Consider the following 72,089-nt stretch of genomic DNA (forward strand, 5'->3'; position numbering starts at 1 on the left):
GTTTCAAACCCAACCAAAACTCCCAATAGCCAAACTCAACAAACAAAAAGATGGAAATGAACTAATCAATAGTTAAATACACGGGCTCTTGAATCCAGATGCAAGAAATGAGTCAGGTCTAAATCAGAATCGTTTTATGGTCAACAAGTTTTGATGGTTGAATCAAATGGTTGGTTGAGTCAACCTAAGGATGCAGGAAACAATGACACTTGTCAGAATCTTTTGATAAGTGAGATAATGGTGGAGTATTTAAATTTAAATTTAAAATCAAATCATTTCTATAAAATAAGAGAAATTTTTCTCATTTTAAAAATTTCAATCAAATTAAATATTGATTTATGGGATTTTCAAAATTAACACCTTACCATCAAAGTCTATAAATATGGATTCTTATTCATGGAAAAAAGACCTCAAACTAAAGACTTTATAGAAGTTTTGAAGCATTCTTCGCAAGTTCTCAAGGTTTCAAGCATCTTTCAAGAGGCATTGAAGATTATCAAGCATATTGACGACATGTCGCATCTCCTACGTGTTCAAGCATCAAACCTGCTGAAAGTCTGATTCATTGTTTGTTTGAAATCAAGTTGTTAAAGCTCGTGATCAAGTCTCTCCTCAAGATTCTTTGTGTGAAGACTTGAAGAAATTTACCAAAAATTTCTATAGCCATTGGATTGCAACCATATCAAGAGATTGAATCAAAAGATCACCATTGGAATTGGTGTAATTTATAGAAAATTGTACCAATTTTATGTAACTTAATAAAATTGATTATTTATGTATTTATTTCCTATCTTAATTACATGATACAAAATTTGTATGTACAATAAGGACAAATTATTTTTTTGAAGTTTTTTTTTTTTTTTTTTTTCAATTGTACTGTTGGAGTAAGCGTTTCCTACTATTAGACTGCCACCAAACCACTACTATCTTGCCAGTGAAAAATTTGTCAGAAAAGTTGCCTAAGGTGGCAGGTGATGGTGGTAATGAAATGAACATATAATTAGATTAGGTGAATTTATAGGTATACATACAAATACTAGGATGACATGTAGTACAAATAGGTGACATAGAAAAATAGGTAGATAATGGATACATAGACAAATAGGTAATGTCAAAATGCTCTTTCAAATTATAATTGTTCTTTTGACCCCAAAAGAATAGAACTTGAGCCTATCGCTTCAAAAATTTTAGAAATGAACCTTTGGCTTAAGTATCCAATAATATTAAGTATAACTATCATAATATTTTTTATAAGTAATATACTATTTTATCCTATGCCTATAGCACAAGTCACATACTAGTATTAAAATGATGGAGATGCTCGATAAAATTGAAAATTGAATGTTAAATTTTTAAATTGAAAAATTGTTTAACAAAAATTAAAGTGTTGAGCTAAAACAAGTTGTTTAATACGTATAATACTAAGTTTGAAATTTATTATTGTTAAATTATATTTTTCAATTTTATATTGTGATAATGAGTTAGTGATGGTGGAGACAACAATGGTGCTTATAGCGCCAATAATAATGGTGGTGGACATAGAGACACTTCAAGAAATTTCACTTTTGGCGACTAAATTTTTAGTCGCCGGTCTGTTTGGTAACGTTTACGTTTTCAGTTTATATTTATAAAAATTTTATAAACTGGTTTTTGTTTATTTTTAGAAAAACATAAACTACAAACGCGTTTGGTAATTGACAAAATGTTTAAAAAATTTTAAAAATATAACAAAGAGTGAGAAATGGCAAGTGGTAACAAGTGGCGGCGGAAGACGATGGTGGACAGTGGTGATGATGGGTGGTGGGTAGCGGGTGGTGGTGGGTGGCGGGTGGTGGGTGGTATCGAGTGGGTGGTGGTGGTGGGTGGATGGGTGACGGTAGCGGGTGGGTGGTGGTGGCAGGTGGTAACGAGTGGGTGGTGGTGGTGGTGGTGGTGGTGGTGACGGGTGGTAGGTGGTGGTGGCAGATGGGTGGCGGGTGGTGGTGGGTGGTGGCGGGTGGGTGGGCGACGGTGGCGGGTGGATGGGTGACGGTGGCGGGTGGTGGCGGGTGGTGGCGGAAGTGGGTGGGTGGGTGGGTGACGGTAGCAGGTGGTGGGTGACAGCGAGTGGGTGGTGGTGAGTGGTGGTGGCAGGTGAGTGGTGGGTGGTGGTGGTGGTGGTGGATTGTGGGTGGTGGTGACGGGTAGGTGGTAGGTGACAGGTGGTGGTGGGTGGCTGGTGGTGGTAGGTGGGTGGTGAGTGGTGGTGGCGGGCGGTGGATGGTAGTGGCGGGTGGTGGTTAGTGGTGGGTGGATAGTAGGTGGGTGGTGGTGGTAGTGGTGGTGGTGGTGGTAGTAGTAGTGGCGAGGGGTGTGTGGTGGTGGTAGTGGTGGTGGTGGTGGTAGTAGTAGTGGCGAGGGGTGGGTGGAGGTGGCAGGTGGGTGGTGAGTGGTGGTGGCAGGTGGTGGTGGGTAGTGGTGGCGGAAGACGGTGGTGGCGGGTGGTGGTTAGTGTTGGGTAGTTAAAAAAAAAAAAACTCAAAACTCAAAACGGAAACACATTTTTTGAGTTTACATTTTTTTGCCAAATTTATAAATTGAGACCACTGATTTATAAATCAAAAATTTACCAAACAAGTTTTTATTTGAGTTTTTAAAATTTTTATAAATATAAACAGAAAACTAAAAACGTAAGTGTTACCAAACGACACCCAAAAGTATGATTTTGGTCGCAGAAAATTTTGCCCGACTAAATATTTTGGTCGCCGGATTGGTCGCAAGAAGGTTGTCGGGGAAGGTATTGGCGATTAAAAAACATTTAGTCGCCAAAAGTCCTATAAATGGAAACTAATATTTTTAGTCGCCAAAAATCTTATTTTCTGCTACTAAAAATTTGGTTGCTAAAACTCGAAGTATCTACAGCAACCAAAGTTTTAGTCGCCAAAGGGTTTTTATTTTTTTCTTTTTTATTTTTTTATTTTTTTTCATTTTTTTTTTAACTACTAAATTCTTAATCGCCTAAAGTCTGCTTTTATTTTATCTACTAAATATTTAGTAGCCAAAAGTTTTTTTCCATTTTATTTTTATTTTTAGGTACTAACTATTTAGTTGCTAAAAATATTTACTTGATTTTTGGCTACTAATTGTTTAGTCACCAAAAACATGATTGTATTTTATTTTTTAATTAATTTGTCCACAACATGTATGTATTCCATGCAACCTGTATCATACATATAAATAAAACAATACATATATTATTAATCATTTCGTAATTTGCATCCATTTCACTTCCAACCATCCAAAAAGGAATAACCTTTAACGTCAAATTTCATACAAATTAAGTATATTCCAACCTAAAATAATAATATTATTTCATACAAAACAGAGAATCATACCAAAACATGTTCTCTGTACAAAAATATATTTACTACCATGCCAAATATATTTCTTAAGGAAGATATCTTTATTGTTGTAAAGTGAGTTGATAATGATGTCCTTAAGCCGAGACACCTCAGCCTGAAATTCAAACTTCTCTGCATTACTGTGGAGTGATCTCTTCGACAAGTTTCCCTTAGCCACATAATTACAAAACATGTTAGAAAAAGAAAAACACAAATAAAAAAAGGAGAAGAAAAATGGAGAGATGGAAACAGAGAGAGGGGAAGGTAAAGGTTTAGAAAACTCCAGTTCTCAGAGGAAAAGTGTCCATACCTTCCAAAAACATATTTTGCATTTGAAATATAAGCAAGGGTCACTTTCAATGATTAGAGACACTAAGAATTAAAGGTAGTTCGCATACCATACCAAAATAGACAAAAGGGAAATACCAAAAACTTTTTAAATTATGATATATAATCAATTGATATACTAGTTAGTACACTAATTGGTATATATAACATTATTTCAGGGAGAAAATAAGAGAAGAACATATGAACCTACTACCCAACTGTTTTTGAAACAATTATGAAGTATATCTGTTATAGGATTTTTCTATCTATGTGATAAAATATATATATATATATATATATATTTTTAAATTTTTTTTGTATTAATCTGTGTTGGTCCATTATTACATATAGCTGATGGCATTAGAATATTGGACATGCAAATTAGTTGGCACAGAGTTTATTCTTGGAAGATGGAAAGCCTATACTTTTCTTGGCTGGTGGCTTGGGAAATGAAAAGACAGGGAATGTTTTTTTTTTCCATACACGACACAGTGGTTTGTTGATATTGAAGAAATCAAAAGTTGATCTTATTAATTCAACTATCATCATGCCTACATTTATGGGATGGGTTGAACCATTGAAAGAGTTAAAAAAGAAAAAAAAAAAAGAAAAAGGACAGTGCATGTGTATCTATATAGTTGGGATGTGTTTTGTTAAATGAGAAAGAATGGGATACACAATTTAATGTGTTTAGTTAATTCATCCATAGCTAAGGCAAATAGGTAAGGACTTAATGGTGACCCTTGGTACAATCTTACAGTGATTGGAAATTAACTAGTTTCTCATGCAGTGAATCTAATTGTAGCCATAGTCCCATCATACATGCTCCTTACTATACTTTTTTCTCACTCAATTTTTCTCTTATGCCTTCTATATTATATTTTTAACCACTATATTGAAATATTTTTGTACTTCTATAAAATCTATATAAAGATTCCTCTTATTCTCTTTGTACTTTTCTAATAATTTTTTTAGTATATATATCTTTTCCATGGTTGATCTACTCGACATAAATCCAAACTAATTTTGTGATAATGTAATTGTAACTCTTAAGCTCTCTTACTCACAATTTCATTGTATGACCCATCAACTTCATGGCTCTACAGTTGTAATTTTGAATGTCTTCTTTATTTTTATATATAGGTACTAAAATACTTCATCCATGATAACAAATTTCCTAATCATTAGAATCTTATTAAATAAGTTTGTTAACCATACTGCCCCTTATTTACCTAATATTTCTAAGCTTCAGTAAGGATAAAATCTGATCTTAATGCCTCAAATAATTTATCGTTTTCAGTGCAAATTCCAACTCAAACTCCCTTATTCGACGATAGAACTTTGTTCGGCTTTTATTCTTGGCAATCTTGTTTGACAAAACTCATTTCAGTTGTAATTGTATTTGATCTCTTATTTCAGTGAGGCTATGAGTTTTAGATGCGAATCCAACCCGAATTACGCCTTGCAAAGATGTTTTAGAAGTTTATTCTTTCATGTTTGCCACTTCATTGACTATGTCGGGGATTGAGCTGCCTGGTCAGCTCACGAGGGTCAAGGGGGCAGCGCCCAGGCAGGGCCCCGAAGCCAGAAGCAAAATTGCAGTCGAAGTTGCTTGTCCGCTCGAGAGGCCATTTGTGCACTCGAGCGGAGAATCCTTGGTTCCAGAAGGTTAACCTATCTGCAAAAGTACAGGAAGTTGGGATTTTACGCTCGAGCTAACTTTCCTGTGCTCGAGCAGCCATTCCTACCCTCGAGCGGAGATCACGGATCAGTTTTCTATAAATATGTGGTTTCATCCATTTTTAAAGTTACGGCTTCCAGATCTTCTTCTTGGATATTAGGGTTTATATCTGAAGCTTCTTTGCTAGTTTTTCTTTGATGTTTGTTTGAGTTTAAATCTAGTTTGAAAAGTATACATCAAAGCATTGTTTGTTTCGTTCAATACTATAGACTCGACTTTCTTCGCGCCCCCTTTTCGGAGAGCTCGATTTGGTCCTACAGTTCAGACTCCTGTCACGGTTCTGAATCTAATTTCACAGAGTGCAATGTGAGACTGATAAACACCAAAGAGTCCAATCCGGCAAATCATTTTGGAAATTTAGATTTTAAATCAAATAATGTCAAAACTGGACTGCTTTGCCAAATTATAGAGTCGTCACCTAAATGTTTTATTTTTAGAAAATTTAGGAAACCCTGACTCATGCCAAAGGCAACGTGTTCGTCATCACCAAAGTTGCCTTGGCTCGGAAACTTAGGTACGAGAGGGGAAGGTCATGAAATGAGCACCCCCGCTTGCCCAATCAAAGGATCGGCCTCTACTAAGCATGATATGTTATTTTATAAACCTCATGTATTCTTATCCAGTTATTAGCCAACTTTACTATGTGACGCACACGTACAAGTATAAACTAAATTGCGAGAATTGAAACAAAACAGCTCATGTTTGCTTTTGAAAATGGTTTGAAGATGTCACTCTCAAGTGGGCTAAAACGCGGATTTGCCATTTCGCAAAGTGGGCTTAAAACTCATATTCGTTGAATCGTTCCAATTCAAGCAACCAAGCCTTCACCCACAGGCATTCATGCAGTTAATCATTTAAGCACATAGCCTCATGGCAAGCGTCCTATCATGGCATCACTCACACTCATGCAAGCATGCTAAAGCATAAAACTTACAGTGTACTCCAAGCCAACACAAAAACTAATTAGAAACAATGCATGATTCTAACTATACAAGATGCCTAATGCAACACATGCAATAATGCAACTAATAGGCTCGGCTACCTAAGATGGCATATGAATGCAACAATTTGATAACATGCTTTGAAATACGTATTCAAATAAGTATTAAAATACAATGCAGTTTGAATGATGCGCTGAGCCTTGATGCATCCAAGACAAATGAATGGATGTAAACATGCAAAGCATAAGGTATGCTAATCGAAACATGACTCTAATCTAACCATCGAAAGCGGATAAATAAAAGGGAGAAAAACGTGGGATTGAAAGACATGCACACACGCACGCACACTTATTACAACATTGCGCCCTCGCGAAGGAAGGTCCGAATGAATAAGCTAAGCTACACTGAGCTATGCTAACTAACTAATCTAATTAAACTAATTAGACTAATTATCAAAATAAAGATATAGCTAAACTAAGTTACTTAATTATTGAAACACTTAACTAATTATCAAACTAATTAATTAAATTACAAAACCAATGTACACTAAACATGTTAAGCATTAAACTACACTGTCTCAGCTCTGCTTTAGAACATGGAAGACGCATGCATTCGGTTTTCACCCCGAAAAGCCCACCGGTTTGCTCTTGAGAGGCTCTATTTACAGGGTTGAACTTACTCCAAGAACTTTCTGCTCCACCTTCCTAAAACAATGCTGAGGATTGCATCAGTGGCCTGCCGGCCATGAGTGCTTGCTGTCGGCCATCTGCCGGCCAAAGAGAGGCACTGCCAGCCAAAGATGTAGCACTGCCGGCCATCAGTGAGCTACTACCGGCCACTGCTGTGTTGGATCACCACACTGCAACAGAGCACAAACAGAGGAAAATTGAGGGTTTTCCAAGGGTATGTTTGTACTGTGCCCTTATCATCTCAAAACATCAAAGGAGTGGCACTCTTGGATCCAAAACCACCAATCAAGCATTGTCAATGCATGATAGCCAAAGATCCAAGGAGTACAATTTCAATAAATGCATAAAACGAGACTCAATACCACTACCTTGTCATGGATGATCAAAGGCAATGGAAACAAAGGAGATTGACTCATTTCATCACTTTGAGTATAAAATTCTCCAATCTTCCTTGTGTTCAAAATAACATCCGATTGAACACATGCAATGCAAACACAACATGTTTGTCTTGGTCATGTTTTACTTGTCCAATTCTTGTTTACTCATTTTACATTACCGATTAATCCTTTAACCGATTAAGTCCAATGTGAAAGTCCTCTAATTGGAAAGATGGCCTAAGCCACAAGTGCCTTGAGCATGAAAGAGGCCTCATGCTATTGGTTAGGAGGAACCCTCAAGAGAGGGTTAAAACCATTAGGTATGAGAGCTTCAAGTTCATACTCAAGCCAATAAGGGGCTCACGACCACTTTTAAAGAAAATAAAAAAGTGAAGAATAGAGGGAGGTTGCAGATATTTCAGTGTTGAAATGGCATGAAAAATGGCACTAAATCATGCAAGCAACACATGCACATGTTCAAAAGCCAAAAACACCAAACTAGTGAAGAGCACTGCACTAGAGGCATGCAATACCAAGCTGAAATGACCAAACCAGCTCAAAACAGAGCTAAAACATGCCAAAATAGTAGCTAAAACATGCTGAGATTAAAGCATAAAAGGCAAGAAAAACATGTTCATTTGTTAGCTCGCAAGCACGACTCAAGACACAACTCTCAAAAGCAATGAAAGAGCGAAATAAGTGAGAGTGTGATAGAGCTATATACACTGAAATTACATGCAAAATGATGTTTCAACATGCAAGCAACTCATGCAAATCATGTTTGAAGCCTTAAAACAATGAGCTAGTGAAGACCATTACACTATAGCCATGCATTACAAAGCTCACAAGGGACAAACACTTTAAAACAGTCCTAGAACAGTTTAAAAAAAGTCCTAAAGCATGCTTGAAGTAAGCTAAAAAGGCTAGAATGAAAGGCTAACACATAGCACAAACTAGACTATTAAGCACCATTGCACTACAAGCATACAAAGCAAGCCTCAAGTGGCCAAACCAGCTCAAAATAGAGCCTAGAAAACTCAAAAAAGTAGCAAAAATATGCTGAGATCAAGTCACGAAATGGTATAAAATTATGCTCACATGTTGGGCTATCTACTTATGCAAACAAGACACAAGGAGGGGAGGCCAACCCCTCATATTTTGGACCTCAAAACATGGTTTTTGTCACTAAAAAACCTCTGAGTTTCAATGGTAAAAATACCCAAAAATTTTGATTTGAAGGTGATAAGAAATGGTGCGAAAAGCTTAACAAGCTAAAGAACAAAAAGGGGGGACGACCCCCTAAATCACAAAGGCTCAAACCACCACTTTTAGGACTGAAAAATAGAACTTTTTACATGCCAAAACCAGCCTTGAAATGGTGGAAAAAGATGGCAAAGCAAGTATGAAAAAAAAGCTTAAAGGGAGAGAGTTATACCTCTTGAAGCACAACACAATTTTAGGCAACAAAACCAAGCAAAATCAACTTCAAGAGCTCCAAGAAGACCTTCTAGAACCTCAGCTCAATGATAACCAACTTTTGTCAAGGATGTATAGGCAAAGGAGAAGTATATCTACACTTGTATGCACTTATGCACAAAGGTTCAAGAGAGAGAGAGAGAATTGTAGAGAGAGAGGCTCCCAAAATCTTCTTCCTAAATTGTTATAACCCCTAAAACAATAGAGAAGCCTCTCTACATATAGACAATTGAGGCTTCAGGTCGAAAATATCCCAAAAGGGACAGCTGGAACACAAATATCTGCAAAAATCTGACTTTTTCCATCAATGGCCGGCAAGCCATCATTGATGGCCGGCAAGGGTCACTCTTGGACGGTAGGTGGCCGGAAAAGGTCATTCATGGCTGGCACATGGTCAGAAAAGCCCATCCATGGCTAGAAACCTCCACCTCTGGTTGGCCAGAAAAATTTGCTTTTGGGGCCCAACTTCAAATGGGAATATCTCCTTCATCTGGACTCATTTGTAGGTCATTCTTGAGCATAAATTGAAGCCCTAGAAGTCATATTTCCAATTGTGGCAGCCTCACATGAAAATTCCAAGTATGTAAGAAGATACGCCTCTTTTAGTGAAGACTGCTCAGTTTTGATCCTACCCGAATTCATGTCGAACTTCTCCTAAACTAGTTTTCTTCCCTCCTTTCCAATTTTCTTCAAATCCAAACCCCTAAACAAGGTGTTTTGAAAGATTTTTCAAAGACTTCACCTCTTTTTCATTCATTTCCACTTTGTCCTTGCTCGATTTACTGAAAAGCGTAACATTTAACGAAATGTGAGCCTCGGAACATCGTAGAATCATTTTTCAAAAATATTTTGAAAGAGAGGGTTTTAAGGTCTAAAAAACAATTTGGTCAAAAGGCTTTGGTCCAAAAAGGGGTGTGAGGTTGGGAGTTGAAGCTCCTCTTACTGAAGAAACCAAACCTTTGCACTGCACAACTTTCATCACCAAGTAAACAATAAGTGGTGCCCAAGTCTTAAGGGCGGTAAAAAATGGGATGTCTACAAATATAAAAGACAGAGTTGTTCTTCGGTAGATTCCGTAGAATTTGGGTCTAAAGCTTTGGTGGATTCCGGAGTGGCTCATCGTCGTGGATTCGAGATCGGCGTTGTAGATTCAATGTTGGGCATGGAAATTCTGAGGTGAAGACATAGGGGTCGGTTCGATTCAGTCATGGGCTCGCTAGGTAATTGAGAGTACACTTGTGTAATTGCTTTATGTCTTCTTAGTGGATTGTTTTGTGGCTTTTTCTCGTGGTTTTTATCACAATTAGAGGTGCACTAATTGTGGTTTCTTCACTTTAAATCGTTGTGTCGATTTGTCTTTGATTGTTTGATTGGGATTACTATTTACTCGTTAAAATTGATACATAATCACAAATCAATATCTAGGGGATTTCTAGATTTTTCAATTTGTATCAAAGCAGGTCGCTCTAATTTTTTTTAAAAAAAAAGTTTTGGAGTGAGATCTTGTTTGATTTGTGATAATGGATTCAATTCGTGAGGGAAATTATATAGTTCGATCACCCCTACTTGACGGATCTAATTATTCATTTTGGAAAGCTTGGCTAAGATCATTTTTAAAATCTATTGATGAAAAAATTTGGCAATCTATTATGTATGGGTAGATCAAACCGACGATTACAATTGATGGAGTAACTTTCCCCAAACCAATTGATAAGTGGCACACAATTGATTACCAAAATAGTAGCTGGAATAGTAAAGCTATCAATTCTCTCTTTTACGCTGTCACACCTGAAGAGTTTAGTCGTATTTGCAATTGTGAAGTCACAAAAGAGGCTTGGGATATCTTACAAACCATTCATGAGGGCACTCATTCTGTTAAACGCTCAAAACTTCAAAGGCTCACGTCTAGTTTCGAAAACCTTTCAATGAAAAATAGTGAGACCTTTGATGAATTTTATGCGAAGTTGAATGACATTGTAAATTCCAGCTTCAATTTAGGTGAAAAAATATCGGAATCCAAGGTTATGGGAAAAATTTTGAGATCCTTGCCCGATCGGTTTCAACCAAAAGTTACGGCGATTAAGGAAGCTCAAGATGTTGACAACTTCAAGCAGGATCATTTGGTTGAAAATCTTCAAACTTATAAGGCACATAGAAATTTCAAAATGAAACAAAAAGATGATATTACTTTTAATAGTGCTTATACAATTGGAAAGGATTCTGATGAGGATTGTGAGATTGATTCCAAGATTACGGATGCTTTTATAAAACAATTTAAAAAGTCTTTTCTGAAAAAGAATCCTAATATTTTGGAATCAACTCATAAATTCAAAGGCAGAGATAAATTCAAAATTAATTCTATAACCCAGAAGAAGAAAGGAAAAATACAAGGGAACTCTGAAAGAGTCCAATGCTATGAATGCCAAGGATTTGGCCACTTTGCTCAAGAATGCCCTACTTGTTTGAGGAAAAAGAAAGCCTTCGCTATCACTTGGGATGATAAATCAGAGTCTGATAAAGATGAAAGTGACAATGAAGCACAAGGCGAAGAGGGGCATGAAAAATTCCTTCCTTTCATGGTGGCTTCCGAAACTGAAGGACGAATAGAGTATCCAAAGAGGCCTGCTGAGAATGACACTGATGATGAATCCTCAATGAGTGATGATGAAGAGCTTCAGCAAGCTTATTAAAAGTTGTATAAGGAATCTCTTAACTTATCCAAATTAAATGACAAACTTACTATGAAACTGAAAGTATGTCAAAGTGAGAATGTCAAACTATAGGAGGAGATTTCTGAGGCTAGGAATGATGCTGTCAAGATATCTAATGATCGACAAGCTCTTTGTGCAAAACTCTTGACTTGTGAGACAAAGAGGAATGAGCTACAACAAATCTATGCAACGTATAAAGAAAAGATTGAATCTCTCGAGATGTCTCAAGTTGCTTTGGAAGAACTAATGATCAAGAAAGAGGAAGAGCTCAAGTATGCTATGGCTACCATTGGTCTTTCGAACAAAGGATCAAAGGCTTTGGACAATATAATTGGGTCTCAACAAATGTGTTATGACAAGAGTGTCATTGGCTTTGGTGATAATAAAGAGCAAAAACGGAGTGCATCCACATCTCATGATACAAGGACTCAAGGGCAGGGGGAGCAAAAGATTCAACAAGATGAAAGACTTCTCAATTTTCCTAGAGTTGGTAAGGTCAAAGAAAAGAAGGTACACCCTGTTTTTATTTGTCATTATTGTGGTATCTATGGTCATATTCGCCCTCATTGTTATGAGTTACATGGGAGAATGTCTAATAGAGATGAAAGAAATTCCAATATCTCGTGTGGTAGAAGCCACTCCATTGGTGGTAATGGGATTAAGGATCATATTAGACCTCGTTATTTTGATTTTCTTGAGACCAAACATGGACAGAGGCTTTGTTTGTCTAGACCTAGGAATAGGAAGTTGGACACCAAGTCAAGACGGGTTCCCAATGAAGATGAAGGAACCACAACGTCAAGACACCACCCAAGAACTGCAATTCTCACACCTTTGTTCATACTAAAGCGGTTTGTGTGAGAAAATTTGACTTGTGTTAATTTGTTTATTCGTTTTAGTTTTTGGGTTTTTGTGTGTTTTTTCTTTTTGAGTCATTTAATGTGTACCTGTTCGTTTTCTGTCTTGCTTTGTTTTTAGAAAAAAAAAATCCAAAAAGATTTTCTTAGCATGGTTTTGCAAGTTTGAAATTTTTGAGAAGTCCTTGGTACATATTGGAATTGATGAGAATATCCATTACATGTTAATATGTGTGTGCTTTCTGTGGTCATTGCTCATATTGGAGTGCGTGTACTTTGATTAGTATGTCTCATTCTGTGCACACTCTTGGATTAGCAAAAATTGGAATCTTCTGCCTTTGTGATCAATTTTCTCTATGGACTTCTAGTAATGTGTCTTTTGCTTTTCTACAAGAATTGACCTATACCAGCGCATCATGGGTGATGTTGAGTCTCTTAACCACCTTCCATCTTTTTGCATCTCCATGGCTTTCCCCTCAATTCTTTTCAGTTAAGGCATGAGGAAAAGGCTACTTCAGAGTCACCAACCAGGCTATCCTTATTATCTCCATGCTTCTCTGGTTCGGTTTCCATACTCTTGAGCGTGTCAGCTGCCAATGAGTGTGCAAAAGAAAAAAAAATGTGTAAAAGAAAGAAAAGGAAAAAATATGTGCAAAAGAAAAAAAAAAGATTCATTGATTGAGGAGGAGCCTCCGCTTTTACTCACAAAATACCCCTTGATTCCTGATGGTTTGAATTTCCTTAGTTGTGCCTAGATTCTCTTGACGAAGGTCCAGCTATCAGATCAGTACTAGGATTTGAATCTTGTGTTTTTTCGAACTCCAAGAGTCACACACACACTTTTATCATTGGATCTATGCTTTTCACATAATGTATCACTTCTTTTCATGAGGAATCTTCTATAGGTTGTGCACATTGTGTTTTTAAATAATTGTGTTTTGTTTTTTTTTTTTTCTTCTTGTTTAATGTTTTCAATGTTTGTGATTGCTTTTAGTGAGGGGGAGTTTGGTTCATTTTTGATTGGTTTGGTAAGGGAGTTTGGCGTTAGTTGGTTTGTGTATTGCTATCCACTGGTTGTTTATTGCTTACTTCTTGCAGGTTATTAATTTTTCCATCATCTTGTCCCTGCTTGTCTGGTTTTTTTTATCTTGCTTTCGTTGTTTGAGCTTTCTTTGTCAATCCGTGACAAAAAGGGAGAGAAATGTTGTTGGGTGCATGTGTCTTAGGATTTCATGTATTCATGCCATGTGTCGGGTCCATGTGTCTTAGTTTTCATGTTTTCATGCTACATGTTCTTAAAATCTCCAATTTATATCTATTTATATTTCCATCTCATGCCTCAAGATAATCTTGACATTTGTATATTGCTTTTTCATATACTCTTATGGCACTAATAGTTGTTTTGGAGATTGTGGCACTAATAGCTGTTTTGCAGATCATGACCTTGAGAAAGAAGTTTGTTTTTGTTGGCTGTAATGGGTTGGGGTGATTAGGATTTTATTTGCTAGATGTGTTTCATCACGACATTGCCAAAGGGGGAGATTGTTAGGTTTTTATTCTTGGCAATCCCCTTTGACAAAACTCCTTTCAGTTGCAATTGTATTCGATCTCTTATTTCAGTGAGGCTATGAGTTTTAGATGCGAATCCAACCCGAATAGCGCCTTGCAGAGATGTTTTAGAAGTTTATTCTTTCATGTTTCCCACTTCGTTGACTATGTTGGGGATCGAGCTGCCCGATTAGCTCACGAGGGTCGAGAGGGCAGCGCCTAGGCGGGGTCGAGGGGCAACGCCCCGAAGCCAGAAGCAAAATTGCAGTTGAAGTTGCTTGTCCGCTCGAGCGGCCATTTGTGCACTCGAGCGGAGAATCCTTGGTTCCAGAAGTTTGACCTATCTGCAAAAGTACTGGAAGTTGGGATTTTACGCTCAAGCGAACTTTCCTACGCTCGAGCGGCCATTCCTAAGCTGAGTGAAGATCGCGAATCAGTTTTCTATAAATATGTGGTTTCATCCGTTTTTAGGGTTACGGCTTCCAGATCTTCTTCTTGGATATTAGGGTTTATATCTAGAGCTTCTTTGCTAGTTTTTCTTTGATGTTTGTTTGAGTTTAAATCTAGTTTGAAAAGTATACATCAAATGATTGTTTGTTTCGTTCAATACAAAAGAGAGAGTTGTTCTTCAGTGGATTCCGTAGAATTTGGGTCTAAAGCTTTGGTGGATTCCAGAGTGGCTCATCGTCGTGGATTCGACATCGGCGTTGTGGATTCAACGTTGGGCAAGACAATTCCGAGGTGAAGACGGGGCTGGAAGAGGCACATAGGGGTCGGTTCGATTTGGGCATGGGCTTGCTACGTAATTGAGAGTACACTTGTGTAATTCCTTTATGTCTTCTTAGTGGATTGTTTTGTGACTTTTGCTCGTGATTTTTTTTATCACAATTAGAGACGCTCCAATTGTGATTTTTCCACGTTAAATCGTTGTGTCGATTTGTCTTTGATTATTTGATTGGGATTGCTATTTACTCGTTAAAATTGAAACATAATCACAAATCAATATCTAGGGGATTTTTAGATTTTTCAAACTTGTATTCTCTAACTCCATAAAGGTTACCAAATTCCTCTCTTGTTAAGTTTTCTAAATATTTTTCATTCAATAAATTCATAAAATAACTTTTAAATATTTCTTTAATCTTTTTGTCCTTTACTAACATTCTGAAATCCTTACTTTGCATAGAGTAATGCTACATCTGCTTAAAATCTTACTAACAATCTTACTAAAAACATACATGTCCAAACATCATTGGATGTTTAAATGTCAATGTTTTTTTGACAACCAATTACATTTGTCGTCTTGTATTTTAAGTAAGATTGTTAGATGGAGAATACAATAAATAAATGCCTGAGAAATGAATATGTACAGGATCATTCTGATTGGAATAACTAAAGGAAAAATATACCCAGTAAAATCGGAGAGAGACGCTTATGAAGACCAACACGAGCATGATGCATCCATTGGGACTGTCACTAGCTAAGTACGAGAGGGCTGACAATACAATCAAAATAATATTGAAAGGGTGAAAAAAGTCACTCCATAGAAGATGCCACCAACTTGAAAAAGTATATTCTAGAGGAATATCAGGCCATTTTCCTTCAATCTTCTCTCAGCTTCAGTGAAGCTCAAACCTACAGGAAGTCGAACATATTAGTACCTCATTGAAGAAATGACACTTGGACTAGGTCATTCACATAGTAGAGGGTAACTTATTTCCTTTTGTAGGTCATTCACATAAATTAAATGCTTAAACAACTATGCACAACTCATAAGCAAAATTAAACAGAAATAACCATTATCTCTCTTGTTTCCAACAAAATGTTCCTGTTAAATTTTTAATAGTAATTGTAAGAGAAAATATATTACAGGTGAAAACATACATACTTTTAAATGTTTTATTCTGAGTACAAACTTATAATGCATACTAGCTATAGAAAAAAGTGTTTCAGCTACAGTATCACTATAGCAACACAAATTAGAATGAGCAAGAACAAACCTTTTTTCCCTAGCTGGTATCTATTTTCTGCTGGCCTACCTACTGAAAGTTAATTGGTGCCAAGGACTCTATTACTTACTTCTAATCACAAACAGTACTACATGCATCATTTAGTTTGAACTCTCCATAAATATAACAGACAGGAAATCAATTAAGCCTCATCTTTGCATCTCAGGATGACAAAGTAGAAAACATGTTAAATTTGCAACAAAGTTTTCAAAGAGAAATTTATTGTATCTAGAAAATAGTGTCAATATTTCCTTTGAATAAACTGTATACTAAAATATAAAATCAGAACTTGATTAAAGTGAATGTAATAGGATTTTGGCATGTCGCTGCAGAGTACTTTCTATTCAAGGTTGCAACTGGTTTACTATTCTTCCAACAATTAAAGATGTTTTTGTTAGTAGACATTACTAATGATTATAAACTACATAAAGATAGGTTAATTGGTTATTAGAGTGTTCATATGCGAAGGATCACATCACAACTAGTCTTCATGCAAAGTGGTGGATCCAGAAATCATAATTGGAGAGGAGCCTTAAACTGACCTTCATTAGTTCATTGGTTTCCTAATGAATTTCCTTGTCGAAATAGGTTGTTCCATGCCTCCAAATTTCACAGCCTATAATATAAAATTATAAAATTAAGGTCACATATATTTGCTAGCATTGTGGGGTGTGAGAAAATATCAAGGAGTTGTGTTTGTTTCACCATTGTAATTGTTCTATTATTAGTGGATTGCTTCTCACTCACCGTGGATGTAGACATATGAGCCAAATCACGTAAAATCTTGTGTTTTCTATTTTTCTTGTGACCATTCTATTTTTATTTTATTTGCTTCCATAGCTTGGGTGGGATTTATTCCAAACAATATCTAAATAAATATAATTTTTATATATATAACTCATTTAGAATGACATAACAGTTGTGTTTTTATAATTACAAGCTACAATGATCTATGTTTTGACTCAAAACAAAAAGATTACAAATATTACCATGATGAAAAATGATAGGATCACAAATAACCACATTAATTTTTTGCTTCTCACTCAGAGGTTGCCTAACATTAGACCACTTAATTCTATCGCCTTAGACCTAAGAATTTTTGTTAGTGCTTTAATTGGTGGGAAATCCAATGGGTAATCCCTAATAACTGAGAATGTGGAATCCTATTCCTTTTGCCTTGATGTGGAGTGTGTGGAAGTTAAGCAATAATTGCCTTTTCAATGGTCACCAAACAAATTTCAAAGAAATTAGGTAGCCTTTGGTTCACTATAATGAAATAAAATGGGAATAAATATTTGTTTATTCATTCCCATGAACCAAATAGAACATTAGGGAGTTGATTATGTTGCGGATCGTGGGCACACCAGGGGACACTCACAAGCAAAAACACAAGAGTTTTAACGTGGTTCGGCAAACCGGCCTACGTCCACGGGAGCGATGTTGTTATATATCAACAAATGGAGGAGATTACACACTCTCAACTCACTGTCTCTCTATATAACACACTCACTCACACTCTCTTACAAACAGAAAATAGCTCTCACTAGCTCTCTCTGTTTTGTGCCTTTCTCTCAGCAATGTGTTTTGCCATTTGCCCTGTCTACAACTCACCATCACCATTCCATTTTATACACCTTGGAGTAGGTGGGAGTGCCATTGGGTAGCCTCCATGCTTGACTTCGGCAGCCTCCTTCTTTGACATGGTTGGTAGCCTACTTCCTTGTTGACCAACCAAGGTGTGTTCACAAGACAATTTCCCCTTCACATGGGGTGAATTCAACAAATCACCCCCTCAACCCATGTGAGGTGATCCACTGCACACACTGCTGCTAATCTTGTCACGCCCAAATTCAACAAAGTCTGCATCTCTTCACTGAGATGCTTGCACCCCCTTGCCTGGAGTGCCCGGCACCCCCTCACTGGGGTGCCATGCAAAGCTTTACTTTGCAACTCTTTGAGATGGCATCTCTCCCTTCCATCCAGTCTTGGAGAGATCCCAATATGTCTCTAATTCAGGAGCAAAAGAAACTTTCTTTCCTGGGACATGCTTTGCTGTCTTGGTCTCTTTGCTCTGAGCTGTCTTTAAAATTGGCCGCAATGGCTCCGTCTTGTGCACCTCCGAACTGCCTCCATGCGTTCTTGTACACTTTGGTTGCCATGTCTGCTGGGCCCTATGTCTCTTCTGTGCATGTCTTGTACGTCTTGCCCGGTAAGTGACAGTAGCTCCGTCTGTCACAACCTTCTCCACAAGCCTGTACAGATTCCCCTCCAGTCGTCCATGTAGCATCACCGTATCTCCATGGATGACTTTGAGATTTCCTTTGCTAGATGTGAAGCTATAACCTTTCATGTCTAGCATACTTAAGGAAATTAGATTCTTCTTCAGTCTTGGCACGTGTCGGACTCCATCCAACGTGAAAATTTTTCCATCTTCCATTCTCAGCCGTACTGTTCCCATGCCAACAATCTTACTCACAGTGTTGTTAGCCACTCGAACAATACCTCCATCCTTGGCTTGGTAGGTAGAAAAAAGTTTCTTATCCATGCATATATGATATGTGCTTCCGGAATCTAAGATCCAGTCAGGTTTCGTCATACTCGACGAAACTGTAAATGCATACTCATCCTTAGCATTTACTGCAGCAGCGACATTTGATGAGCTCGCCTGTTCCTTTTGTGCTTTGTCCTCCTTGAGCTTTGCACAGTCTTTTATGAGGTGATCCTCCTGATCACAGTAATAACACTTTCTCCTGAAGCCTGACCTTGATTGCGAACGTCCTCTTGATTTGGATCTACCCCGTCTATCATTGGACCTACCTCTGCCTTGCTCATTTTCTGAGGCAACCATGGCATTTCCTTCTGGGTGTTTGCTACTGCTACCTTCCTGTTTCTTCATCGACTCATGAGAAATGAGCGTAGCAATCACCTCATCCAGTCCAAGAGCATCCTTCCCGTACAATAGAGTTGTCCTGAGATGCTCATATGATGCAGGTAGAGAGACCAGCAAGATCATAGCCCTATCTTCCTCCTGGGTCTTGTCTCCAATGGTGTCCAATTCCATTGTGATCCTATTGAACTCGTCCAGATGTTCTGTGAGGTTCGCACCTTCTGGCATTCTAAGTGTATATAGCTGCCTCTTTAGAGATAACCGGTTTGTTAAAGATTTTGACTTGTACCTCATCTCTAACTTTGCCCATAGCTCCGCCGGATCTACTTCACTGATGACTTCCCGGAGTGTGTTGTTCCCGAGATACAACTGAATTGTACTGTTTGCCAATTCCCTCAACTCCTCCCACTTGTCATCCTTTATGTCTTCCGGTTTGTTGGACTTTTTGAGAAGAGCTTTCACCAGACCTTCTCGTGTTAAAATGTTTTTCACCCTTTGCTGCCACAGGGTAAAGTCATTACTACCATTAAAAGGCTCAATCATGAAACTTGCGCCTTTTCCTGCCATTGTAAATTTCTTCCCTTTTTAAAGAAATTCTGATTTAAGAATCTGACCGTACGGATGGGTCCGGAATATTTCAAATAGTTGGAACGCACTATTGGATCGCCAAAAAACGGACTCCGAATGGCCTAGATCTAGCCAAAAGAGTTTGAATGCCTCCGATTCAAAAACTAACCGTACGGATGTGTCCGGAATACTCCAAATAGTTGGAACTCACTATTGGATCGCCAAAAACGGACTCCGAATGGCCTAGATCTAGCCAGAACAGTTTCAACGGTTCAGATTTGCTGAATCTGGTGCGCCTGAGAAGCACCAGATAATTCCTCCGGATTAGCAGGTCAACGGCTCGGTCAACGGCGCAGGAGCGCGGTCAACGGCGGCTCAGCGGCGCGGCTTGGCTCGGCGCAGGATGACGTCAGCCTGACGTCAGCTTCACGCGCGCCCCCACTCGTCTTCTTCCTTCGTCGGCGCGTGGGGCGCGTGTGTGCGAGTGGTCTTCACTCGCGATATTCAGGTGGCGCGTGGAGGCGCGTTACACCTCCGATTGGCCTGTGGTTTGAAGTTTTGGACTCCTCTCCTCTTGGCCTTCCTCCTGGTATGCTCAAAAGTGGATTTCGACCACTTCGAAATCTGGACACTTTCGGAAAAAACTCGATTTTTCTCCACCCGGGCTCTGATACCAATTGTTGCGGATCGTGGGCACACCAGGGGACACTCACAAGCAAAAACACAAGAGTTTTAACGTGGTTCGGCAAACCGGCCTACGTCCACGGGAGCGATGTTGTTATATATCAACAAATGGAGGAGATTACACACTCTCAACTCACTGTCTCTCTATATAACACACTCACTCACACTCTCTTACAAACAGAAAATAGCTCTCACTAGCTCTCTCTGTTTTGTGCCTTTCTCTCAGCAATGTGTTTTGCCATTTGCCCTGTCTACAACTCACCATCACCATTCCATTTTATACACCTTGGAGTAGGTGGGAGTGCCATTGGGTAGCCTCCATGCTTGACTTCGGCAGCCTCCTTCTTTGACATGGTTGGTAGCCTACTTCCTTGTTGACCAACCAAGGTGTGTTCACAAGACAATTTCCCCTTCACATGGGGTGAATTCAACAGATTAAAGTTAGAGTGGCTTTATGGATCAATTACAACAGAGTTGAGGTGCCTTATGACTTGGTATCAAATTTGTCAAAAATTAGATCTATGGGAAGTTTGAGTAGGTAGTTTCAGGGAGAACTTTAACTTGAGCTTGGCATATAAACAAACATGTAATAGGCAATCTGAATAAATATCTTGGATGGCTTTGGAAAGTTGAAAAGGCAATCTACAAGAATCTAACAATAACCACACTTGACTATAATTATAGACAATAGGCAAGAATTTAGTTGGCACTTATTCATGTTTCAATGTCAAGTAAGAATCTGAGTTCTATTATTGAAAAGTAAGACGCTGACTATAATTACAGAACTCATTATAGCATTATGATCATTAAAAGTCAAAATTTGAGCAAACAATTCAACCACAAAAATCAACAAGCTAATGAATCACCACCATTTTCCTAATTTTGCAGAAAACAAAGACCTTGAGAGATAGCGTACTGTTGTTCGTCATCGAAAGCAGGGGTAGTGAGCAACCAGGGTGTCAAAGCAATACACCAAGATTTCCCTATTTGCCGACGCCATTTTTTTCTTCCTCTCAAACGATTCTCAAAGAAATTAAAACCAACAATGGATCAGATTGATATGTTTAAGCAACAATAATTGATCTCACAATTGGTATAGAGATTATTATATATATATCAATCGATTAGAGAGAGGAAGATAAAACCTTGCAATGCGAGGAGTTGCGAGGAAGGAGCCTCTGATTGAGCTTCCATGGGTGATGGATCTCAGGCGACGGTGACCAACAACGAGGTTAATTGGTGCTCCAGTTGCCGGTGACCGCGAGGGAGGGGAGAGAAGCAGTGGAGAGCGAGAGTCAGAGGGGGAGAGAGAGAGAGAGAGAGATGCAGAAGATGGAAACCAAATATATATATATATATATATATGCCCGTTTGGTAGAGTAGTGGGAAAGTGATTATGGCTTGTAATTTAACAGTTTATAACTTATAACTGTGAACATAAGTTAGAAATAAGCTCTACCAAACAGGGCCATATATCACACCATTAGCAACTAAATATTTTTAGTCACCAATTAATTTTATAAATCCCTCCCAAATTTTAAATGTCTCCCTCCAAATATTTTAATTTTTTGGCGATGAAAATATCTTTTTGTTACTGAAAATAAGTTTTTGGCGACCAAACTTTTAGTCGCTAAAGATAAAAAATAATTTTTTATTTTCCATTCGGTAGCTAAATGGTTTTAGTAACCAAAACTCAATATACGACGACTAAAATATTTTTTTGTTGCTAAAAATATGTTTTTGGCGACCAAATTTTGGTCGCCAAAGATAAAAAATAATTTTTTATTTTATACTCGGCGACTAAATTGTTTTAGTAGTCAAAACTCAATATACGGTGACTAAAATATTTTTTTATTGCCAATTCTTTTATTTTTGGCCACCAAATTTTTTTTAGTCGCCAATAATCAATATAACCCGACCAAAAAAAATTAGTAGCTAAATATTGTATTTTTGCCGATGAAAAAAAATTTTAGTCGTCAATTCCATAATTTTTGGTGACAAAATTTTTTTTAATAGTCAATTTTGATAGTCAAATGCACATTTTGTTGTAGTGAGTGATAATAATTGTGTTGATGATGGGGGGCTAATGTAATGGAGATTAAAAGGGAGTGACCACTAATGTAATGATTGTGGTTGTTGTTTCAGAGGGTTATAGTAGTTGTTGTAGGGGTGGTGATCATAACAATGTTGACTGTAGTGGTGGTGATAAAATGATGGTGAAATGATATTGGTGGTTATAGCAACTGTGGTAATGATTGTGAAGGCAGAGGGTTATAGTAGTTGTTGTAGGGGTGGTGATCATAACAATGTTGACTGTAGTGGTGGTGATAAAATGATGGTAATGATTATGATAACAATGACAATGGTGATTAAGGGAATAGTCATGAGTCATGATTGTATACGTTGATACTTATGTATAAGTATCTATAAATTCAGTTAGAATTAAGTAAGTTTCTTATAACTTATATATATATTTTTTAACTTATATTTTAAGAGCCACTTAAATATTTAAGTGATATCATTTGTACTTATGAAATGGACTTAATTAATTTACACTTAATATATTTAATTTTAAAGAGGATTTATGTATAGGTCTTAATAGGTGGACTTATTTGTCTAATAGGCCCTATGATAATTAATGATATTTTTCATCGAACAATATTAATAAAACTTTACTAATTATAAGTTTTAGCGACAATTTGAAAAAATCGTCACAAAAAGTCATTAATATTCAACTTTTAGTGACAGTTTGAAAATTTTGTCACAGAAAAATGTTACTAATTGTAAGTTTTAGCAACAATTTATAAAACCGTGAGAGAGAGAGAAAAGTCACCAATTGTCAATGTTTAGTTACATGTGCAAAAAATCATCAGAAAAAATTATTTTTAACGATGATTTTACTAAAACCTATTTTCAATAGGATTTTATGAGAAATAAGTCTAACTATTAAGACCTATTAATAATTTATCCTAATTTTAAATGCTTAATTAGATTATCAATCATCACCTAATAATGAATTAAAAAAAGAGAGACAACATTTCAAAGTAGAATATGATAAAAAAAAAAAAAAACCCTTCAAAATGGAAAATTATGTGCAAAATAATACATATATATATATATATATATATATAAAGAGGGCCCAATAGTAGTGACCCATTGCTGCCTTTTAGGATGGCCTATATCCATCTAGGTAGTAGTGCAACTTTAACATATTTAAAACAAGCAAATTCAATACTAATTGAACCTTGGGTCCATAACAAAAGTCCAAAGTCCATAATAGAACTCCTAACTATCAATAACCATGGGGAGAGATGCACTTAGCCCTCATTCATCAATCCAATATATATATATATATATATATTTTTCCTTTTAACTTTTTTTAGTTTGTTTTCCTTTGTTAAGGCTGGAAAACGGGTGTCTTCAAATTGACATTATCCACACGTATTTGTTTGCTTCCTGACATTATCCACTCATATTTGTTTGCTTCATACCAAAACCTCTCTCTCAAGGAACCTCAATTATGATACTAACTTTTGAGTGTCATCTAAAGTCCTACACAGTTTGGTAGCCCCATTAGGAAGCTACTGTAACCCGTTTGGGCATGTTTGATTGGATGGATTAGAGCATGAGATTAGGATTATTAATCTGTGGGTCTCATTATCCTATGTTTGTTTTAACATTTTGGTTTAGGATTATTAATCCAATGGATAATTAATCCAACAAATTTGTAGGATTATTAGTAATGGGGTAGGGGTAGGATTATTAATCCAATGGATAATTTATCCTATTAATCCAATTGGATAGTGAATACCACACTAATTTTGATAGTATTATTAATACCTCACTATTAGTCTTGTGAATCAAACATGGCCTTTGTTTATGCACATACATTTCATCCAATCAATGTATAATTTCTTGTTCAAGTTCCAAAAAAAAAAAAAAAAGAAATGCATAATTCCCTGTTTACGCTTCACATATTTATTTTGAATGTATAATTTCCCGTTTACGCTTCACATATTTTTCACAATAATACGAGATAATTCAATGTGCAAGATTTACGTTAAAATAAAATCATTACGAAATTTATTAAAGCAGAAGAGTACAATTACTATTTTAACGTTCTGTTTATTTGGGTGGAAAACATATTATAAAAAATATTTTTCGTATTTTCTGATATTGTTACAATGGAATACGAAAGTTAATAGAAAATATTTTTCATGATTAATGAAAAATAAGCCTATTTGAGTATAAAATGTTTTCTACTTTTAAAATGTAGAAAACATTTTATGGACTAAATTTTTACCAATATCAACACACTACTACCACTACTCACACCTCCACCACCACACACTACAAGATAAAGCACAATTGACAACTAAATTTTTAGTCGCCAAAAGTCTGTTTTTAGTCGCCGAAAATCGAGTTTTTACTTTCAGCAACTAATTTTTTTAGTCGCTCGTTTTGTCGTGTATATATGGTCGCCGGAGGTATTGGCGACTAAAATTTTTTTAGTCGGCAAAAAATAGCTCTTCAGCGACCAACGATTTAGTCGCCAATAGTGATTTACACTTTTTAAAATCACACATTTAGTGACTAATCTTTTAGTCGCCAATAGTCCATGAATCGCCGACTAAACCGTTTAGTCGCCCAAAATATTTTAGTTGCCAAAGGTGCTTCCGTGAAAAAAAAAAAAAACCAACTTTTGTGCTTTTTTTGTGATTCAAACCGCCAACCTCTCCCACATTCTAAACCTTTAGCCACACACTCTCTCCACTATGCTACTACAATACCACATAAATATATATGCAACATATATTATTTATATACTATATTGACCCGTATTAATATCTAGCTATATATATATAAATAATTATTTTTATTCAATATAATTTATGTAAAAAATAAATTATTTACTAAAAAAAAATTAGATCACTTTTGGCGACTAAATCTATTTTTTAGTCGCCAATTGTATAGTTTTGGCTACTAATTATATTTTAGTCGCTAAAAAAATTCATTCCCGCAGAAAAACCTCCACTTTTGGCGACTAAACTGAAATTTAGTCGCCAAAACCTCTACTTTGGGTGACTAAACTGCATTTTAGTCGGCAATTCTTGACTTTTAGCGACTAAATTTTTTTTAGTAGCCAAAAAGCTTCACTTTTGGCTACGAAATTGATTTTTGTCGGTAAAACACGTATAATCAGCGACCAAACTATTTTTTAGTCGCCAAAACTTATACTTTTGGCTACTAATTGTTTTTAGTCGCCAAAAAATTATCTTTTGGCTTCTAGAATTTTTTTAGTCGCTAAAACCCCTATATTCGACGACTAAACTGACTTTTGGTCGCTAAAACCCCTACATTTGGCTACTAAACTGTTTTAGTCGCCAAAAGTGAACACTTTTGGCGACTAATTCCATTTTAGTCGCCAATTCTGCTATTTTCAGCGACGAAAAATCAATTTCTAGTCGCGAAATCTGCTTTTTCTTGTAGTGACACCACCATCACCACAGTAGCCGCCACCACTACAAGAAATTACACTTTTGGCGACTGAATTTTTAGTCGCCAAAAGGTTTTCCCGACTAAATAGTTAGGTCGCCAACTTGGTCGCGAAAAGACGGTCGGGAAAGGTATTGGCGACTAAAAATATTTTAGTCGCCAAAAGTCCTAAATTGGTGACTAAACAAGTAGTCGCCAAAAGTAAAAGGTATTGGCGACAAAAAAAACTTTAGTCGCTGAAAGGCTAAATTGGCGACTAATTTTTTACTCGCCAAAAGCTTACAATTAAATTTGACATCACATTTTCAGCTACTAAAATTTTTGTCGCCAAAACTTATTTATTTATTTTTTTTAGCTACTAAATCATTAGTCACCTAAGTCTTTTCTTTTTAAATGGCTACTAAATGTTTAGTCGCCAAAAGGTTTGCTTCCATTTAATTCTTTTTTTAGCTACTAACTATTTAGTCACTAAAAATATTTAACTCCATTTTTGGCTACCAATTGTTTAGTCGCCAAAAATATCATTTTATATTTTTTTTATTTTAATTAATTTGTCCACAACCTGTATGTATCCCACGCTACCTATAACAGGTATACAAACAAAACAATACATACATATTATCACCCATTCCACAACACGTATTTCATTTACAATCATCCAAAAAAGAGAATAACTTTTAATGTCAAATTTCATACAAACCAAGTATATTCCAACTGAAAATAATAATTTCATACATAAAAAGTAGTACAAAAACCATGTCCTTCGTAGACAAAAAAGGAATATCTACAATTCCACGCCAAAAATATCTGTAAAAAAAAAAATTATCACTAGTATTGACCGAATAGCATTGGCATATTTGAAATTACAAAAGAAAATTATATAATGCAAAATCTTTGCATTACCCTTATGGGTCTTCTCAAGCAAATAGCACCCAAAAGATGGAGATGTGAAAACCCTCTTGTACATGTCTGTCTGTGAGTTCCTTCTTAACCTTTTCAGTCTTAGGCTGTTAAAAAAATTCACAAAATAGTGAGATTCACATAAAATTACAATTTTCACCCACTTTATAATATGGCATTCACTAAAATAATATTCCAAAAATTAATACCCACTTTCAAGTGAAAGTGACTAATTGAAATAAGAACTTGGCCTTCTACAGCTCAAATGAACCTATAGTTATGATTTTTCTCAAATGTTCCACACTAAGAATGACCAAATTTTAGCTAAGGAATATGCATGACATTTTTCTTCAGAATATATGTACACATAAAAACTGGAGAGCATTTGTGTGCCAAAAAACAAGTAAACCTCAACTTTTGCTAGTCTCTATGCAGCCTACACATATCCAAACTATGTTATCAAGTTTAATTTAGGGAGATCAAAAACAAAAAAAAAAAGGGCAATGCATAGGGGAACAGTTTCAGCTGCAATGCCTAATCTTAATTCTTCTGTGTGCCAAAATCGCTCTCACTATTGCAGAGCTCCAGTTGAAAGGCATAGAAAACCAACAGAAGGATGACCACTATGACCATTTTGGTTCAAGATGGTGAATAAATCATCTGAGTGGCCCAGTCATGTTTTGCACAACGGGCACCGAGCACCCATGTTGAGTATCAAGCACTATGGATTGCGTTGGAATGGCCAGCAGTTGTAGGCATAGGTTCACCAGTTTCACGAATTAAACAGTGCTCATGTCCAGTTTGTCTAGGACGGAAGACAATAAGTGTAATATCAAAGTGGTTTGTATGATATTAGTCCAATTAATGAGCTACAAATTAGTTTGCTATTAGATAACACAACACATTATCAGGTAATATATCAAAGAGAGAAGAACATATCAAATAGAACACAATTAGAATTGAGAATACCTGGTGAAATTCAAGAAGGAGATTGTTGCTGGTAAGATATCTCTCAACTGATAAAGCAACAATGCATCTTGAACTAGCTACAGTTATGGCTTGCCTCTATTCATGGTCCTATACAAAGATTAAGAAACTGAAATACGAAATAGTCTCAAATAATTACAAGTTCAATGACAAATACAAATATGTAAGAGCTAGATATATATGTTGAGTCCATACCCTAACAGATTAAACTTTTGAGGCAACTGGTTGCTTAACATGTTACTAGAGCTTTAGTTCTAGACATCACACATTCAAATATCATTGTATTTGTTTGTACCTTATAATATGTTTGTCAGTGTGTCAGTTTAGCTTGTGTTAATTTGTATTTTCATGTTGGATAAGGGGTCACAAATAAAGGGAGGGTGTGAGAGCTTAAAAATGTGTTGGGCTTATTTCTTAATAGGTTAAGCTTTTAGAGCAACTAGTTACATTACAAAACCCAAAGAGTATCATGAAAATTCTTATCAAACTGGGATTTTATTCATCTCTTCAATCAAATATATGAATTGGGCAAGTGTCCCTACAGCAGGTAAAACTAACTTGTTCTACACCTGTACTTAAGTCATGGCCTAATCCACACCTCATTCAAACTAAGCCAACTCGCAAGAAGTACATACTTAAACGGCAAACCTTTAAACCAAATGATAAACTTTTATATACACTAAAATGTTGTCCTTGGTAATAAAGAAATAGAGAAAAAAAACTATAAAAGCGACAAATAATTAACAAAGTAAAAAAGCAATAAAGAACCAATGGAATGAACATATATTATGTGTCGATAGTTGACTTCACAAAAACAGCTCATACACTACCCCGTGAGATCACCTCATGAGTGCATTATGAGGCATTGATGGTGATTGTAGGAATCTCCTTATATGGGACACTATATATATTTTAATCAAAGGGTTTGGTGCTAAATTTTTCCTCAAAACAAAAAAATTAAGGTACAGAACACTAATGCACATTGATTCAATGACCCGAATGGAAGAGTAAAATGGACCAAAAGGAAACCAACCAATCAAACCCATGAGACAAAAACCACAAATTCGACTAGAAACAGGGTCAAGGTGAAAAAATGTAACAAAAACAGTGCAGGAATCATTGTTGTGAACACGGAAAGCAATCAACGTGCAGAAACTTGCAGAAAATAAATAGGTTTTGAATGATTTTATTTATTTATTTATTTTGATTATTCAAGTCCAGTTGATGAATTTCCATACAGTTGTTTCACAGCTACTGCCAAATTGAGCTAAATTGCTACTTTCACTATAAATCAATATAATCAATTATGACAAATTTGAAGACCCATCTTACTATAGGACCCAAAAAGGCGAACCATGCTCACTAGTAGTCTAGTACTAACAATAGCATAACCAACAACATGCAGTAGCAGCTGGAATCTTAATATTTGTGTATCACAATGCTTTCTAGTTTGTATCATGAACCCAACATTTTATTTAGCTTTTCTTCTTTTTCTTTTTCCTTTTTTCCCTTTGTTTTAGGCATTCTTCTCTGGAAATTTGTCACTTACCCAAGCAAACCTAAGTTTGGAGACTTCACACCAAGACCAAAACTGTATATTGTTGAATTGATCTTAATTTTCACTTTTTTAGAACTCGTATCAGCACACACAATACTAGAGTTAATCAAAGAAACAACAAATGATTGACCGAACCCAAAACTATGGAACTAACAGATTTCAAAATTCTATGAAACATTGAAGCAAACATCTGGCGGGTGACATAGAAAACATCAGATTTTCAATATTAGAAATAGAGGAAACACTAGTTTATGTGTAAATTGAAATCCCAAATAAACAGAAAGATCAATGAATGTGTATAAATTGACAAACGGGTGTTAGAGAAGGGACCGAGAGTGACGACCTGAGAGAATGCCTGCCAGAACTGAATAGATTTGATAGAGTCCACCACCGTTGTCACTTCAATCAATCCCTTTGTTCTTTCGATCTTGTTCTTCTTCTTCTTCGTCGAATTACACCAACTTCTTTGCATGTTGTGATTGTTGAACCCTCCTCGTGATAAGCCTAGTCTACTCACGCGTTTACTCTTCTCCTTCTGATTTCTCCATTTTTGTTTGGTTTGTTTGGGTGAGAGAGAGAGAGAGAGAGAGACGGTGGTCTACGGTGAAAAGAGGTGGGTGATGTTTGGTTGTGAAGGAGCATCTGTGTGAGAGAGAACAATCTGTTTTGTCTAAACAGAGAACTATCTGTTTTGTCTAAAATTTTCACACCTTTGGCGACCAAATTGGTTTTTTTGTCGGCAAATGTTAATTAATTTCATAAATCCCTCCAAAATTTGAAACATTTCCCACCAAATATTTTAGTTCTTTGGTGACCAAATTTTTAGTCGCCAAAGATAAAAAATAATTTTTTATTTTTACATTCAGCGACTAAATGATTTTAGTAGCCAAAACTAACTATTTGGCTACAGAAAAAAATTTTAGTCGATGGAAATATATTTTTGGCTACCAAATTTTTGGTCACCAAAGAAAAAAAATAATTTTTTATTTTTACATTCGGCGACTAAATGGTTTTAGTAGCCAAAACTAACTATTTGGCGACAAAAAAAAAATTGTCGCCAATTCTGGTATTTTTAGGGACTAAATTTTTTTTAGTTGCCAATAATGAATATATCCTGACTAAAAAAAATTAGTAGCTAAATATTGTACTTTTGCCAACTAAAAAAATTTTTAGTCGCCAATTCCACAACTTTTGGCGACTAAATTTTTTTTAGTCGCAAATTTTAATCGCCAAAAGTACATTTTGTTGTAGTGCACCATCACCGTCACAATCACCACCGCCATCGCCCCACCACCTCTACCTCTACCTCTACCTCTACCTCCACCCTTGTTTCACCACTAGCACCACCAAACATAGACAAATATTTACTCTAGAAAATATTTATGAGAAAATTTTTTAGTAAAAATTAGAAAATATTTTCAATCCAAACAAATGCCACATAAGAGTAATTTTGTTCATTTTAGTTCTAAGTAGTGGCAAAGTCAATTGAGAGTCAAAGCAGTGCGTGTCCCGTCTCAATTTTACAAAAATAACATTTTTAGTTGTTGTAATAAACATTTCCAATTTGTCTTTAAATTCTCATATATCGTATAGCTCATCTTTCTTTTTTTCTTTTTTGATAAAATAAAAAAAGAAGAAAAGAAAAACCTCTAATTAAGTTGTCTGTATAAATGGTTTTTCTGAAAAATCTACTTTAATATATTCTCTATCACTCTCTCAATTTTTATGGTGCGGTTCAAGTATTTTTGAATGAATCGAAATTCATATACTTGTTAGTGCAGTGTATTGAGCATTTTAAAGTTATTATATGAGTTTTATTTTAATTTGAAGTTACTTTCTTGGGGTTATTTGATGTAATTTATTTAAGCTACATATAGTTTTTTTTTTTCTTTTTCTTTTTCCCTAAGTGTCTGTTAGACTGTTTAGTGTAATTTATCTTTACAGTTTATTAGACAGAAATAACTTAAATAAATTGAAAAAATCTTATTATTTAGAAGTTGAGAAAAAAATGTTTTTGATTTCGACTTTCTAATTATCACTTTTTAATTTATAATAAGTTACACCAAATATGTTATTTCTCCTAGAATTACAGTCGTGTGTCTTCTTTGGATGTCATGAATCGGCATCAAGTTTGACAAAGAATGATCCATCTGAAAATTCCCCTCATTTCAAGCTATTTTTAGTTGTCTTAAAATAAATTTCTAGCTCTGCCTTCCAAGACATCAACATTTAAGTTAGATTAGATTGATATGAAACACAACAAAACCAGAACCTCAACACAAGCAGGCCATAAAGGAGCATCTGCATCTTGAAGAGGTAAAGAAAAAGGACCAAAAAAGAAAAAACTATATCGGTTGTAAAGTGAGAACTCTCAATCATCAAAATCTCAACTGTAACAAAAACTATTAAAGGAGACAAACTTTGATACAGTCTATTAATTGGTTTTAGTTATCTGCATCTAAGTGAACTTTACAGCACTGGTGGTGGAATAAAGATATGCCAACTCGTAAGTTGCTTAATAATTATCCTCTGTTAGTTCAATTTGACAATAAAAAAATTGGGTAAGTTACACTTTACCCTCTTTATGATTCATTATTTCTTACTTTGATTTTTAAAGTTTATTTTTTTCATTTTGACCCTTCATGTTTTAAATTTTTTCTAATTTACTCTAAAAAATTAGACAAAAAATGACACATTAACAGTCATATGGTATAAAAATATTTTATTATATATACTTTACACTTCTAGCATAAATTCAAACAATAATTGTTATGTGGCAGTTAATATGTTATTTTCTACCTAATTTTGAACAAAAATTAATTTTAAAAGTAAATTGGAAAAAACTTAAAATATGAAAGGATAAAGTGAAAAAAAAAAAAAACCAAAAAACCAAACAATAAAGTGTGATTTATTCTAAAAAAAAATTATGGGGGGCATAATGAGGGTGTACTTACATATGACATCTAAGTGATCCTTTTTTTTATAAAAAAAAAAAAAAAAAAAGGGCAAAATTTACTTTTTTATTTTTTATTTTTTGAGTAGGGCAAAATTTACTTTACTTCTTTATGATTCAAATATAAACAAAGAACTCTCTTCTAGTTTCGAACTAAAGTATTATGATTAATTTTTCCGTTAAAGATAACTGAAGATGTAACACACTCTCCCAAATAGAGAGTGGGTAATGCAAAAAAGGGGTGCTATTTGCCCCCACATTTTTATTTTGGCCTTTTATTGCTTTGAACCTTCACCCAGCAAAATGAAACCCCTCTATTTTTTTCTTTGAACCCCCACCTTAATACCAACTATACCCGTAATGCCAAACCCAAACCCAAACCCTAACCCTAACCCCCATTCCCAACCACCACCTTCGGCAGCTAGGAGTGGGCAACGGTTTATCCGATTCGCAAAAACAGCCCAACCCGCATACAAATGGGCAGTTTTGCAAACATAATGTGAGCAGATGCGGTTTGAAATATGGCATATTTGTGGGTTGCGGGCGGGGTTGCAGGTTTAACCCGCACCCGCAAGAACCCGCCCACAAATTTTTTATTTTTTATTTTATTTTATTTATCTTAACTATTGATTTCATTTCTATATCATACCTAGATATTTTTACTCAAAACAAAACACCCTTTATTCTTTGAACTTACTCTAGCGTTACATTTACTAATAATATTATATCAACTGAAATTAAATAAGAATAAAGATTGGGACCTCCTTTTCCCTCACCCCCTTTGACCCCCTTTCTTTTTTGATTGGTCACTTTTTCTTTTTCTTTTTCTTTTCTTTCTTCTCCTCCAATCACCACCCGCCACATGTGTGTGGGGGTGGTGGGGGTAGAACTTTGAGGGGGTCTAAATCACTGCTAATTAAACAAATACTTATCATATTATTATTATTACATAACTGAACTTGTCCCGGATGAAGTGTGATTTGGAATTTTAAATTCCTTAATGAATATGGATTTCTAGTTTAGGATTTTGAAATATGTGCTTGTGTTAGTTTATGATTTGATTTAAGATTTTGAATGATTTGTTTGTGTTACGAATTGATTTTGTTGTATTTTTAATTTTATAAGTTTTAATTCATTAATTATTAATGTTGGATCATTTTAGAAAATGGGGATAAAAGGGTCCAAAATAAATATTTACAAAATGAGAAAATAATAAGGCTCAAAAATAAATTTTGAAGAAAAAAATTCAATCTGCAAACCGCTCGCAACCGCCTGCACATCTGCGAACCCTACCTGCACAAACCGCAACTCGCATTACGGGCAATTACGGGTTTTCTTTTCCCCAAACAATATAGCTGCGGGCGGGTCAAAATTGATCCGTAAACTGTCCAAATTTGAACCACGAACACCCCTACCGGCAGCTGACTCACCAGAGCCCTCATTGCCGGCAATCCCATCATTGTCGCTGCCTCCCTTCTTCTTCCGTTTTCCTTCTTCTTCACCTCTTTTACCTCAGCTCCGGCAAACCACAATTGCATCCCCCTGCCTTTTCTTCTCATTGCAACCTAGATCGCCACTGCCATTTCTGAAAACCCTATGACTAGGGTTAGGGTTTTGGGAGAAGATAAGGAAGGAAAAAAGATGGTTTGGGACCAAGATCGGGGTTGGACTCGATAGATATGGTGGCCATGGCGGTGAGGAGTTCATGACAGCAGGGCGACCACGAACCCAGAAGAAGAAGAATCGTGGTGGTGAGAGGTAGTATTAGGGTGGTCGTCGGTGATGAAGCACTGAGATGGCTGCCGAAGGAAGCTATTGGCCGGGGTGGAGTGGAAGTGGATGTGGAGGTGGGGTTGGGGTTGGGGCTAGGGTTAGGGTTAGGGTTAGGGTTAGGGTTTGAAGGATAGAAATGTGGTAAAAAAAAATGGAAATTGATATTAGGGCAACATTGTAACTAAAAAAAATAAAAGAAGTGGAAAAAGATAGGAGTATTTAGCAGCATTCATGCAAAAATCATTAATCAAAGTCAAAAATTGAAAAAAAAAAAAAAACCAAAAAACCAAACAATAAAGTGTGATTTATTCTAAAAAACAATTATGGGGGGCATAATGAGGGTGTACTTACATATGACATCTAAGTGATCCTTTTTTTATAAGAAAAAAAAATAGGGCAAAATTTACTTTTTTATTTTTTATTTTTTATTTTTTGAGTAGGGAAAAATTTACTTTACTTCTTTATGATTCAAATATAAACAAAGAACTCTCTTCTAGTTTCGAACTAAAGTGCTATGATTAATTTTTCCGTTAAAGATAACTGAAGATGTAACACACTCTCCCAAATAGAGAGTGGGTAACGCAAAAAGGGGGTGCTATTTGCCCCCACATTTTTATTTTGGCCTTTTATTCCTTTGAACCTTCACCCAGCAAAATGAAACCCTCTATTTTTTTCTTTGAACCTCCACCTTAATACCAACTATACCCCTAATCCCAAACCCAAACCCAAACCCAAACCCAAACCCAAACCCAAACCCTAACCCCCATTCCCAACCACCACCTCCGGCAGCTAGGAGTGGGTAACGGTTTATCTGATTCACAAAAACTGCCCAACCCGCATACAAATGAGCAGTTTCGCAAACATAATGTGAGCAGATGTGGTTTGAAATATGGCATATTTGCAGGTTGCGGGCAGGTTGCAGGTTTAACCCGCACCCGCAAGAACCCGCCCGCAAATTTTTTATTTTATTTTTTTTATTTATCTTAACTATTGATTTCATTTCTATATCATACCTAGATATTTTTACCCAAAACAAAACACCCTTTATTCTTTGAACTTACTCTAGCGTTACATTTGCTAATAGTATTATATCAACTGAAATCACCCCCTTTCCCCTTACCCCCTTTGACCCCCTTTCTTTTTTGATTGGTCACTTTTTCTTTTTCTTTTTCTTTTTCTTTTTTTTTCTTCTCCTCCAATCACCACCTACCACGTGTATGTGGGGGGTGGCGGGGGTTGAAGTTTGAGGGGGTCTAAATCACTGCTGATTAAATAAATACTGATCATATTATTATTGTTACATAACTGAACTTGTCCCGGATGAAGTGTGATTTGGAATTTTAAATTCCTTAATGAATATGGATTTCTAGTTTAGGATTTTGAAATATGTGCTTGTAACGCCCTCAAAAATAATAACATTAAACCCATCAAATAAGACATATGAAATAACCACATTCTTCTATTTTATCAGAGTTTCATTACCAAGAAGTATTACATGTTAACGACAAAAGCAAATGCCCTAAAGGCTTACAGCTTTCCAAGTTAACACTTGGTTACAACAATAGAGTACTAACTCTTTTACACATTAAGCCCTTGGCTTGAATTTACATGTAATACATCAAAATAAAACGACAAAAGTGTGTCCGCCTCTAGCCTCCCAAGTTATGTCCTTGGAGGTGGCATGCTACCTGTACCTGAAAATGATATTCCCATATAGGGTGAGCCACAGCCCAGTAGAAATATACTAAACCAAATATGAACAATGACTAAAAGATTAGCAGTTGATAGATGGTCAACACTGATACCTTCCCTTATCACATATTACATTTTCATGATATACAAGTTCATATTACAACTCATTTTCCAATTTCTTTCAATTCTCAAATTTCAACCATGGCTCAGAACCTGGCCAAACAACTCATACGAGGCAGTAACTCATATCAAACACTTCCCATTTCATATTAGATAAGCATACTAGCTATATCACACAACAACAGATAAGCATACAAGCTATATCATCACTTCCACAGATATGCATATGAGCACTATCACACTTCCAATGACAAGCATATGAGCTCTGTCAACACATTAATAGATAAGCATATGAGCTCTACCTATGGAGTCCATCCCCTATCTCCTCCCAACACATCCGGTTTAGAGGTCCATCCCCTATCTTCCCCTAAACCGTGGAGTGCATCCCCTATCTCCTCCAACACAACACAATGCATATAAACAACAATTATACACATCATCACACAATACATAAATTTAATGTATTCTTTCAATCGTCAATCACAATGACACATTCCAGTGATTAGTTTCAGTTTGCCTAATCATCATGCATTGTCTACAACAATTACGACTATCCTCCACCGATAGCCCAAAGCAGTTATTTCTAAACAGAAAATAAATGCACAAATGGATATTCAATCAACATTTCATTTCGGTGAGTGATAAATAATTCAACTACACCCTTTAATCCCATACATTCCCAATCTCAACATTCCTCTTTCATAACCTCATTCTCATAATTAATTAACCCAATTAATCAAACAATGTAATTAGGACATTTTTCATAATTAACATTACAACCCTTAAGGTCCCATTTTCATCAATGATTCAACATTTATTCCATTTCTCTATGCCAAACATGCATCTAGGTTTATTATAAATAAAACCCCAACTTTTGTAAAATTACACAAAAGCCCCAACTTTCACAAAATTACCAAACCAACCCCAACATCTCCAAATACTAAAATTTAAAGACAAAACTCATAGAAAGGAGTAGGATATCCCTACCTCAAATTCGGAGCCCCAAAGGAGAAGATGACAAAACCCAACGTGCTCCAAAACCGAGATTTTCAGATTAAAACGACGCCCTCGATGATCAACACAACTTTTACAAAGGCCGAAGAGAAGGAGGACACTCTAACTAGATCAAACCCTAGAGAGAAGGGAGTATCTAGAGAGAGAGGCTCTCAAAAATGGTTTTTAGAAAAAGTAGGAGAGAGAAAGAAAAGCAAAAAGTGATTTGAAATCACCCAGCGAATAACTCATATACGTATGGTCCGCTCGAGCGGAGAACACGACGCTCGAGCGCCAAGAACAAAACTCTGGACACGCTCGAGCTCAATAAGGCCCGCTCGAGCGCCAAGACACAAGAATAAAGCACTTCCGCTCGAGCGCGAAAACCAGTCCGCTCGAGCGTGGATTTCCCCCTCCCAGAACTTATACTCTGGAAGCACTACCCGCTCGAGCACCAACCGACCCGCTCGAGCGCCACCGCTCGAGCGTAAACAAACCCGCTCGAGCGTAAAAACCACACCTGCAGAACTTTTGCAGGAACACGAAAATACTGGAAGTGTGCAATCTCCGCTCGAGCGCAAGAAGACCCGCTCGAGCGGACAGCCTAAAAACTGAACGACAAGGAATTGAAACCAAGGCCTAACCAACCTGTAACAACCTTCCTCAAAACATCCTAAAACTCAATCAAAGGGAATTAAAGGACAACAACAAGGTAGATACCACTACCACTCCACGGAACCGAGTCCGGAATACAACAGAACAGTAAAGGGACAACCGGGATCGCTATAACCTCCCCCCCTTAAAGAATTTCGCCCCCGAAATTAAGCATAGGTTTCAAAAGCAGGTTTTCCTCCATTTTAACAATGTTACATTTTAACATTCAGAAACTCGACTCATTATCGGTCATCCCATCTCTTATCAAGAGGCATTTCACATTATGTAAACAACATATGTACTTTCAACATGCATCAACATTATGCATTTCCTTTCCAATTTCTACAATATATTCAACATATATAATGTTACATTCAACTTCCATATGAGGCAAGTTCCAAAACATACTTCCAATAAACCAAAACATTTTCAATGTTTCACAACTTAAGACATATATAAAAGCTCTTAAGTTCAACAATAGTTTAAATTCTAAATACAAGATTACATATCAACAAACAAGTTCGGATATTTCTCACGGACTTCCAACTCACGTTCCCAAGTGGCTTCCTCCACTCCGTGATGTTTCCACAAGACTTTCACCAAAGGAATGGTCTTGCCACGCAGGACCTGATCCCGCCTATCCAAGACCCGCACCGGTCTCTCCTCATACGAGGCATCCTCATCTACCTCTAAATCGGTCCAATCCAATACATGTGATGGATCTGGCTCATACTTCCGAAGCATACTCACATGAAACACGTCATGAACTCCGGACAACTGCGGCGGTAAAGCTAACCAATAAGCAACCTTGCCAACCCTCTCACGGATCTCAAAAGGGCCAATAAACCGAGGGGATAACTTCTCACTTTTCCCAAACCTTATCAAACCTCGCCTAGGTGATATCTTCAGAAAGACATGATCACCTACCTCAAACGCCAAAGGCCTCCTCCTACGGTCGGCGTAAGATTTCTGACGACTCTGGGCTGTAACAAGCCTCCTACGGATAAGCTCAACTTTCTCCGTCGTCTCCCTAACCAATTCCGGACCCAACAAAGGTGCATCACCCACCTCGGCCCAACACACTGGAGACCTACACGGTCGGCCATACAAGGCCTCAAACGGTGCCATACCGATACTAGACTGAAAACTGTTGTTGTAGGCAAACTCTACCAAGGGCAAGTGCCTCTCCCACGTCCCACTGAAGTCCAGGACACAACCCCGAAGCATATCCTCGAGGATCTGAATAGTACGCTCGGACTGCCCGTCAGTCTGCGGGTGATAAGCCGTACTAAAGGTCAACTTAGTGCCCAAGGCACTCTGTAAACTCTGCCACAACCTAACAGTAAAATGAGGATCTCTATCTAAGATGATCGTCACTGGGACCCCGTGCAACCTCACTATGTCCCGAATATACAAGTCGGCAAGATGATCTACCGAATCTCTCACGCGCATAGGAATGAAGTGCACCGACTTAGTTAACCGGTCTACAACCACCCAAATAGCATCACTACCCCGCTGAGTCCTCGGAAGACCTACAACGAAGTCCATAGTGACATGCTCCCACTTCCACTCGGCAATAGGCAAGGGTTGCAACAAACCCGCTGGCCTCTGATGCTTGGCCTTCACTTGCTGGCAAGTAAGGCACTTCGATACGAAAACAGCCACATCTCTCTTCATACCCTGCCACCAAAACTGGCGACCCAAATCCCGATACATCTTAGTACCTCCGGGATGCACCGCAAGGCGCGAATGATGAAACTCTCGGAGTACTTCCTCTCGGCAAGACTCCGGCACAAACAAATGGTCTCGGTATCTCACACTCAGGTCGGGATACACCGTCAAACCCTTCTCAACTTTCCCACTGGAGATCTTCTCTCGGAGGGATTCTACCTCAAGGTCACCTCTCTGCGCCTCTAACACTCTAGTCACAAGTGTAGGCTGCACGATAACAGAAAACAAGGCCGCAGCCTTAACAGATTCACCCAGTAACAAATCAAACTCGCCAAGTGCCCCCAACATCTCCCATTCCCGGATGGCTATACAAGCTACATCACTAATGGATTTCCTGCTAAGGGCATCGGCCACAACATTGGCCTTTCCCGGGTGATAGTGCAACTCAAAATCATAATCCTCGATGAGCTCCATCCATCTCCTCTGCCTCAGATTCAGGTCTCTCTGTGTGAACAGGTACTTCAAACTCTTGTGGTCCGAGAACACCTCGAACTTCTCACCATAAAGGTAATGCCTCGAGATTTTCAAAGCAAAGATCACTGCTGCTAACTCTAGGTCGTGTGTAGGGTAATTCTTCTCGTGAGTTTTCAACTGACGTGAGCCATAAGCTACCATGCTCCCCTCTTGCATCAACACACAACCCAAACCCTCTCGTGAGGCATCACAATAAACCGCATAACCCAACCCTCTCTCCGGAATAATCAACACCGGAGCGGTGGTCAATCTAACTTTCAGCTCTTGGAACGACTTTTCACAAGTCTCACTCCACACAAACTTGACCCCCTTCCGAGTCAGCCTAGTCAACGGTGACGCTAACCTGGAGAAATCTTTCACAAACCGACGGTAATACCCAGCTAATCCCAGAAAACTGCGGATCTCAAACACACTCTTAGGCTGTGCCCAATCTTGCACTGCCTCAATCTTGGATGTATCAACAGACACTCCTTCCCCCGATACCACGTGGCCTAAGAATTTGACTTCCCACAGCCAGAACTCACACTTTCCAAACTTGGCATACAGCCTATGGGCTCTAAGCAACTCAAGCACCACTCTCAAGTGTTCCTCGTGCTCCTCCTCAAAAGGCGAATAGATAAGGATGTCGTCCACGAAAACGACTACAAATCGATCCAAGAATTCCCGGAAGATCCGGTTCATCTAGTCCATAAAGACTGCCAGTGCATTGGTAAGCCCGAATGGCATCACCAGAAACTCATAATGGCCATACTGTGTACAGAATGCCGTCTTAGGAACATCCTCCTCCCTGACCCTCAACTGGTGGTAACCCGATCTCAAGTCTATTTTAGAGAAACAACGGGAACCCTTCAACTGGTCAAACAAATCATCTATACGGGGCATAGGGTACTTATTCTTAACCGTAGCCCGATTCAACTTCCGGTAGTCTATACACAATCTCAAGGCACCATCTTTCTTTTTAGCAAAGAGGGCCGGTGCTCCCCACGGTGAGACACTAGGGCGAACAAAACCCTTATCTAGCAATTCCTGGAGCTGAACTTTCAACTCAACCAACTCTGCTGGAGCAAAACGGTAAGGTGCCATGGAAATCGGCGCCGTGCCGGGCACCAAATCAATAGAGAACTCTATCTCTCGGTGAGGTGGCAAACTAACAAGGTCTTCGGGAAAGACATCCGAATACTCACAAACCACCCTCGGCAAGACAATCTGGGTCTCAACACACTCACCACTCTCAAAGCTAGCAAGTAGACCACTAAGCTCACTTCGCCCTCGCGAATCATACCCCGGTGGCAAAACACTACCAACCCGGTCTCCCAAGAAATGGAACCACTCCCCGCTCAAGGTACATAACGTGACCCTCTGGCGGTAGCAATCGATAACAGCCCGGTATGACGATAGCCAGTCCATACCCAAAATAACATCAAAGCCCTTCATGGGCATGACCACAAAAGGAAAAGGAAGCCTATAGTCGGCGACCTCTATATCACACCCTCTAACACCTTGTTTCAAGATCAACTCACCACCAAGAGGTGACACTACACAAATAGGAGATGCTAACTGTGCTAACTCCAATTCCAAAACAGATGCAAATGCAGCAGATACAAAAGAATGAGATGCACCCGTGTCTATTAACACACTAGCAACCGAGTTACAAAACAGAAAAGTACCTCTCACTACTGATGGAGCCGGTACAAAATCCTGCGCGGTAACAGCATACACGCGCCCTGTAGGCCCCTGATCTACCTGCTCACCTCTAGGAGCATACGACTGCTGCACTGATTGGGACGACGAAGCCCCCGGATTGGCCCTCGAGGCCTGCACAGACAGAGCTGGCTGAAAACCCTGCGTCTGTCTAGAGCCAGACGCTCCCGAAGTAGCACTCAACTGCGGGCAATACCTCTTCAGGTGCCCAGGCTGACCACACTGATAACAAGACAAGGGCTGGCCTCTGCCCTGACTCTGGCCCTGAGGTCTAGCTGATGAAGATGCAGCTCGCTGACCCCCTCCTTTCTGCGGGCAAACCGAAGACTTGTGCCCCAGCTGGCCACACGCAAAACAAGTCAGGCCTCCCTGACTACCTCTTCCCGCACCTGCACTCGGCACCGGAAAGGTCGATCTAGCAACTCCACCCTGTGACTGCTGAGGGTTAGAAACCCTCTGTCTCCTGCCATCACCTTGACCATCTTGGCTCCTCTTGGAGCCTCTCTGCCCCTCATCCTCCTCCTGCACCATGAGCTCCATATGAGCTGCAGCATCCACTAGGTGTCTATACTCTCGGATGTAAGACCTACCAACTCTCAGCTTGAGGCCCTGCCTCAACTTCCGCTCAAACTCATAGCAACGGCGTTCTTCAGACGCCACCAACTCTGGTGCAAACCTAGACAAACTAGTGAAAGTGGCCTCAAACTCTGCCACAGACATACCCTGCTGATTAAGCCGGCTAAACTGATCCCTCAGCTTCTCCCTAGCCACTGCGGACAAGAACCTCTCTTGGAAAGCATTTATGAACGCCTCCCATGTTCCACCAACACGGGCCTTCTCGTACTTCCACCATTGGCCCGCATCTCCCTTCAACTGGAAGGATGCCAAGGTCACTTTCAGTGCCTCGTCCTCGATGCCAAGCATCTCGAACGTCTTACTCATCTATTCTAGCCACTCGTCAGTCTTTAGTGCTCCTTTGGATCCCCAACAAACTCATCCGGGTTAGACCGAAAGAACTCCCTCTTCAAGAAAGAAGGCCCTGCCTCAGCTGCCTGATTCCCAGCTCTGAGTATACCCAAAGCTCCTGCTATCTCTCGTGCCAAGGCACTCATAGCCTGCTGACCTGCTGGCTCGGCCACGTTGGCCTGACCAACTCCCTCCTGTACTGCCGGAACCTCCTCCGGTAACGGTGCTTCCTGCCTCGCAGGCCTACCACGCCTAGTACCTCTTCCTCGTCCTGACATCCTAATGAAGGTAACCAAGACTATTAGCACATTCACAAATGTGCCGAAGCTATAACACTCACGTCCTAATGCTTGGACAACTGTAATTCACTCCACGTAAGCACATAAACACATAAGCACTTACGAATTTCGTTTCCGGATAATGATAGTCGTGAGGCGTTACTAGAGTTCCGGTTAGAAACAGCATTGATCAAGTGCCTTTCCAACAAGACTCCCATAAACCCAAGGATCCAATCAACATCCTAGAAATTAAATCCCATACCCACATAGTCACATAAGCATGTTATCAATCAAGCACATAGCATATGATACTACATCTAAGTCTCTATCAAGCGAGACAAACCCATTGTGATCCTAATCACTTCCCACGTACCCAAAGTATTCGAACCCGGTACGCTCTGATACCAAGTTGTAACGCCCTCAAAAATAATAACATTAAACCCATCAAATAAGACATATGAAATAACCACATTCTTCTATTTTATCAGAGTTTCATTACCAAAAAGTATTACATGTTAACGACAAAAGCAAATGCCCTAAAGGCTTACAGCTTTCCAAGTTAACACTTGGTTACAACAATAGAGTACTAACTCTTTTACACATTAAGCCCTTGGCTTGAATTTACATGTAATACATCAAAATAAAACGACAAAAGTGTGTCCGCCTCTAGCCTCCCAAGTTATGTCCTTGGAGGTGGCATGCTACCTGTACCTGAAAATGATATTCCCATATAGGGTGAGTCACAGCCCAGTAGAAATATACTAAACCAAATATGAACAATGACTAAAAGATTAGCAGTTGATAGATGGTCAACACTGATACCTTCCCTTATCACATATTACATTTTCATGATATACAAGTTCATATTACAACTCATTTTCCAATTTCTTTCAATTCTCAAATTTCAACCATGGCTTAGAACCTGGCCAAACAACTCATATGAGGCAGTAACTCATATCAAACACTTCCCATTTCATATTAGATAAGCATACTAGCTATATCACACAACAACAGATAAGCATACAAGCTATATCATCACTTCCACAGATATGCATATGAGCACTATCACACTTCCAATGACAAGCATATGAGCTCTGTTAACACATTAATAGATAAGCATATGAGCTCTATCTATGGAGTCCATCCCCTATCTCCTCTCAACACATCCGGTTTAGAGGTCCATCCCCTATCTTCTCCTAAACCGTGGAGTACATCCCCTATCTCCTCCAACACAACACAATGCATATAAACAACAATTATACACATCATCACACAATACATAAATTTAATGTATTCTTTCAATCGTCAATCTCAATGACATATTCCAGTGATTAGTTTCAGTTTGCCTAATCATCATGCATTGTCTACAACAATCACGACTATCCTCCACCGATAGCCCAAAACAGTTATTTCTAAACAGAAAATAAATGCACAAATGGATATTCAATCAACATTTCATTTCGGTGAGTGATAAATAATTCAACTACACCCTTTAATCCCATACATTCCCAATCTCAACATTCCTCTTTCATAACCTCATTCTCACGATTAATTAACCCAATTAATCAAACAATGTAATTAGGACATTTTCCATAATTAACATTACAACCCTTAAGGTCCCATTTTCATCAATGATTCAACATTTATTCCATTTCTCTATGCCAAACATGCATCTAGGTTTATTATAAATAAAACCCCAACTTTTGTAAAATTACACAAAAGCCCCAACTTTCACAAAATTACCAAACCAACCCCAACATCTCCAAATACTAAAATTTAAAGACAAAACTCATAGAAAGGAGTAGGATATCCCTACCTCAAATTTGGAGCCCCAAAGGAGAAGATGACAAAACCCAACGTGCTCCAAAACCGAGATTTTCAGATTAAAACGACGCCCTCGACGATCAACACAACTTTTACAAAGGCCGAAGAGAAGGAGGACACTCTAACTAGATCAAACCCTAGAGAGAAGGGAGGATCTAGAGAGAGAGGCTCTCAAAAATGGTTTTTAGAAAAAGTAGGAGAGAGAAAGAAAAGCAAAAAGTGATTTGAAATCACCCAGCGAATAACTCATATACGTATGGTCCGCTCGAGCGGAGAACACGACGCTCGAGCGCCAAGAACAAAACTCTGGACATGCTCGAGCTCAATAAGGCCCGCTCGAGCGCCAAGACACAAGAATAAAGCACTTCCGCTCGAGCGCGAAAACCAGTCCGCTCGAGCGTGGATTTCCCCCTCCCAGAACTTATGCTCTGGAAGCACTACCCGCTCGAGAGCCAACTGACCCGCTCGAGCGCCACCGCTCGAGTGTAAACAAACTCGCTCGAGCGTAAAAACCACACCTGCAGAACTTTTGCAGGAACACGAAAATACTGGAAGTGTGCAATCTCCGCTCGAGCGCAAGAAGACCCGCTCGAGCGGACAGCCTAAAAACTGAACGACAAGGAATTGAAACCAAGGCCTAACCAACCTGTAACAACCTTCCTCAAAACATCCTAAAACTCAATCAAAGGGAATTAAAGGACAACAACAAGGTAGATACCACTACCACTCCACGGAACCGAGTCCGGAATACAACAGAACAGTAAAGGGACAACCGGGATCGCTATAGTGCTTATGTTAGTTTATGATTTGATTTAAGATTTGGAATGATTTGTTTGTGTTACGAATTGATTTTGTTGTATTTTTAATTTTATAAGTTTTAATTCATTAATTATTAATGTTGGATCATTTTAGAAAATGGGGATAAAAGGGTCCAAAATAAATATTTACAGAATGAGAAAATAATAAGGCTCAAAAATAAATTTTTGAAGAAAAAAATTCAATCTACAAACCGCTCGCAACTGCTTGCACATCCGCGAACCCTACCTGCACAAACCGCAACTCGCATTACGGGCGATTACGGGTTTTCTTTTCCCCAAACAACATAGATGCGGGCGAGTCAAAACTAATCCGTAAACTGTCCAAATTCGAACCCCCTACCGGCAGCTGACTCACCAGAGCCCTCATTGCCGGCAATCCCATCATTGTCGTTGCCTCCCTTCTTCTTTACGTCTTTTACCTCAGCTCCGGCAAACCACAATTGCATCCCCCTGCCTTTTCTTCTCATTGCAACCTAGATCGCCACTGCCATTTCTGAAAACCCTAGGACTAGGGTTAGGGTTTTGGAAGAAGATGAGGAAGAAAAAAAGATGGTTTGGGACCAAGATTGAGGTTGGACTCGATAGATATGGCGGCCATGGCGGTGAGGAGTTCACGACAGCGGGGCGACCACGTACCCACCAGAAGAAGAATCGTGGTGGTGAGAGGTAGTATTAGGGTGGTCGTCGGTGATGAAGCACTGAGATGGCTGCCGAAGGAAGCTATTGGCTGGGGTGGAGTGGAAGTGGAAATGGAGGTGGAGGTAGGGTTGGGGTTGGGGTTGGGGTTGGGGCCAGGGTTAGGGTTAGGGTTTGAAGGATAGAAATGTGGTAAAAAAAAAAAATGGAAATTGATATTAGGGCAACATTGTAATTAAAAAAAATAAAAGAAGTGGAAAAAGATAGGAGTATTTAGCAGCCTTCATGCAAAAATCATTAATCAAAGTCAAAAATTGAATCAAATGTTAATAATACCCTCCTATCTTATTCTCTAAATTACATTATTGTCCTAACCAAATCCTAACCATAATTGTTATCTTTCATCAATAATTTAATTTAATTCAAAATGTTATTAAATGAGAAATTGGATTAAAAATTAAATAATAGATTAAGGTAATTTTATAGTTTAAAAATGTTATTAAAATAGAAATTGGATTAAAAATTAAATAGTAGATTAAGATAATTTACGGTTTAGTTTAATATATATATATATATATATATATATATATATATATGTGTGTGTGTGTAAATGTTTAACTTAAAATTTTATTAAATAATAAATTGTGTTAAAATTAAAAATTAGATTAAGGTAATTTTATGGTAATAAATTAAGTATTTAGGTTAATTTATGATTTAATTTGTTAAATGTTATTAAATAAGGTAATTTCAACTTAGGGTGTTTAGTTTAATTTATGATTTAATTTGTTAAGTACATATTTATATGTTTACTTAAAAATGTAATTAAATAAGGTAATTTTACGGTAATAAATTAAGGTGTTTAGTGTTTGTCTCTTAAAAAATAGCATTTTCTTTTTGTAGTGTTTGTTTCTTAAAAAAATGAATGGTTTATTTTTAAAAATACATTTGTCATTCATTTTTTTCGAATACTAATGTGATAAAATAAAAATGTTACAATTATCAAATCAAACTAATTTTTTTCATGGATAATATATATTAAGTGCTTTATAAAATTAACTGCTTGGATTATCGAAACGTGACCCATAACGAACTCTTCGGATTCCTCAAATTCTCTTATGTTAAGATGTCAACATGAGAGGAGTTCAACCTGATTGAGATTTGGTTAAACAAAAAGGGTTGGTTGTTTGAATAAGTTAAAATTTTCACTATTATAATGTGTGTGTTTGGGAAGTTACTATTTTAGCCTTGGTTTGGGTTTTGAGTTGGGACTAAATAAGCACATAAGGACAAAAAAAAGCCACAAAATCACAAAACACTTGACTTTTGATGCAAAATTATCAAATTAACCCTTATACAAACAAAAAGTCAAAAAAGCATAATTTCAAGTGGAGGGCAAATTTGTCATTACAATGCAAAAAAGTCAAAAAAAGCCAAACAAGAAAACCAAACGAACAAAAAAGTCACAGGCTAAAAAAGTCAAAAAAGCCAAAAAGTCAAGTTTGCCAAACGACACCTTAGTAGGCTATTTTAATTTTTGACTATTTTAGTAAGTTAAAATTTTTGTGTTTGGAAAGAAGATTAGATTTTTTTTTAGTTTTATTTTTTTATAGTTAAATGTGATGTTTATGAGAGAAAAAATGAAATGATTATGGGTTTAATGTGACATTTTGTTTTATTAACTATTTTAACATATTTTATCTTTTAGTGAATTTTAACAAAAAAATAGTCCAAACTCAACATGCCAAACAGCCCCAATGTGTTATGACTATTTTGGAAGAACTTAAAAATTGTGATTCTACACTAATTGAAGAGTTGATTTTATATTATAATAATATATATATTAGCTGTGAACTGAGTGCGAGCACCGGCGAGCGAGAAAATGGGAAAGCCCATTTTTTTGTAGGCTATCTGGGCAAACTTTCTTGTGGGTTTACAAATTAAAAATGAACATTTTATTTTGGGAGGGGGGGGGGGGGGTGGTGGGTGGGTTTAAAGTGAAGCAGGGGTGCGTTTAAAGTTTTAAGGTTTTTAACAACATGCGCTGTGTTAAGTTTTGATATTCTAGAAGTTAGGTTGCTTTAGTGGTTTGTCACCACTCTGTCAATAAATCCCTATTGTTAAGGGTTAGTTGGTTAATTGAATTAGTTTTACCATGTTTTTAGGATTTGTTAAATGTGGGCTGTTATTTTTTGTTTTGCTGTGTAAGGCTATAAAGTAGCCAAGTTTGCTATTCAATAACACACAGAGATTTCTCCCAAATTTTCTTATCTCTTCCATTAAATTTTCTGGTTCTTTACATTTGGGATCAGAACTTCATCAAGGGGCCTAATTAAAATTAGAAGCAGCAGTCTTTTACATGTGTAGTGGTTGAAGCACAATGGCAGAAAGTTCTTTTGTGCAGCCAATAGTTTCAAAATTTGATGGGCATTATGATCATTGGGCGATGCTCATGGAAAACTTCTTGCGTTCTAAGGAATACTGGGGCTTGGTAGAGAATGGGATTCCTGCAACAGCAGAAGGTCTCACAGATGCTCAAAGGAAGAGCATTGAAGATCAGAAATTGAAAGATTTGAAAGCAAAGAACTATCTGTTTCAATCAGTAGATCGTTTGATCGTGGAGACAATCCTCAACAAGGATACATCAAAGAACATATGGGATTCTTTGAAGCAGAAGTATCAAGGTACAACACGAGTGAAGCGTGCTCACTTGCAAGCTCTCCGGAAGGAGTTTGAAATTTTTAACATGAAGGCTGTAGAATCTGTGAATGAGTTTTTTTCTCGGACCCTTACCATAGCAAACAAGATGAAAGCAAATGGTGAGGACAAGGGAGATGTTGCTGTAGTTAAAAAGATTTTGAGATCCATGACTCCAAAGTTTGACTATGTCGTGTGTTCCATCGAGGAGTCTAAGGATATAGACACCTTAACCATTGATGAGTTGCAAAGCAGTTTTCTTATGCATGGACAACGCATGAGTTCTCATGTGGAAGAAGAACATGCTTGGAAGATTACTCATGAAGATCAAACTGGAGGAAGGGGTCGAGGCCGTGGAAGTTCTAGAGGAAGAGGAAGGGGAAGGGGAAGGGGAAGAGGCAGACAAAGCTTCAACAAGGCCACAATGGCGTGCTATTACTGTTATAAGCTTGGGCATTTTCAATGGGAATGTCCAAGCAAGGAGAAGGAAGCCAATTATGCTCAGACTCAAGAAGAGATGTTACTGATGGTTTATGTTGATATGAATAAGGCAAATGAAGAAGCTTTGTGGTTCCTTGACTCGGGATGTAACAATCATATGTGCTGAAAGAAGGGATACTTCTCGGATTTTGATGAAAGTTTCAGAGATTATGTGAAGTTGGGCAATAACTCAAGTATGGCTGTAATAGAAAAGGGCAATGTACGGCTACAAGTTAATGGAAGAGCACAAATTATCACAGGAGTATTTTATGTGCCAGAGCTAAAGAACAATTTGTTGATTATCATAGGAGTATTTTATGTGCCAGAGCTGAAGAACAATTTGCTAAGTCTTGGGCAATTGCAAGAAAAGGGTCTTACCATTCTGTTTCAAGGTAAAAAGTGTAAAGTGTTTCATCCTGCGAAAGGCTTAATAATGGAGATGAAAATGGCTCCGAATCGAATGTTCATACTGCATGCTATATCTCAGCCTATAACATCTACTTGTTTCAATATGATCACGGAAGATATGTTGCAACTTTGGCATTGTAGATATGGACACTTGAGTGTTAAGGGCCTAAAGACTCTTCAGCAGAAGAAGATGGTGAATGGTTTACCACAGTTTAAGTCTCCCTCAAGGCTATGTAAGGCTTGTTTGGTAGGGAAGCAACAAAGGTTCTCATTTCCTCGAAAAAGCTCCTGGAGAGCTTCACAAATTCTTCTATTAGTGCATGCTGATATTTGTGGACCAATCAAGCCCATCTCAAATGGCAAGAAGAGGCATTTGCTTACTTTCACTGGTGACTTTAGTAGAAAAACATGGGTTTATTTTTTGATGGAGAAATCATAAGCCTTAGTTATTTTTAAGAGTTTTAAGATACATGTTGAAAAGGAGACAAACTCGTTCATTAGAATGTTACGTATTGATCGAGGAGGAGAGTTTACATCACAAGCGTTCATTAATTTTTGTGATATAAATGGCATACGAAGACAATTGACGGCTTCCTACACACCACAGCAGAATGGAGTTGCAGAACGGAAGAATAGAACTATTATGAATATGGTTCGTAGTATGATTTTCGAAAAGCAACTTCCAAAATTTTTATGGCCTGAAGCAGTAAATTGGATAGTGCATGTCTTAAATCGAAGTCCAACAATGGCAGTGAAAAACAAGACTCCAGAAGAAGCTTGGAGCGGAGTTAAGCCTTCAGTTGAGCATTTTAGAGTTTTTGGATGTATCTCTCATGTTCATGTACTTGATAGTAAAAGAACTAAGCTGGATGATAAGAGCTTGAGTTGTGTTTTGTTGGGAGTTAGTGAGGAGTCCAAGGTGTACAGGTTTTATGATCCAGTTTCACAAAGAATCATAATAAGTAGGGATGTTGCCTTCGAAGAAGACAAGAATTGGGATTGGGACAAGAAATATGAAGGATCCATTGTGTGTGACTTGGAATGGGGTGATCTTGAGGAGGAAGCAGCTATGTTTGATGACAATGAAGAGGGGAGCGAATCTGAATCTAATCCTGAAGCTAATGTAGACGCAGCCGCAAAGAATTTTTCCTCAGATTCGTTGACTGAAGAAAGCTCTCCTAGCTCGAATAAAGGGAGGAATAGGAGATCACCAATCTGGATGAGAGACTATGAAACAGGAGAAGGCATTTCTGATGAAGATAATGAAGCTTATTTGGCCATGTTTGCAACTACTGATCCTATTCACTTTGAAGATGCTGTGAAGAGTAAGAAATGGAAGGGAGCAATGGATTTAGAAATGGAAGCAATAAAAAACAATGGTATGCAGGAATTGACGGAGTTACCTAAGGGGCAAAAAAGATTGGAGTGAAATGGATTTATAGGGCTAAGTTTAATGAAAATGGAGAAGTGGACAAATACAAGGCTAGGCTTGTAGCGAAGGGGTATACTCAGCAACATGGGGTAGACTAAACTGAAGTATTTGCACCTGTGGCACGTATGGAGACAATTCGATTGGTGGTAGCACTTGCAGCTCAAAGAGGATGGACTATCTACCAGTTAGATGTGAAATTTTCATTTTTACATGGTAAGTTGAATGGAGTGGTTTTGGTGGAGCAGCCTTGTGGTTATGTGCAAAAGGGAAATGAACAAAAGGTATACAAGTTAAAGAAGGCACTTTATGGGCTTAAGCAAGCACCACGTGCTTGGTACAGCCGTATAGAGGACTATTTCATGAAAGAAGGCTTTGAGAAGTGTGACTACGAGCATACTTTGTTCATCAAGACAAGCAAAGAAGGCAAAGTATTAATTGTAAGTCTCTACGTTGATGATCTCATTTTTATTGGAAATGATGAATTGATGTTTACAGAGTTTAAAAATTCCATGAAACATGGGTTTGACATAACGGATCTTGGTAAGATGAGGTATTTCCTTGGTCTTGAAGTCTTGCAAAGATCTGATGGTGTTTTTATCAGTCAAAAGAAGTATGCTTTAGAGGTGCTGCAACGGTTCGGAATGGACAAAAGTAATTCTGTTCATAATCCAATTGTTCCTGGCTTTAAGCTTGTGAAGGATGAAGGTGGAGTTAAGGTAGATAAGACTTACTATAAACAGATTGTGGGTAGTCTCATGTATCTGACAGCTACTCGACTTGACATGATGTTTGTGGTGAGTCTTATTAGTAAATATATGGAGAATCCTACTGAGTTTCATTTACAGGCAGCAAAAAGGGTGCTATGATATTTAAAAGGAACAACTGGGTTTGGAATTTTCTATTAGAAGGAGGAGATGATGAACTTGTTACGTACACTGATAGTGATTATTCTGGAGATTTAGAGGACAGAAAGAGTACTTCAGGCTATGTGTTTCTATTGAGTTCAGGAGCAGTATCCTGGTCATCAAGAAAACAACCAGTAGTAAGTCTATCTACCACAGGGGCAGAGTTTTTTGTTGTAGCTTCGTGTGCATGCCAAGCAGTATCGTTGAAAAGGGTGTTAGGAAAGCTGGGTCAGAATAAAGGCCAGTCAAGTATTATTCGATGTGATAGTAGTTCTGCAATTAAACTCTCAAAGAACCCAGTAATGCATGGTCGTAGTAAGCACATAAATGTACGTTTTCATTTTCTTCCAGAGCTCACAAAGGCTAGTACAGTGGAGCTGGTGCATTGTGGGACACAAGAACAGTTGGTTGATGTGATGACTAAACCACTCAAGCTGGATGTTTTCTTGAACATGCGAAGGTTATTGGGAGTATGTTCTGAGATGGATATAAACTGAGTGCTTGTAGTATTCAGTTTAAGGAAGGCATTGTTAAGTTTTGATATTCTAGAAGTTAGGTTGCTTTAGTGGTTTGTTACCACTCTGTCAACAAATCCCTATTGTTTAGGATTTGTTAAATATGGGCTGTTATTTTTTGTTTTGCTCTGTAACGCTATAAAGTAGCCAAGTTTGCTATTCAATAACACACAGAGATTTCTCCCAAATTTCCTTATCTCTTCCATAAGATTTTCTGGTTCTTTACACTCTGGAGAGTGAGAAAATGGGAAAACACATTTTTTTGTAGGCTGTCTGGGCAAACTTTCTTGTGGGTTTACAAATAAAAAATGAATTCTTTTTTTTTTTTTTTTTTGGGGGGGGGGAGGGGGTTTAAAGTGAAGGATGGACTTGCTTTTAAGCTTTTTAACAATTTAGGTTGTTGGGCAGGCTAAACCTTTGGAGCTACTTACTTACGGTCCCTTTTTTCACAATTTTCTTTTTTCAAAAAAAAAAAAAAAAAATGTTTGGTGATGGTGGTGTTGGTGGGATGAAGATGGAGGTGAAGGTGGTAGTGGGAGTGATAATGGTGATAGAGATGGTAGCCGTGGCAATGGTGGAGTAGTTGTGGAGGTGACAGTAGTAGTACAGCGACATTGATAAAATTTTAGTTCAGAAATTATTTAAAAGTGAAAAATATTTTTTACCCGAATTGACTTGTTTTCTATTGATAATGGAAAATATCTTTTTATTAGCTTACGTTTTCCATTTATTAAATGTTAGAAAATACAAAATATATTTTGTAGAAAATGTTCTTTGCCCAAATAAACTAAGCCTTATACTATTATATATAAAGGCCCTATTTGGGAGCCAATTTTTTTTGGCTAAAATAATTAAAAAAGTTTTAAAGGTTAAAATGTTACATCATATACATCAATCATTTACTTTTATCTCTCATAATTATCTATTTAACCAAAATTTCAAACACACTATTTCGACCTCACAAAAAAATTAAAAAACTAAAAAATTACTAAAATAATTACGTTGGTAGAGGGGCACGAAGTCAATCTTTGACTTGGTGTAAATTGAAGCTAGATTACATCGGATAGGGGTATTTACGAGTCAGATTTGATCAGGTCTACTTAAACCATCACCGAACCAAATGTATCAGTTTGACACTATGTTTGTGAACTTAGGAGAGAAAAGAAAAGAAATGATTACTTAAGTTATAAGAGAAAAGAAAAGAAAAGAAAAGATTGTGATTTCTCTCCTTTTTGTTTGGATAAGGAAGAAATAAAAGAAAAGAAATGATTGTAACTTCTATCATTCTTGTTTAGTTATATTTCATTAAGAGAAAATAAAAGAAATTATTTTATGTTATATTACCAAAATAACCTTTTTATATTTTCAATCATTTTATTTCTTTTATTTTTATAGGGACAAAATTGGTATTATGAAAATAATAGTTTCTTTTCTCTCCCAATCTCTCCATTTTTGAAAAGATTGAAAATGAGGCTTATAAGAGAAATGAGTTTCTCTCAATTTCTCTCAATTTCTTCATATTTCTCTCTACCTAGGTTATTCAAACAAATAAGAGAAATACATATCACTCCATTTCTTTTCTTTTCTCTCCAAATCACTCAATCCAAACAGAGAATGGAAAACTATTGCCAACCCAAATGCTATTTGAAATCGACTTAAATAAATCACTTGGCTTCACGGTCGGTTCAGTAGGTACCATATACGCAATTCAATCTACTAACAACTATCCCTATTCTTTTGTTCAAACATGTATCAATGGAGTGGAAGAGACATAAGAGATTTGAACAAATAGGTTGAAACAATCTTTGAAACAAATAGGTTCAAACATTTATGTTCCGTCGATCTACACTAGCACCATTGTTTCCACTGATTAGAACCAGTGTGTTGCCACCTTTATTAAGGTGAGAAGGGTTTCTTTTATACGTAGTAATATTTAAGGAGATGGGGGTTTCTTTGGAGGAGAGAGAAAAAAATTTGGAGAGGAATATTGAAAGTGGAGAGAGATTTCTTGGGGGGAGATCGACAGGTCCACTGGAGGGTTTCTTGGGGAAAGAAAGAGACAAAGTAGAGAGAGACTTTACAAAGGGAGAGTGACCATTATTCTTCATGTAATAAAAAAGAGTAAAAATTGGTGATCTGATTCCCTAAATATAAAGCCACATGTAAGTTGTAAGGTATTTTATTGTGATACAGTGATGGGAGAAGTTAGTGCAATCTGAAGCGATAACTGAAAGAAGCCACATGTTTAGTTCTATTTAATATTGTCTATCGATCATGTTGGTTTGATCGGCTTCGTCTATCATGCATCCATCACCGATCGCATGAAAAAAAAAAATTTGCATTTTAAGATCCATTGATGTCTGAGCTTCTTGTTGAAAGCCAACCATTGTAGTCGGTTTGGTTCGAATTGATCGGTTTGATTGGATTGAATGATTTGATGAACATTCCTAACATTGGCAATTGTTTGGAGTAGTTAACAAATGTTCATAATTGCCTGGAACACTTACCGACTATTTTAATAGGTAACTGTTAGGTCTAACTAATTCACACACGGAGTGTGTGTAGACTTTCTAATTATTATTTAAAGCAAGTTGTATAAGGTTAAAATTTAAAAATTGATGGAAGATGATGTTGATTATTGGTCATTGATAGATTATGTGAATTCATTTATGTCAAATCATAAAATAACACTAAAAATGAAAATTTCACACACTACAAGAAAATTGACCTATAACCACGCTTTTGTTACGGCGTTTTTTAAAAAAACGTTGTTGTAAACATTTTCAAAATATATTGTAAGCAACTCATTTTAACACGCGTGCTTGGTGTTACTAACACATTTCCCCTTTTAAGGCCACACGTTTTTCATTCTTCCATTTCTCTTAGTCCCGAGACAGATCTAGGTTTTCTATCTCTTCATTACTCCTCTTTCTTATGGTGAAAGTTCACTAGATCGAGCATCATAGTCTGTGATTCACGATCGTAATCTCTATCCGGTTCTCCATCTTGGCTCAAAGCTCTCGATCAGTCCAATTTGAAGATTAATTTTGTGAGTCTTTCTTTGATTTTTTGATTTTGTTTATATACAAACTCAGATCTGTATCTATGATCTCAAATCTATTTGATATATATATATATACTAATTTATGTTAAAGAGAGAACACAAATCGATCGATCGATTGATTGATTTTTAGTCTATTGATCACGATCGAACACTCTCTCTCTGGATTTGATCGATTGATTGTTTTCGTTCAGATTTGTAAGTTTTAGTCCCTATGCGCATATTTACATCCTCAAACCAACTCTATTTCTGACTCGTTCGTGGTGATCTTTGCGCTTGTGCTTTGTATGAAATTCTACGGTTAGTCTATCGAGGCTAATCTCTATTGCGTTTGTGTACAGAGTCACAGAACCACCATCACAACCATACTATGTCAATCTTTGCATCAGCAATGTCTCTCTTCCTCACAATGGGTTTTGTGCACTGCAGACACCTGATTTCCACTCTGGTGAATCCTCTTTGATTCCCTCCTTCCTTACCTTGGTTATGATCTGTCTGGCCCTGTAGTTCTACTAGACTAGATAGCTAAATAAAATCACTTTAAGTTCTACTAGACTAGATAGCTAAATAAAATCTTCATGTATGCATTTTTTAATGGGTATCAATTTTTCATATCCTTTATTTATAGTGTGGTATGTTCCTGGTGTAGGTTATTGATGAAATAAATACATTGCACTATGTATTTGGCTTATCAACTATTAACTCTTGGTTCCTTTGGGCAGACTTTGTTTTGAAACACCCTCTTGTTGCCAGTGCTATTTTTGGATTTGCAAAGTTGTGGCAGCTACAACAAGTCCTGGATGCATTCAAGATGGAGTATGTTGCTGCTATTTGTAGTGTTTCGATGTTTTTCTTGTTTGTTTCTTTAGGTCTTCTTGTGTTTACAGTATTGAATTGGTTAATACACATATAGGAATCGATCAATTGATTGAAGACGGTCCGAAACTAGATTCACTGACGATTTCTTCCATTACCGTAGTGAGCTAGTGATCTATTTTCTTCTAATAATAGTTTAGCATCTGCACCATGTTGCTTAATATGATTATTGCATAAGATCTTGGTCTTGTGTCTTGGTGCATCGCCCCTTCTCTTTCTTTTGAGTTATTTTTCATGTGGGCTGTACAATTCAGATATAAGCTTATGCTATAAATTTTCAATATGTGAATCTGTTTGCTTTATCTTGCTAATGAGAAAACTTTTGGCCATCTTTCATTTTAGCTTCAAAGCTTCCTCATTCACCAGGTTAATTTAATTTTATTGATTTGGAGTGTCTTTGCTTGTATTGTTGTTTTCTCGTTGAATGGCATTGAAGTTCTCTTGCACTTCTGCTTTTTTTGCAGAAAGATTCTAAATTCTTTGTTTTCATTTGTTTAGAAGTTCAATGTGAGACAATTAACTTGTTTTATGAACATGTAGAGCTTATATTTTATTGATTAGTATTTTCTTAAGTTGATGGTTGTCTCCCTTAGGTTTCCTACAGGTGGCTAAGTCGTAATTTTTTGCTGCCATCAAATGTGTCAAAGAGGTAAGAGCTCGTATAAGAAGCAATCATGTAAATTATAATTTATGCGCATTTTCTTTTTGCTAATAAATGGTTACTGGTTTTTGATATAGGTTGCTACAAGAATTTGTTGAAAAACATGGAAATGGGTTCGAAGTAGTATATACTTTGTCTGGATGGTGGAAGAATAATCCTTCAGTTTACCATATAAGGCTTGTTTCTGGGCCTAAACTTTCAGGTTAGAAATTTTATTAAAATGTCATGTTCATCCCATGATAATTAATTCTTATCCATGTGTTGTTATTATGTGTTCCTCTTCTGCAATGTCACTCTTACATATGTGCCTAAAGCATTGGTCTTTCTGTTTCTTCTCACTTCTTTGACCCTCATTCTTAATCATCATATTGTTAATCTGGTGCTTTCAATTAGAACCACTACATCACTCATCACTTCCATCGGGTGTGGATGCCCTTAGAATAATTCAAATACTGTACACATTTGAAGATATAAGCCTTCAAAATTTTTAGTTACATGCAGTTTGAAGATATTAGATATGGACTAAAATGTTGCTGCTCTTTACTCAAAAGTATGAAATTTGGGTAAATATAAATTGTTCCTGTTTTACTAGGTTGTCTTTTGTCATTTAATTGAGGCTACCATGTACTGAAACTAACAATTATCATTCTCTAATATCTGCCTGGTAGAAATCCAAATGTATTTCTTTTCTTCTGAGAAATGTGAAAGATGAAGTTTTTCTTAATGAGTTTCTGTAGTTCTTAGTTATGGATAATCCTGTTGCCAACAGCAGGGAAGAAATGTTAATTTGGATTTGTCTTGTCTTGAGTTATTTGCAGAATCCAAACAAGAATTTAATGGCAATTACTCAGTTCAGGTGTATAGTGTGCAAGCTTGCATTCCAAAGTACCCAGCAGCACTTTGGAATGCTGAATTTGTGTAGGCAGAAGAACTCTTGAGGTAGCCTTCCACAATTGATAATTGCTTGTGAGATAACAGGTATAGTTCTTCCATTTTGAGTTCATCAATTTAGTGTAGGGTGTTGGGTTGGTGCTTTTTGATGATTATGTTGATGGCATGGCAATGGCTTTACATTTTTAGTGATGAGGACTGTTATTTCATGTAGAATATTTAAATGTTGCTCATTAATTTTTTTTGTCGAAATTGATTATTGTTGGAGAGTTGTTATCAATATTATTTGTAGAAGAAAAAAAATATTAGAAGCATGTATCCAGTTCCTACAGTGAAATTATGTCAGAGAGGCAAATTTGGGCTTCTAAGGAGACTATGAAGTCTTGAGCTGTGCATGTATCCTGTTCATACTTTATTAGGCCTCTACACTTGGTGATTGATTGCATATTTGGGTTACCGATAACACTGTCACTGAATTAAAATTTGTGGCAAGTGTGGATCTTAGTGGAGCTGCCCTACATGTCCATTAGTAAATCAAAAATCAATTCTTTCCCCTCTGTACTTTTTCTATTTGTATATGTATATTATTCCTTGTTACTTAGTAAACATTGATGCAGCAGATGTTGATAATGAATTGGCAGTTATGGAGTATGTTGAGGACATCTACAAGTTCTACGAGTTAACAGAGGTACTATTTTGGCTGAGGGAAAAGGATAATTTTGCTGAGGGAAAGAGCTGACTCAAAATGTAAGAGGAATTTGCAGTTTTTTTTTTTTTTTGTTCAACAGACCCAAAATTGAAACCTTGTTAGAATTTTTTTTATTTTGTATTTAGTAAGAGCATTAAAATATCCAGATGTAAGTGGAATTTGCAGCTTATTTTGAATTTTTTTGCTATGTCGTGCTTTATGGTTTTGTGCAAATTGGAATATGAATAAATAACCAGCTCAACAACATATTTTATATTAATTAAATTATGAAATAAAAAAAGGTGGCGTTTTTGTTCAAAACGTCACTATATCCTGTGATGTTATCAGTTATTATTTAAGTAGATTGCATATTATACCGACACTTATGAAAACGCCACTGTAAGTATTAGCGACGTTTATAAAGCGCCTTATACCTATGGCGACGGCCCCGTCAGCGACGTAAAGTAAAAACGCTGGTATATCCTTTTAGCAACGTTTTTGCCACTTATAGCGGCGTTTTTGAAACGCCGGTGAAAGCAGTTTTTCCTGCAGTGACAGTTCCTTGATTTACAACATATATATTTATATATATAAGAAAAAAGAAAGAAAGAAATAAATAAATAAATAAAAGAAAGGAAGGAAAATTTACAGTCCAAAGGTCTTGTCTTAATGAACTCATCATACCTAAGAATAGGACCATATGGGCCTAAGATTAGGTTAAATCGACGGGACACTAATGGACTAGTTTTATTGACTAAATATATTTACCTATAAATCCTACTCGTTTTTTCACCTATCAATATACCCAAATTGTCCTCCATCCACATTCTTCATCCCCAATTATCAATATTGGCATAACTCTCCCTATCTCGCTAGCTACCATCTCCGACTGTCGTCTTTGCCACCGAAGACCAACTCCGGCTACTATCTTCGACCTCCAGCAATAATTTTTGACAATTATCCAATCATTTTTTTAGGCAAAAAATAATGTCCTCTACTACTCCCGCTACCTCCTTCATATCTGGTGGTGACAAGATAAATGGAGAAGCTAGAGGAAGAAGATAAATACTAGTGATAAATTTATCGTTGATAACATTCATCAAATTTTTTCTGACCACTTAATCAATTACTCTCTCTGTTAGGTATTCGTAATTAACAATCCCATTTGATAATACTCCTTTTAGTTGTAATTTTATTTGTTTTTATGTTTCAGTAAGGCTGTGAGTGTTTAGATGTGAATTCAACCCGAATTATGCCTGTTAGAGGAATTTATGCTGACATTCAGTATTTTGAACATTCCCCACTTCACTGACTATGTACGAGAATTGAGCTACCCAATCAGCTCGCAGGGATTGAAGGGGCAATGGCCCTTGGTGGGTCCGGGGAAGTGCCCAAGCGGGGTCGAGGGGTAGCGCTCGAGCGGTCATTTGTGTGCTCAAACGACAAAGTGGAACATCTAGTATTGCAGCTTGCATTCAAAATTTCTAGAAAGCTCGTTTTACCACTTGTGCAGTAGAAGTTGCGCTTGAGCGGTTGGCCTATATGTTTTGCACCGCCTTTACTCACACCGCTCGAGCGATCTTCGTGGCTTTGTTTTCTATAAAGTGCACCGTTTGCTATTTTTAGGGTTTAACACGTCTAGATTCTCAGAGAGGAGAAAAATATAAAGTGTTCTACATTAGAGGGTGTTTTTATATGAGTTTTCTTGATTTATAGAATGTGATTGATTGATCAACAAACTACAGAGTGTCAAACATCAAGGGTTGATTTTGTTCTTTTATTCACATAAAGAGAGATATTCTTCAATGGATTCTGTGGAACTTCAGCTTGAAGCTTTGGTAGATTTCCGAGTGGCTCATCATCGTGGATTCGACATCGATGTTGTGGATTCAATGTTGGACAAAGGAGTTTTGAGGTGAAGACGGTGTTGGAAGCGGCACATTGGTTTTGTGTTTGCACTCCTTAGAAATTCCAGTTGATTGAAAGCAGGAGTACTAGAACTTATAGGAATTGTTGAGCATTTTTGACTTCTAACATAGAGAAATGATTGTGTGTGGCTAACAAGAACTGGCACTGGTTTGGATCTTGCCCCAATAAAGAGGACTTTTAACAAATTTATAGATGCCAAAGGATAATTAGACTAAAATTATGACTTGCATTGATTGGAAATGAAGTATAATTGGTGATCTAAGATAACTAAGCTAAAAACCTAAAGGAACTAAGTTTTAAAGTTATGATAACTAAGTTATGAAGTCGAGCTAAGGTAATGAAGCTGTGATAACTAAACTATGAAGCCAAGCTAAGGTAATGAAGCTATGAAGATTGGATAAATGAGCTATTAAAGCTAAAATGAATTGAAAGACTCTTAGTTGGGTGTTTGGTCAGGGACCTCTTCAATGTTGCACATGGAGTCCTTTATATAGTGTTGGGGAAGTCCCAAATCCTACTTAACTGCTAGAAACGTGGTAGTCAATTTTGGTTACATGTGTCCTCGATGTTAATCTTCATTCCCCAAAATCAGGAACGGTTTTGATCTTCAAAGACTAAGGCCTATCCTCATCACTTTGACTTGGAACATCAAGCTCCCATAGGCCGCCTCGTGTCTCTCAAAAATCAAACTTGAATTTATTGTGCTTGATTTATGGAAGAACATCTCCTTGGTTGTTGCATGGATTTCCTTCTCTTTGCTATGCATGCCTATCTTTAAGGTATTCAAAAAACAATCTTGCCTTAGAAAATAATTCCTTGATTATAGTTTATTTTGATCCTTCATGCCATCTCAAGCTGCCATGTGTCCAAAGAAAATCAGTTCACCTTGATCTTGGGACAAAATGGCTCCATCTTTGTAGATAATCTAGAAGATCTCCAAATCTTATACGCCTCATCATTTATGAACTTAGATAGAACTCCAAGATAAGAGATAAGTCTTAATAATAGGGGATGAGGCTTGAATTTAGGCGATAAGTTTTCAAGAGATAAGCCTCAACAACCTCCTAATTATTAAGAATGGTTAACGCTCACTTTATCCAATCAAACCAAATCTAAATTAATTAATTAATTAGCCCAATAACTTGGCCAATTTAATTAATTAAAATAAATTAATTCTAGTCGTCGTTTCATTTACTTTGGTGGTGTGTCCCATAAAATCTTTGACTCCCCATCTTCCATTGTCACGTGGCACAAATAATTGGGAACATTGCATCATGGTAATTTTTGCCAAAAAGGGTACAAATAGTTTGGTTTAATTCAGGCGAGGACTCGCTAGGTAATTAAGAGTACTTATGTGTAATTTCTTTATGCCTTCTTAGTGGATTGTTTTGTAACTTTGGTTCGTGATTTTTTTTTTGTTTTTTATCACAGTTGGAGGCACTCCAATCATGATTTTTTTCATGTTAAATCGTTATGCCGATTTATCTTGATTGTTTGATTGGAATTGTTATTTACTATTTTAAATTGAAACATAATGAAAAATCAATATCCCGGGGGATATTTAGATTTTTCACTCTTACACTTACACTCAGATACATACACACTCATTCGTTTGTACATTTACATAAACACACCAACACATTTGAATATTAAAAAAAGTAGGACTGATAAATTTATCATTGTAAATTTGTTCACTAATATCTAGATTTTACAAACAACAAATCTGGTTTAACCAAATCTTTACAAATAAATTGATGGAGATCCATCAATCTGTACAGAAATGCACACACACACACACACAGAGACTATCTTATTGGTAGGAGCTCCGGTGACTATGCCATGGCCAAATCGGCGTTAAAAAATGGCCAGATCTAAAGTTATTGGTAAATTTTAGAGTTAAAAATGTGGCACCCCAAAAAAATCAAAACATTAGGGTATACAATTACAAAGAAATACAAGGTTTTGCTATGGTTACACATTCAAAAAAAAAAACTCTCTCCATTCCAAAATATTATGCCCTTTTGGGAAATCCAACTTATTTTGGTAGTACATTTATTCTGCTTAAAAAAAAATTAACTTTCAAAATTATGTATAAGAAGAAGGAGGAGCATTTGATAACCTTTAAGAGTGGGTTAGTTAAGAGCCCAATAAATTACTTCTTAGTGAGAAAAGTGGACTGCCTAAAATGTGATGATTGTAAGGTGATTCCTAGAGAGAGCTTGACCTCTCAACGTAGGATTTTGGTACTAGATTTATGTTTTAGAGGGCAATACCAAGCTAGGAAGGATGATAGGCGTCGTAGGACGAGATGGTGGGACTTAAAAGGGGTTAAACTAGAAATATTTAAGAATAGAATGGATAAGGAAGGTACTTGGGCCTTGGAAGATGATGCTAACACTATGTAGAACTCGATGGCCAATTGTATGAGGAGAATCTTAAAGAAAGTGCTTGGAGAGTTGAAAGGAATGAGATCCAAATCTAGGGAAACTTGGTGGTGGAGAGAAGAGGTTCAAGCGGTAGCTAAGGCAAAAAAAGAGTGCTTTAAAAAGTGGCAAAAGGATAGAACTGAGGAAAACCTTAAGAGCTATAGATTGGCTAATAAAGAGATCAAGAAAGTAGTGAGAGAGGCTAAGTTGAAAGCTTATGATGATTTATATACTAGACTAGATAGTAAGGAGGGAGAGAAGAGGGTATACAAACTTGCTAAGATACGGGAGAGGAAAATAAGAGATTTTAATCAAGTTAAGTACATCAAGAGTGAGGATTCTATGGTATTGGTGAGGGATGAAGAGATTAAGGAAAGATGGAAGAACTATTTTGAGAAACTATTAAATGAGAAACATGGAGGTACGACAATAAGGGAAGAAATAGCCAGTAATACGATAAACCAAGACTATAGGTTCTATTGCATGATTAGGAACTTTGAAGTGGATATTGCACTTAAGAAGATGAAATGAAATAAGGCTTTAGAACTAGATGATATCCCTATTGAAGCTTGGAAGTGTTTGGGTAAAAAGGGGGTTGCTTGCTTGAGTAGGTTGTTTGACAAAATTTTGTTGACTAGGAACATGCTAGATGAGTAGATGAAGAGTATTTTAGTGCCAATCTATAAGAATAAAGGAGATGTCCAAAATTGCAACAACTATAAAGGAATCAAGCTAATGTGTCATATAATGAAAGTGTGGGAGAGGGTGATAGAACACAGATTGCGAGATATAATGGAGGTGTCAGAGAATAAATTTGGGTTTATGCCTGGCAGGTCAACAATGTAAGCGATCTATCTTTTGAGAAGAGTAATAGAAAAGTATAGAGAAAAGAAAAGAGACATTCATATGGTGTTTATCGACCTTGAGAAAGCATACGATAGAGTGCCTCGGGATATAATATGGTGGGTATTAGCAAAGAAAAGGGTGACAAAAGGTTACATTGATGTGATTAGGGACATGTATGAAGGGGTGGTCACCACTATTAGATCGCCTGCTGGAGAGACAAATGAATTTTGTATCACTGTAGGGTTACACCAAGGATCTATCTTAAGTCCTTATCTTTTTTGCTTTAGTTATGGATGAGTTGACGAAAAATATCTAGGATGACATGCCATGGTGTATGCTTTTTGCAGATGATATAGTGCTAGTCGATGAGACTAGAGAAGGAGTTAATACAAAGTTGGAGATTTGGAGAAAAGCACTTGAATCTAAAGGATTCTGGATAAGTAGGACTAAGACAGAGTACATGGAGTGTAAATTTAGTTATAGTAACAATGAAAGCAAAGGAGAAGTGAAGATTGAGAATCAAGAACTACCTAAGAGTGAACATTTTCGTTATTCAGGGTTGATTATCGTAATAGCGGGGGAGATTGATGCGGTTGTGGCCCATAGGATTAAGGCGGGACGGTGTAGGTGGAGAAATGCGTCTGGGGTACTGTGCGATAAACGAATACCCACTAGACTTAAAGGTAAGTTCTATAGAACAGCTATTAGACCAACGATGTTGTATGGGACAGAGTGTTGGGCAACCAAGAAACAACATGTAGATAAGATGAGTGTGGCTGAGATGAGAATGCTAAGGTGGATGTGTGGCAAGACTAGGCAAGACAAAATTAGGAATGAGTGTATTCAGGAATGGGTAGGAGTAGCACCGATAGAAGATAAGTTGAGAGAGAATCGATTGAGATGGTTTGGTCATATTCAACGAAGACCAACAGATGCAGTAGTGAAGAGATGCGACGCTGTAACGGTAGATGGAAGTGTTAGGCGACGGGGTAGGCCTAGATTAACGTTGGTTAGCGTTGTAAATAAAGATATGGATCTACTTAATTTGTCTAACGAAATGGCCTTTGATAGGGCCACGTGGAGAAGAAGGATTCATGTAGCCGACCCTATTTGATGGGACTCAAGGCTTGGTTTGGTTTGGTTAACTTCCAAAACTACCCTTTAATAGTACAATTATTACACATCAAAAATATTAATGTCAATGAATTTAAAAGAAGGGCAAAATAGGAAATTCATGTTATTTTAGTCCTTCATTTTTTAAAAAAAATGAAAAATGAAATAAGGGACTAATATTTTGGACAAAGGGAGTAATAATATTTCAGAGTTTAATATATTACAAACATTGTTGCCCTAATTTTACAAATTACAAGTAAAAATAAAATTGCAATAGTGAGATTGAAAATTCAATGTCAATTCATTCCCACCACGACTTCTCGAGCCTCTCCACAAAGTCTTCTTCATCAGTGAATTCTTCAAAACTTGGCATTTAATGCTAAGGCAATAAAAGTCGTAAGCTGCGAGGCCTAGAAGGAACATCCCACCCGTACTTTCTACATCCCTAGATAAAATAAACGTGTATAAATAAATGGCAATTGGTGAATCTGGGTGGGGAAAGTAGTTGTGGTATTATATTGGTTTGTGTGTCTTTAGTGAAAGTGCAGAAACCTGCACAGTTAGGTGTCGAGCCTTCTCGTTAGTACCCGTAAAAATAGCAATTGGTAGTGCTTATAGCCTACTTGTAGACACATGCCGGAGATTCCCAGTGTTGTATCCACTACCCTGTTTTCTATTGTAAAACAAATGATTTAATAAACGGTGACATAAACTTGGCATCGCATGGTTTTAGAAAGAGATATAAAATGTTTTGGAATGAGCATTGCATATGCATTCACCTTATAATTCTATTAAGATTCATACACTGTATTAGAGTATCTTCGCACGGCTTTGGCTCACCCTATGTAGAAAATTATTTTCAGGTACTGATGATATGCTTTCGCCAAGGCAGTAGCTTGGGAGGACTAGGAGCCAAGAGCTTCATTTTTGTTATTGTTGTATCTATTTTTGTACAAGCCTAGGGCTTTATATGTATTGAGTTTAAACTCACTTTTGTTGTAACCAAGCATCGTCTTAGAAAGTTGTAACTATTTGGGCATTAATTTATCTGTTTCAACTTTTGTTTCTTATGTTTTGTTTATAACACATGCTACAGATTTAGGGTTAGGACTTATGAATGTATTACTGCTTGCGTTATCCCTTTTGTAAAATGGAATGATATGAATGAAAGATAATTACTTCGCCTCATGTTGTTATTTAATTAATATTGTGAGTTGGTTTTATTGTTAATTATTTCAAGGTGCTACAATAAACAATGTACAATATACATTTCAATGTAAAAGGAGATAAAATCGTTTTTGGATCAAAATGACTAACGAATTTCTGATGAAAAGAGAGCTAAGTGTTATGTGAATTAAAATATAGCGATTCTGGTTTTAGATATGATATTCTGAACTCAGGTTTCATGATTCTGTATAGTGGTTCTTATCTTATTCTTCTTTTTCCCTTTGAGTTTGGCTATTGGGTTGTATTGGTTGCGTTTGGAACAGGTTGGTAGCTTGGTGTTCAAACTTTTGTTGCCCAGAATTTTACTCCTCCACTCGAGCATCACTTCTTGCGCTCGAGTGGGCTTTGTGAACTCTTAATACTTTTACAGGGCTGCAAAAATACTGGGAGAGTGTATTCTGTGCTCGAGCGGCCATGCGCTTGAACGTCCATTCTTGTACTCGAGCGATGGTCTTCTGTCTGCAAAACTACTTGGAGTGTATATTTGACGCTTGAGCGTCACTTCCTACGCTTCAGCGATGACGCCTTTCTCATTCTGTCTTAACGCTCGAGCGTCATTTCTTGCACTCGAGCGGTAATCGTTTTTGTGTCTGGACACTCGAGCATCACTTTTTGCGCTCGAGCAGATTGTGCGTATATCAGTCCGTAAAAATCACTTTTTACATCAGTTTTTCACATCTCTCTCTCTCTCTCTCTCTAAACATTTTGAAAACCCTATTTTCTCTCACTCTCACACTAAAACTCATCTATTTCCCTTTAATACACCTAGATTCGTCGATCTTTTCACCTACGTGTCTTTGTCAAAAAGATAGAGCATGGCGAGGGCTTCGTTCTAACTGGAGCAAAGTTGGTTTTTGGCGCCTTTGGGTTTTCCTCACTCTCTCACTCATGCTCTAGCTTGAAGTAGGGATACTTTTCACACTTTTTATGAGTTTTAACTTAGTTATTTGTTGTTTTTAAACTATATTACGGATTTGGAAGGTTTGGAATAAATCTAGGGTTTTGAATAGAAAATTAAAAGAGGGGTTTTTCGAATAATCTCTTGGGAATGGTTTTGATGTTGAAAATAATGAGTTGGGTGAAAATGGTTGATTTTGAATACTTGGGTTTGATTTTGAAAAGAGTACAGATTTTTCCCTAATTGTTTCAAACATTTATTTTGTATAAATAAATGAAATTAATGTTGGAACAATGAAATTGGATTGGTATTGATGGGGATGATAGAGTCGGATATGTATTATGACCCACCTCTTGAGATTTGGAAAGTTTACTTTTATGGAATATAAGCTACCAGTTTAAAAATATCTGTTTTGCGCTATCGGTGGAGGATAACTATCATTGTTGTAGAAATTGCATGTGAATTAGGAAAAATTGAAACTATTTTCTCATTCATTTGCATTGAATATTATTTTTGAGAAAAAGGGTGAATTCGGAAAATATGAATTGTGTTGTTGAACTAAGTTGGCTTGAGTGCCCTAGGTGAAAGTCCCAAAAACTGTGCGTACACATGGATGCCGTTCCTGTGGACGAAATTTCTGTGAAATGGCAATAGTAGTGCTTGTATAGTCTACGTTTACATGGGTCTCGGTTTACGGTTTTCTTCGGACGAAAGTTTTGGGAAAGGTTACACTGTTTTGAAATTCTTAAAGTGTAAATTACCACCCTATTTTTTATTGAAATGGAAATGAATTGTGAATCAATGTATTAACTTTGCATTGCATAGCTTTGAAAAGGATATAAATATGTTACAGACGCGAGCATTGCATATGCATTTACCTTATAACTCTGTTAAGATTCATACATTGTGTTGGATTATTTCTATTGGGCTTTGGTTCACCTTATGTGGGAAAAACATTTAGTTACTGATGATATGCATTCGCCAAGGTAGTAGCTTGAGAGGACTTGGAGTAAAACCTTCTTTTGTTGTGTTCATTTTATATAGCTAAGGGCTTTAAATGTATTGAACCTAAAGTCCACTTTTGTTATAACCAAGAACTATCTTGGAAAGTTGTAAGCCTTTAGGGCATTTCTTATCTGTTTAACTTCCATTCTTTTCTTATATTTGTAACATATGCTATAGATTCATGGCTAGGCATATTGAATGTATACCGCATATGTTTCTGTTTTGTAAATCCCATTGGATTTAATGGAAGATAATTATGTTATTATGGTTGTCATTTAATAATATTGTGGATGGATTACGATAATAATTTTGGGGCATTACAACTTGGTATCAGAGCATACTGGATTTGAATACTTTGGGTACGTGGAAAGTGGTGATTACGACAATGGGTTTGTCTCACTTGACAGAGATATTTATTTTTGTAGTATGCTTATGTGATAACATACTTATGAGTTTATATGGGTATGAAATTTAGTTCCTAAGATATTGATTGAGCCTACAGGTTTTTAGAAGTTCTATTAAAAGAGCACTTGATCACTACTATTTCTAATTGGAACTCTAGCAACGCCGCGGGGCGATCAATATCTAGGAAGGAAATTCATATGTGTTTATGTGACTATATGCTTACGTAGAATGAATTACTTTCGTCCATCGTATTAGGACGCCAGTGAGTTAACTTCGGCACATTTGTAAATGTGCTAATCTCTTTTGTTACCTTCATTAGGATGTCAGGATGTAGACATGGCGGTGGTACGTGTGGTAGGCCTAGAAGGCATGAGGTGCCTTTACCGAACAAAATTTTGGCTAAAAAGAAAGGAGTTGGTCAGGCGAAGGTGGAACCAGTTGGTCAGCAGGCCATGGGAGCTTTGGTCCGTGAAATAACTGGAGCTTTGTGGGAATCTATGGACATTCTCCAGGCTGAGAATCAAGTCTAGGCCCAAGTTGCTAAAGCAAGGTTGTCCTTCTTAAAGAGGGAGTTCTTTTGGTCTAATCCGGAAGAGTTTTTAGGTGATCTGAAAGAGCCTCTAAAAACAGATGAATGGCTCGAGCAGATGGTGAAGACATTTGAGATGCTTGGCATCGAAGACGACAGTCTAAGAGTGGCCTTGGCATCCTTCTAGCTAAAAAGAGATGCAGATCAGTGGTGAAAGTATTCGCGTGGATGCATTGGAGTGACTTTGGAGGCTTTTGTTAACGCATTCCAGGACAAGTTCTTACCTCCCACTGCTAGGGAGAAGTTGAGAGATCAGTTTTTGAAGCTCAAGCAGCTCAATTTTCCAGTAGCAGAGTTTAAGGCAGCTTTCACAAGCCTTTCTAGATTTGCACTGGAACTTGTGGTAACAAAGGAACGTCGTTGGATCGAGTTCGAGAAGAGACTGAGGACTGGGCTTCTTTTCAAAGTAGCTAGGTCATTGATTAGGGATTACAAACGCCTTGTGGTGGAGGCGGCTCATCTTGAGACCGTTGTTCAAGCAGGGGAAGAGCAGATGAAGGGCTCCAGGAGGAATCAGGAGGTTCAGGAGGAGAGTTGGGACAATAAAAGGCAGAGGGGTTCCACCCCACAGCAGTTCTAGGCAGCACAGTCTAGATCGACCTTCCCAGTACTAAGTTTGGGCTCAAGAAGAGGTAATCAGGGAGGTTTCCCTTATTACAAGTGTGGCCAGTTGGGTCACAAGTCGCCAGCTTGCCCACAGAAAGGAGGTAGGTAACAATCTACACCACCTGTGCCTCATTCTTAGAGCCAGAGTCAGAGGAGGGGGCAACCACCTAGTTGTTACTAGTGTGGGTAGTCAGGACACATGAAGAGGGTTTTCCCTCAGTTGGATATCACACCTAGTGTGTCTGGTTCGAGGTAGATATAGAGCCACCAGCAGGCATAGTCAGCACATATCTCGAGGGCCAATCAGGGAGCCTTTTTGGCTCAGTCAGTACGTTAAACTTATGCTCCGAGAGGTAAGTAGGTTGAGAAGAGACCTACATGGTGTGTGTATGTTGTTACCACGCCAGACCGAGTACCAGCACCTTCGGTAGTGAGAGGTACTTTCTTGTTATGTAATTTTATTGCTAATGTGTTAATTAATATGGGTGTATCCCATTCATTTATCTCGTCTACATTTGCATTGATTTTAGGGTTACAGTTTGCTTGGCTAGCATATTTTCTTAGTGTAGAGTCACCTATTGGTGGTGAGATTGCTTTTGAGCAGGGGTGTCGGGGTTGTGACATAGAGGTTGTTGGTCGCCGACTTCCTTTTACATTTGTGTTGATTGATATGTGTAGTTTTGATACTATATTGGGTATGGACTGGTTGTCATCGTATTGGGCTGTCATGGATTGTTACCGTCAGAGGGTTATTGTATGTACCTTGAGCAGTGATTGCTTTTATTTCATAGAAGACAGGACCAATAGAGTTTGGTCCCCGGTATATAATTCGCGTGGTCGGAGTGTGCTTAGTTGTCTACTTGCAAACTTCTTGGGTAATGATTGTGATGGTTCAAGTTGAGTTTCCAAGAGTAGTATGTGAATGCCCGAATGTTTTTCTTGAGGATCTCACTAGTTTGCCACCTCACCGTAAGATTGAATTCTCTATCGATTTAGTGCTTGGCACAACACCGATCTCAATGGCACCTATAGATTTGCACTTGTTGAGTTGAGCGAGTTGGAGATTCAACTCTAAGAATTACTAGATAAAGGTTTTATTCGCCCTAGTACTTCGCCTTGGGGAGTACCGGCTTTCTTTGCCAAAAAGAAAGATGGCGCATTGTGATTTTGTATTGATTATTGGAAGTTGAACTGGATAACTATTAAGAACAAGTACCCAATGCCTCACATAGATGATTTGTTTGACCAATTGAAGGGGTTATATTGTTTTTCTAAGTTAGACTTGAGATCGGGTTATCATCGGTTAAGGGTAAGAGAGGAAGATATCCAAAAAATGACATTCCGTACGCGGTATGGCCATTACGAGTTCCTAGTGATGCCATTTGGGCTAACTAATGCATTAGTCGCGTTTATGGATTTGATGAATCGTATTTTTTTTGAGTTTATAGACCGCTTTTTAGTCATCTTTTTAGATGACATCCTGATTTACTCACCCTCCGAGGAGGAGCATGAGAAATACCTGCGGGTTGTGCTTGAGTTGCTTAGAGCCCACAAGTTGTATGCTAAGTTTGGGAAGTGTGAGTTTTGGTTGAGAGAAGTAAAGTTAGTAGGCCATGTGGTATCCGGGAAAGGGGTGACTGTAGATTCATTCGAGATACAAGATTGGGAGCAACCTAAGAATGCTTTTGAGATTTGTAGTTTCTTGGGATTGGTCGGGTATTACTGTCGGTTTGTGAAAGATTTCTCTAGGTTAGCCTCACCTTTGACCAAAATGACGAGGAATGGAATCAAATTTGTATGGAGTGAGACTTGTGAGAAGTCATTTCAAGAGCTTAAGGTTAGACTTACCACTACTCCAGTATTGATTATTCCGGAGAAGGGTTTGGGCTATTTGGTACATTGTGTGGGTTATGTTTTGATGCAGGATGGGAAAGTAGTGGCTTATGGCTCATGACAGTTGAAAACACATAAGAGGAATGTCATGACCCAAACCCGCCCCAATAGGTTTAGCATCGTAACCGGCCAGTAATCCTAGGATTACCGAAGGCCTCTTAGACAGATTAACATAATGTTAGGGGCTAGCGGAAACAAATAACAAATATACAACATCTATTGAGCCATGCAGACTTATATGAGACGAAAAAATTTAAAAATTTTTATATACATATTTACACATCACCTTTACGTCATTATATATATATATATAGATATAGATTAGACAAAAATGGACTTAACCCTATTTACGAAATAAGCGAAGACTTGTTTAACCAAACAAGAAAACAAAACTTGAACTTTATGCACTTAGCCATAACCCCTAGGCATATCTGGAACCTCCACAGGAGGCACATAGGCTGGCTGACAAAATAGAGTCCAGGCAGAAGCTCTAGGCCTGGTTACGTGCCTAATAACCTACATACATAAATAATACAGTGACCTGGAGCCCAGTGAACAATAACATAGTAAAGATTTTAATGAATGATGTCCATATCAAATTCAGAAATTAGATTTCAAATCTCTTATCAAATCAAAAACATAGTTATGTTCGTATTCGTATCAGAAATAGAGTCATATTCATATTCAAATCATGTGTGGTACTTCCTTTAGTGTAACATGTCATCTTCGTCAAGCATATCAAGTTTCATAATGGAACCACTGGTACCGGGTAACATATCTCATACGTAGGTCACTG

General features: G+C 37.3%; 1 protein-coding gene and 2 long non-coding RNA genes across 5 annotated transcripts; 1 reads left to right on the forward strand and 2 right to left on the reverse strand.

Moving 5' to 3' along the window:
• Positions 1-15,403: 15,403 nt before the first annotated feature.
• LOC114297462 (uncharacterized) lies at positions 15,404-21,518 on the reverse strand. The gene is made up of 3 exons (XR_014362035.1): positions 21,337-21,518; positions 21,091-21,214; positions 15,404-15,679 (listed from the first exon to the last, which is right to left on the reverse strand). It is a non-coding gene; the product is annotated as an uncharacterized LOC114297462 (long non-coding RNA).
• A 4,763-nt stretch (positions 21,519-26,281) lies between these two features.
• Positions 26,282-29,883, reverse strand: LOC114309125 (uncharacterized). Of its 3 annotated transcripts, none has more exons than XR_014362037.1 (3): positions 27,557-29,858; positions 26,591-26,694; positions 26,282-26,494 (listed from the first exon to the last, which is right to left on the reverse strand). It is a non-coding gene; the product is annotated as an uncharacterized LOC114309125 (long non-coding RNA). The 3 variants fall into 3 exon arrangements; XR_014362038.1 differs by having other exon boundaries at positions 26,282-26,694; positions 27,557-27,683; positions 29,476-29,857; XR_014362036.1 differs by having other exon boundaries at positions 26,282-26,694; positions 27,557-29,883.
• An 18,239-nt stretch (positions 29,884-48,122) lies between these two features.
• LOC145819245 (uncharacterized) lies at positions 48,123-49,046 on the forward strand. The gene has a single exon (XM_082913206.1). The coding sequence runs from the start codon at positions 48,123-48,125 to the stop codon at positions 49,044-49,046; it is 924 nt and encodes a 307-aa protein (XP_082769332.1).
• The last annotated feature ends 23,043 nt before the right edge of the window (positions 49,047-72,089 follow it).

Source organism: Camellia sinensis, chromosome 2, assembly GCF_055761805.1.
Source record: "Camellia sinensis isolate YWXY chromosome 2, ASM5576180v1, whole genome shotgun sequence".
In the NCBI taxonomy this organism is placed as follows: Eukaryota; Viridiplantae; Streptophyta; class Magnoliopsida; order Ericales; family Theaceae; genus Camellia; species Camellia sinensis.

What these genes read in the sequence shown, in the direction of transcription:
- LOC145819245 (XM_082913206.1), top strand. Translation starts at nt 48,123, where the DNA reads ATGGCAGAAAGTTCTTTTGTGCAGCCAATAGTTTCAAAATTTGATGGG.